Below are 69,921 nucleotides of genomic sequence, written 5' to 3'. Positions count from 1 at the left end.
CGAGGGGGGAGGGGGAAGCAGGGAAGCACCTCAACTGCGGACTGTAGCCCCTACTCCGGTTCAAATCTAAACCGTTTTCATTGTCTCAATTTTTTAATTTTTAATTTTTAAGTTTTAATTTTTATAACAATTTATATGTGTGTTTAAATTGAAATTTTAAAATAATTTTATTTAATAAATTATGAAGTGAAAATAATTATGTTACAAATAACTTGTTATAAAAATATAAATTTTTTAGTTTTTAAAATACTGTGTCAAGCATAAAGCAAAGTGGTTTCAACTAAAAGGCCTTGGACTTTATGTTGGGGGGTGACCCATTAATCTGGAAACCAAAGAGGCCCAATTACTCCAATGAAATTGAATTCTAAACCCAACTTAAATTTATTATGCTCTCCGACGCTGTAATACATTTACCAAATCTACACTTATTTTAATTATAAAAAAATATATATATACATATATATAAATTCATTGTAAAAATTGATATTTGGATAAGTTTATGTTGAATTAAGACTATATTTTAAATAAAGTCCACTACCCTAAAAATACAAGAAGATGTTAAAAAAAATTTAAGTTAGAAGATTCTATAAATATAATTTAGATGATTTCTAAAATATTGTCTCATTCCAATGTACTTGAATATTCAACAGAATTTTCTTGAATATATATCAGTAAATTTCATATTAAATAATTTTTATATACACTTATTATATTTTATTTATAATTTAATTTTAATTAAAATAATTTTGTTAATAATCTATATATATATATATAAGATTATAATAATTTTGCTAAGTAGCTAAAATAAAAAAGATAGATTATAATATATAATCCTATACACACTTCAAAATATACCCATCGGTATCATCACTCTATAATTCTTCACAAAACAATTAATAAATATAAATTGAATTCACAACTTTTTATATATATATATATATATATATATTTTAATCTATAATTTGGTAAAAATGTGTGGAGTAACAGAGTTGGTAATTATTTAAAATAAAATAAAATAAAAAGATTTGTTGGTGTGAAATAAATATTTTATTTCCTTAAAAGAAGAAACAGTTTGGTATATAAATTGATGCAAATTTTGGGCTTTGCTCTTCTGACAAGCACTGGGCCCTAAAACATTGCTGGTTGCACCTTCCCAAAACTGCAAAGCATGTTCAGACCTTCTCAGCCAATCACATTCCTTCAATTAAATACCAACAACTTGAGTCAAATTATCATTATTTTTAAAAATATTATATTTTATTATAATTAATATGTGTATAATACTTAATTATGAATATATAAATGCACTATAAAATTATTTTTTTTACAAAAAAAAATAAATTATATTATTATAAATAAAATATTTAATTGTAAGTACATGAATAAATTATATATAATAAATTTTAACCAACACAAGAATAGAATTTGTAAGGAAATGGGAAGTAAATACAAATATGTTATCGTTACAAACATTTTTTATTTGGCTTATAATTTTATATAAAAATAAGTTTCAAACAAAAATAAATAAATAATTAATTAATAAACTCATGTCGGTTTTAACATTTCTTATGGTTTTATTAGTTAAAAATTAATATGATTAATCCCACAATTCTCAACACGTTGAATAATGGAATTAGATATATGAAATTTAAGTCTTAGTTTTTTAGATAATGTGATATATATAATATATAAACACACATGTGTATTTTCATGCATATTTTTAGAAATCTATGGCTTAGATATTTGTTTGAATCATTTAAATATCATATGTTGCATTGATTTTATTAGAGGAATGAGAATCAAATTAAAATTAAATGGATTTTAACATGTCTAATATTTTGAGTGATATGTGAATATACGTTTAAATATTAATAATATTTATTATGAAGTAAATAAAAAAATAATCATCAGAATTTTTTAGAGTATGTTTTAAATTATACAATATAATTAATAGCTAAGTTTATGAAAATAATACAAAAATTAATTTGTTAATAACATAACACAACTCATAAATTTTATATAAATTGAAGACTTTGATTTCTTCCAAACACGTCTCCTGATCTCATCCGGTTGATTTAATCAAGCAATTGAAACAGAGCTACAATTAAATTTATTTTCTTAAAATTTATTTTTCAAATATGATAATTTCAATTAACTAATTATGTAAAACATTTGATAATTAATTATAAATATTAGTAATTTTCTGTGTAAAAAATTGTGATTAACTTTCCATTTAATGCAAAAAGAATGTAAATTAATTGTGTATACAAGATTTTTGTATTGAACAAGGGTTATAATTTTAAAAATTAATTATATGATGTAATAACTGAGTCCGAAATTTGACACGAAATTAATTTTAAAATTTAAAAATATTAAAAATTATAATTTTAAAATTAATAAATTTTTATTTAATGTGAAATTAGGGAGAGAAAAATAGGTTAAGGATAAAATTGAAAATAATTTTGAAAAAAAAAGGGTGAAAATTTGGATTCATATGATATTTTTTTTAAAAAAAAATTAGAAACTAAGGATTAAAATATAATTAAAAAAAATTTTACCACGTAAGACCGACCAGTCAGCAGCCCCGACGAACCGGAGCGCGTCGCAGAATAAGGCACGCTGACTCGGTGCCACGCAGGAGGCCACACTGGCGATCCGCGCGCCCCGTGATCGGACGGTCCGGAAGCGTTCCCACGTGCGTGGACGGTCCGGATCTGTTCCCTCATCAGGCGTGATCGAACGGTCACGATTAAACGCGATGAACAGTGTAGATTCATTTTTTCTTTAAACGCGATCGAACGGTTGATATCAAACACAATGAACGACTTAAATCAATGCGAGACGGATATAAATATATTGCATCACACCGAACCCAAACCCTAGTCGCTAGCTTCCCGTCGGATAAGAAGAACCAGTTGTCGGAGAAGGGAGTCAACCGCCGCCCCCCGCTGCGCAGGAGCCACCTCCGATCGCCAAAAAAGATAAAAATTCTCCTATCCATTTGGAATTTGATTTTGAGCACCCCCATGGCCAAATTGGAGCAAAAGGAACAATGGGTGAGCCGAAAACCGTGAGCAAAGCCCGGCGGAGCCACCGCAGGCCAAACCCGAAACCTCCCCCGATGAGCCTCTTTCCATTTTCTGTTTTGTGTAATTTTTCTACCATTATGTTCACCGTTCTATTTTTTATAGGTTGACCGAAGAAAAATACCCAGCTGCGAAAGCGAGCCGGCAGAGCCGTTGCACCGAATAATTCTGCCACTGGTAGGTTTTCATTTTTTAACTTTTTTCGATCAATTGATACCCTCTAACGTGTTTTCTCGTAAGGATGAGTATAAAATCAGGTAAAACCGACCAGACCGAGGCAAACTGCTGTCGCAAGTGGTGGAGCCACCGTGCCAAAATTTTAAAATTGACAGAAAAAGATTTTAACACCGATTTTGGATTTTGGGGGGTATTTTTAGATACGTGAAGCGTGTTTTAATCTCCGCAGAAAAATTCAAGAAACCCAATGACCGCTAGTAGGCGCAGTAGAAAGTTTAGTATTTTGAATACCGATTCAGGTAAAAATCTCTTACCTTATTCCCTGTTATGGAATTGAAGCTTAATAATCGGTAATATGAAATTTTGTGTAATTTGAAAAACTTTGAGAATAATTACAAGTTACCAATGGAGCCGAAAATCGGTTAATTATTTATTTGTTGTCCTGTTTAACTGATTATTAAATTTATAGCTTTAAATACATGATGATATAGTGGAATGGTTAGATGATTCAATTGTGTTTTCTTGATATATATATATATATATATATTGCTTGTCTTGCGTGATTTACAGTTGATTTGTGAAATTAGTAATTAATATGCAAACAGAAAATTGTTTGGTCATGTGAATTAATAAACTGTAGCCTTACTGGATATCCTGAGAGATAGTGGACGGACCAGTTATATAGGGAACCTTATCGTGAACGTTGCTTCATACCAGATGGGATATCGATGAATGATATTTTTTACACTCATACCAGACAGGGTATGGAGACGGCCCGAATCACCCTCATACCGGACAAGGTATTGAAAGATGATATTTTTGGCACTCATACCGAAGGGGGTATGGGGACGGTCGGTTTGTTGACAATGTTGAATATGGGTTCACGCGTAATAGGATATTTATATGGGTACCCAAGGATAGCAGTAGACAAATAAAAAAGAAAAGTTATCATTTTTGCTCACTTAAATATGATGTTAAAATGTTGTTTGAATTATTATCTCTAAATATCAATTTTAAAAATCTCGCAATGGTAAATATATGCAATAAATGATTTTTCTTATGATGAATGAATTTACTTAAATCAATAGCTTCATTTGTTATTTTTATGATTTTTACCAATCTTCAGTTTCTGTATCGGTGAGTAGTGTGATATTCTCTCTGGGGTAGTGTAACTCACCATTTCATTAACTATTTCAGATCAAGAGGACCAAGACCCAGATCCCGATTAACAAGAGAGTTGTGAATAGTTCACTATCTGAACTCCCTTCAAAAGCTAGTGAAGGTCGTTCTAGAATGCTCAATACATTGCATTTTGTTTATTCATTTGATTTTCATTTGTTCATTTAGAATGGACATTCTTGTAACCCTATTGGGCATTCTAAATAATTGTGTAAGGGATGTAAACCTTAAACTCTATTGTTTTGTTTCTGTATTTAATTCATGATTTTATTTTTTTTTTAAGTTCTGTGCTTTTACTGTTGATATCAGAGTCACGTTCCTCGGAACCATTCCTTATACAAAGACCTAAGGCAAAAAAAAAAAAATTATCACTCAACCATTCATTGTGAAATATAAGTGAAGATAGATGAGGAAAGGAAGACCCCCATTAAACCGAGTAGTTCGGGAGGGTTCGTTTCGAGAGGATGTTGACCAACTATTTAAAATGTTGGAGAGGCTCATCGCTGCCTAGTAGGCCCGGGAGAAAAGGAATGAGCTACCTGACCCTCCTTCACTGCCACATTTTGAGCAACCTCTGCAGCAGAAAGAATCCTGAGCCATCATGGTATGACCCTGCTCCTCCACAATACCATCCGGCACCACTACAGTATAGTTTGGTGCCCCAACCGTATCACCTGGCATACCACAGTACAGTTCAGTGTCCCAACTGCATCACTCAACACTACCACAGTACAATCTGGTGCCTCCACCGTATCATCCAGTACTATCACAAAGCCATTTGGTCCTTCCCCAGTGCAATCCAGTCCCTCTTCCATATAACTCAATTCCACCAATGATGGACCTAGGTTACATTGAGAGGTACAAAAGACTAAACTCATCTATTTTTGCATAGGCATCCTCCTTTGAAGAGGCTGAGTACTAGTTAGCTGAGATAGAGAAGACCTTCATGACTCTTGAAGTGGTTCCCGAACAGAGAGTTATACTTGTCATCTACATGCTGGTGGGAGAGGCAGGTCACTGGTGGCAACTCAAACAAGCCACCCTGCCCGTTCTAGTCAATTGGGAACAGTTCCTGATGGCCTTCAATGCAGAGTATCTTTCAGAATATCTTCAACATCTGAAGAAAATGGAGTTTGCACACTTGGTCCAAGGTGATATGATTGTGTCAAAGTACGTCAAAAAGTTCCTAAAGTTGGATCAGTATTTCCCTAAAAGCATGATGGATGAGGGTATAAAGGTAATGAAGTTCGAGTGGGGCCTCCGTCTTGAGATTAGACAGCAGCTATATGTGTTCGAGCTTAGTACTTACTCGGCCGTTCTGGCCAAGGTGCAGTTAATGGAGAGTAACCTTTGCATTTTTTTTTCAGCAGTAGGGAACCTCAGGCCCTTGGTTTCACATTGCAGACCAGCACCCACGGCACCTATTTAGTAGAACAAGAGACCTAGGCCAGTGACTCAAGCTCTTCCTCAGATTTAGGCAATAGGACGTGTTAGGATTTGTCAGCATTGTGGCAAGGATCATGGGGACCAACCCTGCTATCACCTTAATAATACTTGCCGTATATGTGGGAGTGCCCAACATTACGCGAGAGAGTGCTCGAAGAATCAGAACTAGACCAGATCTCCCATATAGGGCAGAGTTTACAACCTTACTCAGAAAGATGTAGAAGCCAATCCAGACATGATATAGGGTATGTACATTATCTGTAATCATCTTGCACATGTTTTGATTGATACTGATGCCTCACATTCATTTATCTCACATGCTTTTACACCAAACTTGAATGTATTATCTGAAGAAATTGATTCTGTATTGTTTGTGTCTACTCTTGAAAATAGGACATTACTAGGGGGAGGTTATAGACAGAGCCTGTATCATAGATATAGCATATAGAAAATTGAGTGTTGACCTAATAGAGATTGACGCGGGAAACTTTGATGTAATCCTAGGAATGAACTGGCTAACGGTGTATTATGCCACCGTAGATTGTTTTTACAAGAAACTTGTATTCAACCCTTCTAATGAAGAGTCATTTATAAATTAATAAAATTCTTGAAACATTATTTCCTCATGGTAATTTTTCTATTACCAAGCGGTTTAACTCGATTGTTTTCTCTAACTAAGCAAACTTAAGAAAAAAAATTTTATTCGAGAGACTTCGGTAGTCCGAGACTTTTCAAATATGTTTCCTGATAAACTACCTGGACTGCATGTGGATAGAGAAGTTGAATTCACCATAAATCTTCAGTCAGACATCCAGTCTATCTCAATTGTCCCTTACTGCATGAGTCGTGTCGAGATGGAAGAGTTGAGGAAACAGATTAATAAATTACAGAATAGTGGGTTCATCTAACATAGTGTGTTCCATTGGGGTGCTGGAGTTATATTTGCAAGGAAGGAGGATGAGACGTTAAGGTTATCTATTAACTACAGGGGATTGAACATGGTCACGATCAAGAATAAGTACCCCATAGAATCAATGATATTTTTGATCAGTTGCAAGTTACCCAGGTCTTCTCCAAAATAGACCTACGTTCAGCTTACCATCAGGTAAAGATCAAGGTAGAAGACATTCCCAAAAATAGCTTTCCAAATTAGGTACGGATACTATGAGTTTCTGGTCATGCCATTTGGACTAACCAATACACCAGCCATCTTTATGGATTTGATGAACAGGATTTTCAGATAATTCCTGAATCAGTTTGTCATTGTATTTATCAATGATATCCTGATCTATTCAAAAAGGACGATGGACAATCAAAAAGAACGATCCGCACACTGGAGGATATACTCCGAGCTTGTGTTCTTGACTTCGGGGGCCATTGAGATAATCATTTACCATTGATAGAGTTCGCCTACAATAACAACTACTAAATAAGTATTGGTATGGCTTCATACGATGTGTTATATGGCCGCCCATGTAGATCGTCGATCTGTTAGGAAGAGGTAGGTGATAGGAAGTTGTTCGGCTCAAATCTTGTGAATGAGACTACAACAAAAATAGTTAAGAACAAGAAGAATATCCAGACGGCTCAAAGCAGACAGAAAAGCTATGCGGACACCTAGAGGAGAGATTTAGAATTTGAGAAAAGTGATCGAGTATTTTTTAAGGTCACTTATTTCAAGAGAATAAATAGATTTGGCAAGAAGGAGAAACTAAATTCTTGATTTTTTGGGCCATTTGAAATCTTAGACATAATTGGTACCGCCACCTACAGACTGGTACTACCTCCAAAACTATCCAGAGTGCATAATGTGTTTCATGTGTTCATGCTATGCAAGTATAACTCGGACCTTTCTCACATCTTGACCCATGAACCCATTTCACTCCGGGAGAATCTGTCATATGAGGAGGTACTGGTGGGCATTGTGGACCGGAAGAGTAGAGTACTCCACAACTAAAAAATTTCATTCGTTAAGGTCTTATGGCAGAATCACACACACAGAGAGGTCATGTGGGAGCTAGAATCAAATTTCAGACCCCAGTATCCCCAACTATTTGATTGAGTGAGAGGGAGACAAATTTGAGGGACCAAATTTCTTTCAAGGGGGGAGAGTTGTAAAATTCGGGTCTAAAATTTCGCCTGGAATTAATTTTAAAAATTAAAAATGTATTAAATTCTAATTTTGAAAATAATAAATTTTTATTTAATGTGAAATTAGAAAAAAAATAGGTTGATGATGAAATTGAAAATAATTTTGGGAGAAATGAATGAAATTTTGGGTTCGGATGGTGTTTTTGAAAGAAAAATCAAAAACTGATGGGGGGTCAAAACACAATTAAAGAAAATTTTACCACATAGGACCACCCAGTCAGCAACCCCGATGAACCGAAGCGCGCCGCGTGACAAGGCACGCTGACTCAGAGCCACACGGGAGACCACACTCGTAATCCACGTGCCTCACGATCGGACGACCCGAAAGTGTTCCCACGCGCGTGAACAGTCTGAATCCGTTCCCTCCTTAGGTGCGATTAAACAGTCATGATTAAATGCGATGAATGCTCCAAATTTGTTCATTCTTTAAACGTGATCGTATGGTTGAGTGCAAATTACAATGAACGGTCCAGATTTATTTGCTCTTTAAACGCGATCCGACGAGCGAGATAAAAAATAATGAACAATCAAGATTAATACGAGACGGATATAAATATCTCGGATCATACCGAAGTCAAATCCTAGCCGCCAGCCTCCCACTGAATAAGAAGAATAAGTTGCTGCAGAAGGGAGTCGACTGCCGCTCGTCGCGGCGGCGGTGCCACCTCCGACTGTCAAAAAAGGTAAAAATTCTCCTATCTACTCAGAATTTAATTTCGAGCACCCCAATGACCAAATTGGAGTAAAAAGAATGGTGGGTGAGCCGAAAACCACAGGCAAAGCTCAGTGGCGCCGCTGCATGCCAAGCCTGAACCCTCATCCGATGAGCCCTTTCCCATTTTCTGTTTTGTGCGATTTTTCCACCATTGTGTTCACCATTCTATTTTCTGTTTTTTTACTTTTTTCAGTCAACCGAGGTCTCCTAATGTATTTTCTCGCAAGGATGAGTATAAAATCGGTCGAAATCGACTAAAACTGACCGAAAACGAACAAGCCAAGGCAAACCACCACTGTGGGTGGCGGTGTTATCGTGGGAGCATGGCGGTGCCGCTGTGCCAGAATTTCAAAATTGACTGGGAAAGGTTTTAACACCGATTTTGAGTTTTTGGGGGTATTTTTAGGTACGTGAAGCGTGTTTTAATCTCCACAAGAAAATTCAGAAAATCTAGGGGCTGTTAGTAGGCGCAATAGAAAGTTCAATATTTCGGACATCAATTCATGTAAGAATTTCTCACTTTATTCCCTATTATGAAATTAAAGCTTAATAATCGGTAATACGATATTTTGTGTAATTTGAAAAACTTTAAAAATAATTACAAGTTACCAATGGAATCAGAAATCGGTTAGTTATTTATTTATTATCCTGTTTAACTGATTTTTAAATTTACAGTTTTAAATACATGATGATATATTGGAATAGTTAAATGATTCAATTGTACTTCCTTGATATATATATTGCTTGTCTTGCGTGATTTACAGTTGATTTATGAAATTGGTAATTAATATGCAAACAAAAAATTATTTGGTTAATGAACGATAACATTACTGGATATCCTGAGAGATGGTAGACGGACCAAATATATTGGGAACCCTACCGTAAATATTGCCTTATACCAGACTGGGTATGGGGCGACCCGATTCACCCTCATACCGGACGGGGTATTGAGGGATGGTATTTTTGACGCTTATACCGAACGGGGTATGAGGACAGCCAGTTTGTCGAAAGTGTTGGATATGAGTTCACGCGTAGTGAGACATTCCTATGGGTTCCTAGGGATAACAATAGGCAAATAAAAATGAAAAATTATTGTTCTTGTTCACTTGAATATGAGGTTGAAATGTTATTTGAGTTATTGTCTTTATAGATCGATTTTAAAAATTTCACAACGGTAAATATATGCAATAAACGATTTTTCTTATGATAAATGGATTTACTTAAATCAAGAGCTCCATTGGTTGTTTTTATGATTTTTACCAACTTTCAGTTTCTGTATCGGTGAGTAGTGTGATATTCTTACTGGGATAGTGTACATCGCCCTTTTATTAACTATTTCAGATCAAGAGAACTAAAACCAAGATTCCGATCAACAAGAGAGTTGTGAATAGTTCACCACCCAGACTCCCTTCAAAAGTTAGAGAATGTCGTTCTAGAATGCTCAGTATATTTCATTTTGTTTATTTATTTGATTTTCGTTTATCCATTTAAAATGGACATTCTCGTAGTTCTATTAGGCGTTCTAAATAATTGTGTAAGAAATATAAACCCTAAACTTTATTGTTTTGCTTCCACATTTAATTCATAACTTTATTTCATTTTAAGTTCAAGACTTTACATATGATGTATAAATTAGAGGTAAATAAAATTAAATTATATTTTTAGATGCAAAAATTTTAAAATAAATAACTATTATATATATTATTAAAATTATTTTATACTTAAAAAATTTTGGAGTACATGATTTTTTATCAATTAAAAACTAGGTTTTAGTTTTATATTTTGAAAATTCAAATGAATAATTATTATATTAATTTTAGAAGTTTATTTTTATTATAATATATTAAATTTTTGATATTACTTATATATATATTTTTTATTTTAAAAAATAAAAAACCGTCATGTCAACTTTTTCAGTATTATATATATATAGGTTTTATATTAAATATTTAAACTATCATAAACATTTTAATTAAGTTATTTTTAAATTTTTTTTTTTAAAAAATATTTTTTATTTCTAATAAGATAATCGGTGGCTAAATCTTTTATCTGAATCATTTTATAGGCGGACGAAAGAAACAAATTAATGATTTTGCTTGATTAATTACAAAATTTAATTATAAGATTAAAACAGTAATTAACTAACTTTGAATTACGTAAAAACTATTTCATCACGTGAATCTAGAACCAGCTTGATTTTACTTAACTATTCAATTAGTAATCAAATTCTCTGATTATTAAAAACTAATTATGAAGGTTAAGCATCCAAACTTTTGATAAGACATTAGGAGTTCAAATTTAACCCCTGAAAAATACTAAATCTCTTATTACATTTCTCAAATTATAATCCATTCAATCTCCTTTTATCTTTCAGAATCATTATTTACAAATACAATTTCATAACTTTAAAACAAATATTATACCATACCAAGATTTTTTTGTAATTTACTTAACAATTAATTACATTCTTAATCATATAAGTTAGCTTAAAAAAGAGTTATCACTTTTTTATTATTAATAAACAACTCTTGAATCCATGTCTGGCCACCTTAAACAAACAAAGGAGGGAAGCGCACGCAATTAAATGCGACAGACAGAGAAAGAGCCCTCTCTCTCTCTCTCTCTCTCTCTCTCTGGCAGTTGGCTCTGTTTATCTCTACCATCAGCGTCCTTCTGCATGACACAGAGTGGTCGCCATAGAAAGAAACTTTTTTACTGTTCAAATGAAGTACATCAGGACCAACAGCTTGAAACGCCTCTTCTCACTGAAACGGCGCAGTATCGATCTAGATGCTACCAGTCCACATGGCACCACCTCCTCCACTGACGAAGAAGAAGGAGAAGAGGAATACAACAATGGCGGCTTCCGAGTTGTTCGAGAAACAGAGCATCGTCAGAAGCCCACATGGCGATGCTTCTCTTTTGAAGAAATCTCTGAGGCCACCGACGGTTTTAGCTCAGGTTTTCTAAAGATATATCTGGGTATGCATATACCTATGTGAGTTTTTATGGGTCTGTGACGGTTTTGTTTGTGGGTGACAGATAATTTGGCCGGGAGAGGAGGGTATGCAGAGGTGTACAGAGGAGTTTTACTGGACGGAGAGACGATTGCTGTGAAGAGGTTAACGAAAGGGTCGAATGACGAGAGGAAAGTGAAGGACTTTTTGACAGAGATTGGGACTATCGGCCATGTGAGCCACCCAAATGTGTTGTCACTTTTAGGTTGTTGTATTGATAATGGGCTTTATCTCATCTTCCATTTCTTTTCCAGAGGCTCTGTTGCTTCCCTTCTACACGGTATCCTGCAGACTAAACAACCCTCCAAGAATGAATCTTTTCTTGTTTTTTACCGATATTTTCTTGATTAAATTTCTGGGTTTTGGCTGTTTGTTGGAATTCCTCAATGCCTTGTGTTTTCTTGATTGAAAATTTTGTTGTTGCAGATATGAATTTGCCGCCAATGGACTGGAAAATAAGGCACAAAATTGCAGTTGGAACTGCAAGAGGACTCCATTACTTGCACAAAGGCTGTCAGAGAAGGATAATTCACCGTGACATTAAGTCTTCAAATATTCTCTTGACTGCAGATTTTGAGCCCCAGGTAATTACAGTATAATAACCTTCTGGGTCAGTGTCTGTTTTGGTTTCCTCTGATCAAAATGATGAAAGTGGTGATTTCAATTTGGCAGATTTCTGATTTTGGGTTGGCAAAATGGCTTCCATCTCAATGGTCTCATCATTCAATTGCCCCAATCGAAGGGACATTTGGGTACCCTATAATTCATATGTTTCTTCAATCTACCACTATTTTATTCACGGGCATCTCAAGAAATTTGACTGAAAAGAGGTTTCTTTTTGACAAATGGTATAGGCATTTAGCTCCTGAGTATTATTTGCATGGAGTTGTGGATGAGAAAACAGATGTTTTCGCCTTCGGAGTCTTCTTGCTTGAAATCATTTCAGGCAGGAAACCAGTAGATGGGTCTCACCAAAGCTTACATAGCTGGGTAATGACAATCTCAATAATATTATATATATATAATACATATATATTATATTTCTATGTATGTACTACATGTTGGTCTTTAGTGAGATTTAAATTAATTGCAGGCTAAACCAATATTAAAACAAGGAGAAATTGAGAAACTGGTAGATCCAAGGCTGCAGGGGGCCTATGATGTAACTCAGCTTAGTAGACTTGGCTTTGCAGCCTCTCTTTGCATCCGGGCATCTTCAACATGGCGCCCTACCATGAGCGAGGTAGCTTACTGCTTTGCTGTCTAGTTTTTGTCTTTTGCAAGAATACCATTTACATAGTACTCCTATATATCCGATAACTCTATAGGTTTTCTAAGGTCAAAAAAACAATTAATTACAAATTAGAGGGATAGCAACAATATAAATAGCTTCAAGATATTGCTGGATACATACACACTATTATTTTTTGAATATGTATATGTTACATATATATATATATATATATTATAGAAGTGGTCCATGGCTTCTTGCCCCTACAAAGCAGAGGCTTAAAGAGAACGCCATTTATTCTTTTGTGAAACTACAGTGAGGACCATGTCTGTTCCCTTAGAAAACTTCTTGATACATCATCTTAGTGTATCGTGTTCATGTGTAGAATATTAAGTTGCATTCTAGCTGACCAGATTAATGACTATTTTATTAATAGAGTCTAATCTAATCCACCAATACTTTTTATTTATATATAAATCACCCAGTGGCTCAATAAATAACTTCCATATTATATATATATATATATATCAGGTGTCAGCTTCTCAGATTTTCTCTGTAATATTAACCTTCTGTAAATCTTTATTAGGGTGAGGAATGAAGCACTGAAATAACCTAGATTCAGTCTTTTTAAAGGAGTTGTTGAAGTGTTTATGCTTTTTCTTTATTTAATTTCATTAGCCATAAGATGTTCCATCCTACCTAACCTAATTATCTTTTGCTTAACAGAAAATTAAACTATGCATCTATCATGTGATGAGAAAATTATAGCATGATAATTAGCAAAATCATGGTGAGAGTGGGTCCAATTTTGACTTCTTATTACATTGAATTAATTTGGTAATAAATTAGCTAATACCAATAGAATTTTTTTTAATTAGCATTCTGGTAATAAAATACTAAATGTTCAAGTATGGGGAATATTCAGAAGCAACTTAGTCTCGATGCTCGAAAACTAATAATATTCATTCGGGTTTGGCTCCAACTCTACATAGATCTTATACCGAGAACTTAAAAATCTGACCTTTTTGTTTTTGAATTGAATCAGCCTACATGTGTGCTGATATATATGTTTACCTAAGAAGCATTGAGAAAAAACTAGTTACTGAATCGGACTAGTTTTCTCGTTATGAATCACACAAAAGCAAAATGCTGCATCAACAGTTCTACTGCTTTTGACATTTCAAAGTGGTGGAGGTCAACTGTTTATATAATTAATACATATAACCCTTTTTTCTACATTGTTTCTATATATACTTATTCAGGCTGTTAGGTTCATTATCTGAATGATGCAATGAATCACACACCAAAATTTTTTTCTTGAGTATACTTTTCATGTTTACTTTCTTGATTACAGATTTTAGAGGTACTGCAAGAGGAGGAAATAGATGAAGAGAAGTGGAAGATGCCGGAGGAAGAAGACGAGCAAGAAGAATTCTGGGGTTTTGAGGATCTCGAATATGAATGTGATACATCCTTTTCTGTTTCACCCCACGATTCAATCTCCATAGAAAGTTCTTAAACCCTCACCAAGAAAAAAAAAGAAACCAGTGATCTGTGACTCAGTGAGTTAGGTGGTCGAAGAAAATCCTAACCCACCCACCACTTTTGGCAACTCTGTAAATATGACAATTATATATATATATATATAGAGTATATTTATCCATACGGATTTCAGAATTATGATTGAATAGCAGCAACCCCACTTGTTTCTTATCAATCTCTGTTTATATTTATGTGAGAGAAGTGTTGAATAGATTGGAGTGATGTTGAACAACTCATAATTGGGCCTTTGCACTTTTTTCAGAAAATTTTGATCCATCAGAGGGAAATTCCATTAGGAAAAAGGGTGAAGCACCTTGAAGATGTTGGATAAATGTCAAACGAATGGACATAAATTGAAGAAAAAGAAGAAATAATTGCTTTTTTTTTTTTTTTTTTTTTCTGTGCAATCATTCTCCAACTAACCAATAATACCATATGCATCAATGTAGAATTCTGTTCTTTCTTAAAAAAAAGGGTTATATGGTAATTACCGGAGTAAATGTAAGTATAAAATAACTTGTTTTTAAAATTAAATTTTTAAATAATTATGATGCACCCAGTTAATTGCTTTACATAATATCAAAAGTTAGAGGTCAAGAAACCACTAAGATTAGTTCTACTCTCTCTAATTTCAACATTTATATTTTATTTATGTGATATATATTAGTTAATCATAACTATACATTTAATATGCAATTAAATTATTTAATTACATTTTCAATTTTTCACAATTGTCAATTTATATTGAGGGATTAAATTTGAACTTGATATGAAATTGACTTGAAATTAGAAAGTTATTTTTATTCAAAATTTATCATATGTTGTATTTTAATTTATATTACATATAATTTAAGTACCAACAAAAAAAAATTCAACATGAAAGTTGAATGAATTATATATGATATGAAAAAAAAAAACTATTCGAAAATACATTTAATTTTGACGTACGAAAGTTAATTTAATAACACATTTATTTATTAAAATTAAAAAAAAAAGAACGAAGTTACATAATTGAATTTTAAGTATACGAAAGGAGTTTATTGTATCGTTTCAAAATCCACAAGTGCTTTTAAGATGATTAAAGCACGAGTTACCATAGATTTTAAGAAAATTACTAACCCTAATTAATAATGATATGGGAATTAATCTCACACATGAGCATGTGTCATATATATGACCCTTATCATTTCATGTTGGTAGACTAATTATAATGAGAAATTGCTTTTGATGGACAAAAGTTAAACCTCTCCAACTAACAAATTTTATTTTTTTTATGACAATTCATTAATGTGATGATTGCAATTTATTATTTTTCAAATTTCTGAAAAAAAAAATTTGTACATTAAAATTAAAATTTTAAATTTAATAAAAAAAAAGTCACCTTTAAAATTTTATTTTTAAGCATCAATCCAATCTTGAACTAATCCATTAATTTGAATATTCCTAGATTTTGAACCCACAATATAAATAATAATAATAATAATATGGTATGTAACAATAATAATTATAGTGGACATGGTTGATAAAAAATAGTGACACAACAAAACAATTTGCCAAATGCATCATGCTGTCGTGCCAGGTGTGTTTTTCAGTATTGTATATATATGTATTTATGTACAGAAAATGTATGTCTAATTCAGTGGAACCCATGCCAGAGATGTGAAACCAAGGCTTAATATATATATATATGTGTATGTATGTACGCATGAATAACATTTATTCCCAAATTATTTTCATGCACGATCATATAAGTTAACCATTCAAATTTTATATAATGAAATCCTATACTATAATTAAACTTATTAATAACATTAAAAATGACACTTGAAAAAATTTCCACCAAGTGTTTATTTATGTGTGCTAATTATAAACCCCATGTTCTAGTCTTATGCTTGTGTCTATTAGCTGTTTCTTTTCCTCGAGCAACAACTATCAGCTTTCAGCTTTCATGAGAACTGAAAATGCTATTCCAACAAACTACTATAAATCCAAAAAAAAAAAAGCTTCAATTATAATATATATATATATATAATATAATCGACATTTCAAATTAAGAAAATATATATTACCCATTATTTAGTATTTATAAAATGCTTTACCCATCATACTTATAAATATATATATATATATATATATATGTATATGTATTTGCAAGAATTACTGTCTGTTTTAGCTCTGTTTCTTGAAATGGGTGGTTCTTAGTCAATCTTGTTTTTGAATGAACAAAGAGTTTATCATAAAAGAAATTTATATATTTGGTAAAACCAAACAAGGTCTCCCTATTTTTTTTTTAAAAAAAAATTGCTATATTGATTTAGAATGTTTATTTATTTAACATATTCAGCCATTTATTCACTCACATATATTTTATTTTTTAAAAAAATGATGATAAATATATTCTTCTTTAGAATAAATCAATCATTTTAAAGTTTTAATCTATTTTCATTCCAATTCCATGTATACTGTCCAGATTGTTCAATGACTTATTGAAAAAGTCATATATATATATATATACATGTGTATGTATATGGGCATAGTTAGTGGTATCTATCTTCTAGTGGGATTCCATGCTAAACTTGAAAGTAAAGGTATATGCATGAGTACAAAAGATGTGGTATAATTATATTATGATTAGAAGCAAATTATAAAATTTGTGAAGAGAATAATAAGATAGCAGTTGATGAACAGGTGGATATGTGAATTGCCATAAAGTGATGAGGTGGGTGTAAGTATATACTAAAATTATCACTTTATAAACGATTAGTTCACATTGAATTATGGGTTAGTTGAACCCTGCATATATATATATATATATATTTTGTTCTTTAGGAGTTTGGAGCATCTTCAAACTCATTTTAGTCATTATTTTTGGTTCGTTTAATTCAAAATCTTATATAGTTGGAGGTTGAAGTTGCTTGTTTAACTTTTAAAATAACCCTTTTTTCTAGAAAAAAATATTGTAAGTGGAAAGATGGTTTAGTGCAGTTATAGAAACTTATTTTAAGTCTTACAAGAGACTCCTGTAGCAGGTATTCCCATATATATATATATATAAATATAGATGTACATATATATATATAGATTAGTAAAAATATAAATTGGGGTATTGTTAATATACTAAACTATTTTCTTTATTTTTTATCATGTTATAATGTATTTGGTTTGGTAGTTAGTGTATTCTGAAATTATATTTTATGCATCAGTAGTAATTTTTTTAAAATATTTTGATCAAATATAAATTTTTTATGTTGAAATTATAAAAATTATGAAAAAAAATCAAAACAATAATCTTAAAAAAAATTGAATATGAACTTTATTTTTTTTCTTTTATAAATTAACGTTGAACTAATTTGTTGATTTTTTCAAAGAGTCCCAAATAAAAAATGTATAAGAACATCAATAGGAATCATGCACTGTGCGAGAATTATGACAATGTTCACCTACTTCAAATATATCTTGCATTAAAATTTTAATATGTTCTTCCTTCATGTAGTTTACTTTGTATATTGTTTATTTTAAAATTTTAAAATTACATATATTGATGTGACTTCTACACCAAAATATTATCTCAGTTTGCACTTAGTCAAATTTTCTAAATGAATCTTGAAATTAATAAAATTTTAATGAAATAATTATTATTTTTAGTTTGATTTAATTTAATTAAAAAAAAAAAGCTTCCTCATCTATGAAGTTAATGCTAGTAATTTTTTTAAGTGACATAAAAGAAAAATAAATAATACATTGCATATCACCTCATCAAATTAAGTAAAATTAATATAAAAAATAAATTATTCTATATTTATTTAAAATTAATAATTTACTTCAACTCACCTAAATCATTTTTCAAACTATATGACATGTTACATGTTTTTCTATGTAATACGTTATGTTTAATAGTAGGATTAACAATAGTAATATAATAGTCAAGTAGATAGTTAAATATAATTGAAAATGTAAGTTATTAAATTGAACAAAATAAATATTTTGTTCTCATTTGCTTAGTGGAAGAACGGGAGAGCTCATGCCATGTGATTTTCACAAGATAAATTCAAGAACCAAATCAATTCATATAGTGAAACTGAAACTGCTCAAGGGATGAGATCCCTAAGTCTCACGAATATTACATCCTATCCGAGTAATAGAAAAATTTTTCCAAAAAATTTAAGGTGTCCCCTTGAGAAGTACAAATTTATACATGGGTTAAAACTGTAAAGAAACCAGACGATCAATCGACTATATAATCCAACAATTCAAATCTGCTTATATTCAGCTCTTCAGGTGGATTCTGAGGGAGGAAAGTCGAAACAGATTGCAGTTTAAAGTGAATTACAACAGGAAACCTATGCTTACAGTTTGGCTATTTTGTGGCCTGTGTAATTATATTACTAATGGAACTGGCTTGCTCTTTTGCAGTCTCCACCAAGGAATCCTACACAAGGTAATGTTATTTGGTTGGTAACATTTAAAAGATAACAAGTGATCAAACAAGGAACAGGAAGAAAATTTACCTGTGCAGCTATTAGCCGTGCAACAGTTTTCTTACTTGACTCTTGAAGCTCACCGGCAATCAAGATCTCATCCAATATATAATAGGCCTTAGTTTAACAGCGACAATCAATTAGAAATGGCAAAATCTTGTCACATGCACGAAATTTATGATTCATAAGAAAATGGCGTTCATATCATAAGCAGCAATCATCAATCAAAATTAGCATAAATGAAATTTATCCTTCAGATGGCTTTCAAGATAGTATACATACCTTGTGAAAGTTAAAAATCAAGTCTAATTCACAGACCTGGAACACAAAACAAAATGATCGACGATGGTTACTACAAAACAGCTTACATAATCATGAATCAACATACCTACTGACAATCATTCATAATTCAAGTTTACTCACACTGCCGAAATAGCGATCAAGAATCTCAACAAAATGATGAATTATCTCAAGGATCTCCAGTTCGTTGTCGTCCTGATCTATGCACATGCAGAAGTACAGACTAGCATATCTGTATGATCCATATGATGAACCAATTCAGTTTATCACCATTAAAATGGACAAAAATATTCCAGGACAGTTGTACCACAACATTGAACATAGTTATCCCAATATTACCTTTTATAAACAACTTTGTATCCTCTCCATTCCACAAAATTACAAAGTTTTGGCCCTCGAGTAAGAATAACCCCACTTAGTTCTCGAATAATCTTCACAATACATGCAAGCCATGTAAAGAATCAACATTTTATAATCACACCGACGACTTAAACAATCTCATAAGAGCATGATCTGTTGGATGCAGTTTTAGCAAGATATTGCAATTTAAAATGCCTAGTTCCAAGTGATATGGATTGGTGGATCATACCTTTGATCGCTCTTTTTGAGAATAGGGTGAATACCATTTTGTTAGTCTCACTTTTCCCTGGCGACTTATAAGAAGCACAAAGTGAATCTGAAACATGGGAAGCACAAAATAAGGGGAAGAAAATGAGGGAAAACAACATAAAAGGCCTGAGTCATTTTTACTATGAGGTTCGTTGCATTACTGTGCTACAATGATGCAAGATAAAAACTCATCACATGATGAAGGCATCCGAAGGTAACTCTTGTCTATTGATAGTAAGAGCAACGGAATCTGTCATAAGACTCATGACATAATCTAAGTCCAACGAAACTAGCAATTAGTGCAGAAGTAAAGTAGATCCCATCATCTAGAACTGAGATATCTAATTTTTCATTAAAGGTTATGTAATAGTTTTGCAGTAGCATAAGTACATGAGAAGGTTTTATTGTAATTATTTAAGAACAAAAAAAAGATTTGACTATGATTTAATACCTAAAACCAAGGAAACCTAAAAGTCTATGGATGCCTTGGCTATTCAAACTAATAATTCTCTGTTGAAACTTTACAAAGACATGCTTTCAGCCTCTTCACATAGCTGTATGGCTTCATCAAGCATTCATTGGCATTGCCAGGCAAATAAGGTTAGTTAACCACTAATCAGGTTTTTTAAACTAATACCCAATAGTAACACCATAAATCACAGGAGATCTTTCCAAACCTTAATTTTGGAAGTGTATAACATGTACAGGGTAAAGAAGGGAGTTTCTATACACACACCACATCAACTTAATCTATCACCCAACAAAGATGTCTCTTTAATCGTGAAGAGATTTTTTTTTTTTTTTCCTTGAGAGGCTAAGTAAACCATGAAAAATTCGTTAGAGAAAATCCATGATTCATTTGAACCTGAGAAACTGATAACTAGTGAAGGAAAACAGTATTCTTGCAATCTTTCAAAAAAGATTTTGACAAGTAAATTCATAGAGAAGCTGCTAACTAGAGGACAAGAAGAAAGAAAAGGAACAAAAGTCTACTGCAAGTTATTAAAAGCAATCCAGAAACCCAGTGACTAATAACTGGAGCAGTATAACTTATATACTAATTTATCTTCTGCAAAGCACAAGGAGACTTTTTTTTTTTTTAAGGGCAAAAGAAAGTATTATGGGTCATCCATTTTTTTTTTCTGGTGTAGTAGTGACTCTAGCATGCAGCAACCAGTACTTCAACCAGGAGTTGACCAAGGTCATGGCCTTTCCCAGCAACTTTCACTAAGCAATCTATACTTATTCATTTGTTTTTTAAATCTTACCACATAAGCATTTCCTAGCAAGCCCTAATCAGATGTCATCATATTGGATTAAAAAACAGGTTTCTGAAATAATTTAAACATAAAAAAAGAGAAAAAAATTAAACAAAAACTGAATTAGTTTACCATCTTTTATTCGAACACTAATCCTTTTCACCAATTGGAGCCGATGCTCTTCCACAATCTTCACTGCAATAAATTAGAAGAAATAAACTATATAAAAAAGAAGCAAGCTAAAGTAAAATTTTCAGAGTTATAGCTCACGTTCGGAGAGATTACTCATCATAAAAGGGTCCCATAAATCATCATCTTGTCCTAGCACAATCTTTGTAAATTTACTGTGATTGCAACGTGAATCTCTATCAGTGCAATTTGCAAGTTTTGGCCATGGTTGTAAGATCCAATTTTCTAATACTAGTTGCTTGTTAAGAAAGCAAAAATTGCCCAAATGTAACTTTATCAGCATGACCATACTCGAAATTTTCATTACCAATCAGAGTGTTCCAGCTCTTTGGCAATTTCTTATAACTATTAATCATGCTGCATACAGAGATGATCATAAGTACATATTTACATAATCGAAATATTACCTACTAACTTACCTAATCAAAATACAAATAAACACAGATAATTGAAACACATAAGACCATTCGCCAAAAAACGGTACACAAACAACACCAATTAACACAGGTCCCTTCAAATTTCAAGGGAGCTTCCAGAAAGCAGTTCCCCTCAAAGCAAAAGCGAACTAGAGGGAGCTGCTCAGCAGTAGCTGCGCTTAAAAATTAGGGGAGGCAACTACTCCTCCATTTAAGTTTGAATGGATGCCGATCCGCGCATAGATCGACCTCCGTTCATCTTGATTTCGATTTTGTTTATGAAAAAAAACGAATAAAAGACAGAGAAAGGGAGAGATCTGCTTACCTGATTTGAGAGAGCCCAGGGAGGAGATGAGGAGAAGGGAGACGGTAAAGAGTGACGCGCGTAAAAATGGTGCTTAAACAGGCGTTTGTGAAATTTAACTTTAATCAGGGGCATTCTAGCAAAAACGAGTGGGTTAGAGTTTTACAGGAAATTTTGAGCCTAATTTCAATTTGGCCCCTGATTTCTCACTCATTTTTTTTTTATTTTCCTCCCTAACATTTAATATTTAACTTTTTAAAAAAAATTTATTTTGGTATTAGTTTCATAGTTATATTGAAATTCATGGGAGTAACTTGCTCAAAGAAACAACCAATCGAATTTCATTTTCTCTTGCCCGAGTAATTTATTTTGTTATATTGTTAAAAACTTACATAAAAAATTATAATTTTATTTTAATAAATAAAAATATAAGAAATTAATGAATTTTAAATAAATTGTTCCCGTTATTTATATGTTAAAAAAATAATTTAAATAGTATGCAAAGAGGAGAACATCATCCACTACAATATTTTTTAAGAACAACAAAATTTATTAAATAAGTAGATAACAAAATGTGAATATAAATTAAATTATCGTACTTATATATAATTACACATTTACTTATACAATGAGTTCGAAAATTATTGTTAAAATAATTCATTTTACATAATATATTAAATGTAAAGTTATTATGATATTAAAATTTGAATGTAGTGAGATATTAATAGATGAGTATGTTGAATTTAGTCCGCTGTTAGTGCAACAATCAACTATGAATTATGGTTCACACTAATAGAATGTAGACTTATAAATTTTATACATGTAGTGATTTTAATTGAGCTTATATTTGTTGCAATACTCAGATAACAAAAAATATTGAGATTAGTTATATTTTTATTTTACTAATATTTTCTATATTCAAATGCTTATAGTTCAATGTGTTGTTCAAAATGAAACAAAAAAAAAATCTAAGTAGACTACCAAGTAAATGAAATTTTAGTAAAAATTGAAATTTCAATAATTTTATATATTAATTACTTATATATTTCTATTTGCATCTATTCTAAATAAATTATATTATCATTTCTGCAAAATATAATAATAACATAATTTATATATTTGATATATAATTAAATTAATATTCATCTATTTTTAAATCTATAAATATGAATTTCTATATTCTTATGTCAATGAATTAATTAATAAAATAAGTAATTTATATAATTAAAAATTGAAGTAATATGTTGTTTTTTTATAAAATTATATTTATGTTCATATTCTACTTATTTGAAATGCAAATAAAATTTAATATTTAATTAAATGCAATACAATTAGCCATGCTTTAGTATCCATTGATAATATTCGGACAAATTATTACTGTGAAATATAAAATAGTTTACTACTTTTATACATAATTTTTAAAGAAAAAAAGTAAAAAAGAAAGAAAGAAAAACAAAGCAGGGTTTAGTTAGGGCTTTTGATGGAGCAGACAATCAGCAACTTAGTAGCCTGAAGAACATAAAACGGTCTCCAACCATCTCCTCCCCTCTGCTCTCTCTTGCTCCCTCCGTTAGAGGAAACCAGTGAAAAAGAAAAGGAGGAGATGATAAGGGGAGGGAAGAGCTACGTATCTTCACCTCCAGCTTTCTCAAACGATGCGAAGAAGCTTCTCGTTTGCGCTGCCAACACGGTTGCCATCTTTAGCACCGATACTGGCTTGCAGGTTCCATTATTTACATATTCATCTTTATCTTATTCGCAATTTTTTTTAGTATCTGAAGTGTTATACAAATTCATCTCAATTTCTCATATATTCATATGCTTGTTTTTGTTTCGGGGTTTGGGGTAATAGATAGCATCACTGGAAGGTCACACGGCGCTTGTGACAGCGGTGATTGTGGTGCCAGCATGGAATCCGGCGAGTAAGATACTGTGTTACTGTTGGACGGCCTCGCTCGATGGAACTATTAGATATTGGGACTTCTCGGCGCCGGCGCTTTTGAAGACGGTCAATGTTCATCTTCAGGTTTTTTCCATGGTAGGTCTACATGCTGAATCTTATAAGCACGTTTGCTTTCGTTCTCTTTGGTTATTATGGAAGTATTGGAAAATATAGAAAATTGTAGTTTTCTTATTAGATGTTTTGTTCTTGTTTCTTTTTTCTTAATAGTTATTTCCCGCTGTCTTAGTTTAAACGTTTATTAGAAATCGAGTCTGTATTTTGCGGTGTTTGGGGAATGCCTGCATTTGTTTCACTTACAGTAGTACTTCATTGAAGAAATTTGGAGAAATGTTTGACTTCTATAAATTCTACACAATTATATGTTAAATTGGACCAATTTGTTTATTTTATCCTTAGTCTCAATAGGTTTAGAAACTGTTGATTCATTATTTCACATGTTAGGTTATTCCATCTTTTTTCAATAAACGACAAGAAGTTCAAGACAGTGCTCATGACCTGCTTGCTTATGTATCCGTCGAAGATTCAAGTGTGCCAGCAGAAGGGCCCAATAAATTATGTGGACAAATACGGAGATGTAACCTGACCAAGTTCCGGATGCCTCGTGGTGAGACTTTGAAAGAGGTATGAATTAATAATCTTTTGTATGCTTTCCCTATTTGGGGATTAGAATTTTCTAATGTATAGAAAACAAAGCATAAAGTAGATTAGCATTTTCTAGATTTAGAAGAAAGGAAACATCTTAACTAAGAGCTCGAGGTTTTCATTGTGATTTGTTCTCTGAAAAGTTTGACTATTGGTTGTTTGAAAGCTTTCATGTGATTATTAATTAGTCTTTGTTCTAATAGCATAATATTTAGATAGTCCATGCTTATCAATTGAGTTATAGGTTTGTGAATGTGGTAATCAGTAAGTTGGATAGGGTTCGACTTGGTTTTTCTTTCTTTACCTGTGTAGAAAAGTACCCACCAAATTTTAGTGGTTTATTAAGAGAGAACCCAACAATCTCTTGAGTAGAAAAGTACTCTATATAAGTTTTAATAATTCATTAAGAGAGAAAAAAACAATATCTTGAGGAAAAAAGTACTCAACAGTTTTGGTACTTAGTCTCATAACATTCTATTCCATTGGACGTTGATCTGTTTTAACAAAAGGATGGGAGCAGTTTTTTGTTTGCTACTCAGGAGCTGCCTGTTTTTTTCTTCTTCCTAGACTTATCCAAATCGTAAGTGCAAATAGAATAAAGACATTAGGGGTATGCATTTATCTTTCTGGACCAAAAAATGGGACCGGGCTGAACCAGTTATGTGCTAGTTTTCAGTCAAAACATCCTGGGAATGAGAAAATCAGTCTATTTCAGTCCAGAGCTGGAAGATCTAGAAATTTAAAAATAAAATATAATTTGTAGTTTTAATTGTATTTTTTATTAATTCTTTAATTAGTAAATAAAAAATTACGATCAATTTCGGCTCTGACTGCAAAATAGTGGTCCAGTCTGGCCCTGATAGTGACACTGACATAATGTTAGGATTACTCTCTGACAGTATTAGATTCTTTCTTCCTTCTTTTTTTCTTTGAAATAAAGATACTTTCTTCCTTCTTCTGTACACTTTGGCTAAGGGTGTAACTTTAGGATACTTAGGACCCATAAAAATAATTTTTGGCAGATTTGCACATTAAATGCTTCACATAGAATTCCTTTTTTTTTCCTGGGAGGCTGCTCGTGGATGTACGATATACAAGTTTATGAAGAGGGGAAGGACTATGGTGAACTGGTGTTGTCTATGCAAGAATGCAGAAGAGACTTGTGATCACATTCTTCTTCAGTGCCTTATTGCATATAACTTATGGTTTATGGCTTTTGGGATATCAGGGCACAGTTGGGTGTTGGCGGGTATGGTTAAGGATGAGATTTGGGCTTGGAAGGGTATTGTGGGTTGAAAGAAGGTTTTGGGTCTCTCATACCATTAGCCATTTTTTGGGTTACTTAGAAAAGAGGAACAAAAGAGTTTTTGAGGGAGTGGGAGAAGGCATTGACAGAATTAGAGAGAGATGGTTCGATCCCTTGATGTATTGATTATGAAGCAAAATTTGCGTTCCTTTGAGACTTTGGTGACTTAATTGATATGTTAACTGATTTGTAAATTTTTTTGTATATGGGTTTTGCACCCTTTTGGTGCTTGTTAATAATACTTTTTCACTTATTATTTTTTTTAAAAAAATCAGAATAGTTTTTTTTTGAGATAAAAGTAAAAAAATGCATTAAAAATTGGTTCTAAGGAGGTACCGCCAATTTACAAAAGATTTACATATCAATGAGCATCTCGACAACAACTCCCATGTCATCAAAAATAAGAGACTGTGTCCCAAAAGTATGGATCCAAAACAGTGTATCCATCTATCCTTGATATTTACAAAAGTATCTTCAATGCCTCAAAAGCCCCATTGTTTCTTTCTTTTCAAATAACCCAAAAGATAGTTGTTGGCAGAAAATGTTTTAGGAATGTTTCTCTTGGGGGATTGTGTTGGTTATGCAAAGTAAAATATCTGAGATGTTATCATAAATTTCCTATCGCAGAGTGTTCAGAGTTGCTTACAAAATTTGAAAATGACACTGTTTTTCATGATTATTAACAGAAGTTTCTGCACCAGGTTTGTGCATCAACAGAATTATTTACTAGGGGATGGTTATGTAAACAGTGTATCTTTGACTCAACTCATGTTTTCACATCCTATAAATTTTTTTTTTTGTTAGGAAGAATCTCCATGAAAAATTGGAAAAAATAGGGCCTGTACCTGTTTCATCTCTCCAGCAGACAAAAAATCCCACTGAATGAGTTATATATTTTCCTGTAATTAATTTTGCTCTGGATGTATGATATTGTGTTTACCACTTTTGCAGACTGAAGAACCAGAATCTATTACTGCTAGTCCCTCAGGAGAATTTTTTGGTATCCGTAGCAAGTGTAAACTCCATATTTGGAAGGTCCCTTCAGCAAAATCTAAGCATAATATGGCTAAGATGATGACCCTGCATCATACCAAGATCATGACTGTTCTTGCATTCCATCCAACACAGAAAATTGTAGCTGCCGGTGATGTGACTGGAAGGATTTTAATCTGGAGGGGTTTCGGTTGCAGGACATTTGCTATAGGTAATGAATTGGGAAGTGGAAGATCAATGGATGATAAGGAAGAAAAGCCTGGGGTGAGGGGTAATGATGATGCTGATTCTTGCACTACATGGCACTGGCATCCTGCTGAAGTTAATATCCTCATGTTTTCTTCCGATGGAGCCTACTTATATTCAGGTGAAAAGAGGAAATATTACCATGCACTGATATTATGATAAACAAGTGTGAAATCAATACATGATTACCAGAATGATAAGCAAGTGAGGCTGGTTATATGTTTTCGCCAAAAGAAAACCATTGGGCTGTTTAAGCTATTCTCTTCATTAATTCCACAAAATTGGATAATTTTGCAACTGATCCTTGTACGCAAGGGCTGATTTGTGGTGGGTGTGATCAAATATACCATATATATAACTAGTGTATGGGGACCGAGAGTTAATTGCATTCCCTGCTTTGTTGCATGCCTATGTACTTTGAACTTTGTTAATGTTAGATATTCATCAAGGATGTATGTGGTGAATAATTTACAAGTCAGTGCCAGTTAACTACTTCAGAATTGTTCCAAATTCCTTAAGTCTGTAAATTGGATCACTTTAATCTAAATGCTTGGTATTTTTGGGCCTGGAAGGGTATTAGTGGTCAGAAGAAACATGTCAGTCTTGTTCCCCTTTCTATATTTTAGGTGGTGTAGAAAGAAAGAAACTTAAGAGCGTTTGAGGAGGTGAAAGATTGTTTTGATAAGGTTAGAGATAGATGGTTCCAGACCCGGAGTTTTTTGGTTAGAGGTCATCCTTTGTATTCAATGGAAGATTTTAGGGATCTCATAACATCCTAATACATGCCATACTTTTTATTTTTTTTAAAAAGTTCCATGGTATTTGTTATCCCTTATTCTTGAGCTGTTTTCCTTTTGCAGAATAAAGGAATAATTTTCTTGTTCATGTTGGTTCATTTAATACCCAGGTGGAAAGGAAGGCGTTCTTGTAGTTTGGCAGCTAGACACAGGAAAGAAGAAATTTTTGCCACGAATTGGGTCTCCACTTCTGTATTTTACGTGTTCTCCAGATCCTTCACTTTCCTCAGTTAGTATCAGCTTAAAATTTTATCTTATTATTGCATACTGACTGCTGTAAAAGAAGCGCTTTTTTTCACCTATTTTACTGAAGTAAGGGTCCTCAGATATCTTGTGCAGATAATCGAATTCATCTTCTTAAAATGCCTTCCATGGGAATTTGGAAGTCCATTTCTGGGATTAAGGTTTGTTCCTATAAGTATTTTATGCAGTTTCGCAAATCCCACTGTCTTTCTTTTTATGTTGTTAGACTTAGCATTTGGGAATAGTGGTTTGTATGATGACCAAGATGATCAGTTTGAAGAATATGGGCTTGGACAGCATGTTTTGTAGGTGATGGTTACTGATATTTCTGCAGGCTGACCTAGGTTTTAACAAGCAACCATATGCGACCGTTAACTATGCTTTGGCTTGGGATTTTGGCACAGCATAGAATGAAATAAGGCAGAACTGGTGTAAAATGAATTAGCTATACCTGAATTTATTGGAAATCATTCTTCTATTAAATATAAAATTAATATACTATTTAAGAGGTACTTGTATATTCTCTTTAAGTTCATTATTCAGTTATTCAATGAAATATTGAGAGTTCTTTAATTTTCTAGTTGTTTCATGTAATAAAACCTCTAGATGCGATGTTTATGATTTTAGATGTGATTTCTATGTTCTATCCCTAAATCTCTAAGTAGACAAATTGACCCTAATTTGTCCTACATCAGGGACAAAAACCGATAATATGCTAAAACAAAAACTTAGTTGAAGCTGGACATGAGACTAACATGGTTGTTTTAGTTAATAAAAACTAAGAAGCCTAACATTTGGTGACAAGGGATTTCAATCACCTAGCGAGTATCCTGGGGTGTACAAACATGAGCCTCCTGCTTAAATACTTGGGACTGCCCAAGGGAGGAAAATTGACACTCAATAAAAAGCTACGTGGCTAATATCATTTTTTTCATGTCCTTGTCAACCATTGCAAAAGAGGTTGGAGGTGACCAAGAACAGGTTTCTTTTGGATGATTCAAATGAGAAGAGGAGATATCACCTAATGGCCAGGTTGTGGTGAAACAACTTGTTCATAGAGGAATGAGTGTGAGATTTTTGGTAGAGTTCAATAAAACTCTTCAAGGGAGGTCGCTTTGGAGGTTCATGGGGGAGCCTATTATTCTTTTTAGGAAGGTGATTGTCACAAAATTTGGTTTGGATAATTATGGTTGATATGTGAAGAATCCTAGGGGTTTGTGTGGAGTAGGTTTTGTCGAACAAAATTAGTATAGCAAGGATTACTTTCAACAGTGTACCAAATGGAGGGTGGGGTCGTGGACATGGTGGGTTTGTGGACGGGTGAATGGTTGGGAGGAGGGGCTCTTTCTCTTCAGTTCCCCACAATTTTTGCAGTTGCTCGTAATGAGGATATCTCTGTATAAGATTCTTCCGTCGGATCCTCCACAATGGTGCTTGGACAGTCAAATTGATCAAGAACTTAAATGATTGAGAAATTAGTGAGTCTATGAGGTTTCTCAAGTCTTTTTTGCAAGTTGTGGTTTCTAGAGGGACGAAGGATGAACCAAGTCCCTGACCATTGGTAAAGTCTTATTACTTGATTGGCTAAGTGAGTTGCGCTTGTGAGAAGTTCTAGTTGAGACTTATTTAGAAAGTTAAGGCAATACTTAGGGTGACTTTTTATTTTTCACTTGGGTAGTAGGGTGCAATATGTCAGATGAGTTGATTAAGAAGGGGGAAAATTCTTGTGAGTGGATGTTATTTGTGCAAAACGGCATAGAAACATTCAATCATATCCTTTTGTGCCTGTATCCACACCATCTTTAGTCTTTTGCTTGTTTGGGGTTGAGTTGGGTTATTGCTGGTATAGTGAAGGAGCTTTGACCTTGAAAGTTATGCAAATTGATAAGCGATATTCAAGGCTTATCCCTTTCCCTACTTTGTGGGAAATTTGGAAATATAGAAAGAGGAAGGTGCTAACTTTGATTAGATCTACAGGTTTGTGGTTCCAAATTCTCAGTTGTTTGATTAAAGAGTAGTTGTTTTATTCTAGCAAGGATCTAGTGAACCCGATAAACATTTTGTTAGAAATGTGAATACTTTTTGTCTGTGGGGTGGGGATGCTCTTTGAATATATTCATTTTTTTCTTCTGAAAAGAAAAAAAAGCTAAGAAGCAAAAGTAAATGGCTAAGTTAAACAAGTCCTTTTGATGCTCCTGCGTGTGGACACATGCTTCTTCATTTTTTTTTCTTCTAAAAAAGTAAACAAACTCATTCTTAGTTTTGTTGTTGACACATTTATGTTTCCTTACACTGTGGAAGCCTGCAAATGTCAGCACATGAGGTTGACGCCTGATTGTCTAGCTCACATAAAATGTATGAGGAAAGCAACTTCCTTTACATCTAAATTATGAGCTTGTGAGGCATATGCACGATGAAATGCCTACATAATATGTTACTTGGATCTAGTAATTGCTTGGCCTTGCAGGTAGCCTACACCTGCTAGTATGAGTTTGTTTGTGTGTGTATATCTATATTAGATCTTGAATCCTTTTTTGAGCTCTTTGCATGCATATATAGACAATGGCTATCATTGGAGTTAATGCTTTTTCGATAGTATGCATCCACATATCCTCTAGTTGAATCTCCATTAGATAGGTCAAGTTTTGGTTTGGATAATGGTTAGGTTAGAGTTCATATCGATAATAGTTCATTTTGATAATGGTTAGGTTAGAGTTCATATTGGTAATGGTTAGGTTAGAGTTCATATTGATAAAAGTTTGCTATAGATTTAACATCACTAAGGGTAAAGTAATCTTGTCACCTGTATGACGTCATCTTAAGTCAAAGGACTGGTTTATATTTTAAAAATAAGGAGTTCTAACTTCTCCAAGAGGGACAAACCGCAAAAGATGTATATACAAAATGTTTGCTTATGTTTTCTCCCATCATAATCTTAGAAAGGTTGCAATTCTTACTTCAGCATGCATGATTTCTTCAATTATGATAGAACTCATAACAATTGCAAAATAGTAGAAATGCAGAGATTTTTTTGTCTATTGCTGCATGGGACACTTATGACAACAAACCAAATCTAAATGAGGTGACCTATGTCAGACTGTTTAAGTGCCTCTTCCTCTAGTTGATTCAGATCTGTATATTAGATACTGAGTACTGATTGACTTTCTGTGGTTTCCAACATATGACTAGATTTTGATTTTTCACTGTGCAATATGAAAAATGAAGTCCTATTCTTTCATTGGATTTTCCAGCTTCCATGTTTATTGCCAGAGATATGTGAAGGCTTGAGTAGCAGGGTTGCTTTTGATCAAATGGCCGGGTTAGTTGCCTTATGTACAGAGGACTACCGTGTCCAACTTTACAGTCTATTTGACGACCGTGAAATTTCTGAGGTGATGGTCAGATAATTTTAGCATCTGTTTCAATTAACAAAGAATTGCTTCAACAATGAATATCTATTGCCTCAATCCATTAAATCTGCGGTGGAACAAATTAGATGTGGCTTTCTTCTGGGAGTGGTTAATCTTCTGTGCTCAGAGTTTTTTCCTTGTTTTTGGTATGGCGTATGTCTCAAGTTTTCTAAAAAAGATTATTTTCAGGTTCAAGTCTGTGAGAGAAACCATCATCCAGGTGATAGTGTCACGGTAAATGAAACTGCTCATTTATAGGTTCCTTTTTTTTATATATTACTTGTTTGGATGACCTTTAGGACAGATTACTGATTATCACTGGCTGTAGATAAACATCTTTGAATATTTTGCTGCAGGTTGTAGTAACTACAGTGGCACTTTCTCTGGATGGCTCTATAATGACCACTGCCGAAGTGAAGCTTGCAGAAGAAGGCATTGGAGGCCTCGTTTGCCTTAAGTTTTGGATGCTGGATTCACAGGATAAATTGTTTAGTTTGTCAACCATTGTTTATGAACCTCACAGGTATAACCTCAGTATCACCCTGGAAAATGTCAAGTCTCTGATTTGTTGTAGTGTGAATGACAGATTTAATGGTATAACAGATTTTAACTTTGTTACAATACTTAAAAAGTAGAGCTTGTCCAAGCCTAAGTAGAATTCATTGACTTTGGTCAAATGAACTGCTTTTTTCACTTTCTGGAATTGGAATATGTTGTTTTGAATTGTTGACTTTGCATGCATAATATGGTAACATGTATCGTGTTATTGTTTAGGGATGCTGGTATTTCTGATATTGCTTTCCATCCTGCCCGTTGTATGGCTGTCAGTTCATCATATGGTGGGGACTTCAAGGTATTGCTGGATAATTGGCTTTTTATATCTTTTAATCTTTATTATGATACTTAGACATTTTTCTGTACTTGTTCTATTGCTTCAGATTTGGGTTTGTAACAGTGAGATTCAGCAGAAAAGTCAGACACTTCAGGCTTCTAGCTGGACTTGCCATGCTGTTGGCTCTTATAAGTATGATTCCTCTATTACTGAATCTGTAGTTATTCTCCCTCATAAGTGTTACTGTTCCCTTGTAATTCAGGAAGAACTGTATATTCTTCTCTTTTCGACCCCTGTATGCTTTTTACTGTTCATAGACTTGCTTAATTGTTCAAGAATAATAAAAGAAAGCAAGATTATGCTGCAAATTGTAAGAGTTACAACCATCTTGATTATTTGCACACATGGAAAAGATGGAAAAAATAAGGCATGTCCTGGTCATAGAAGATTTGTTATGACTCTGTCTAATTATCTATTTCCTTACAGAAAAAGGCAAATGACTGCTGCTGCATTTTCTGGTGATGGTTCTGTTCTTGCTGTTGCAGCGGAAACTGTCATTACATTGTGGAACCCAGACAAGAATGTTCTCCTTGCTGTAGTTGGAGAGACCCACACGGTGATTTATCTTTTTGCTTATATTTTTATGTTATAATTGATGGGCAATTGAAAAATTTGTAATCTTAAATGCAAGAATGAAACAGATACTTTGGGAAATCGCTAACTGAAGGAATAACAAGAAGAGATACTTTCCTGTAAAGGAAAAAAATAGAGACACGTGAAACCTTCAGCTGACAAATAAGTGCTAGGCACAATATTTATTGCATGGATGTCTCGCTCTGTCTCGCTACCTCTTGCCTCTCTCTCTCTCTCTCTCATGTGTGCCCCTGCTTGCTTTATTCTTCTGTCTGATGTTAAATTTTTATGCTCTTGTTTCTGCAGCCAATTGTTTCCCTTTCATTTGTTGGGAAGTCGGAGTATGTTGTAGCTACTTCTCAGGGTTCAAAGCCACAACTATCTGTGTGGAATATGTCAAAGCTATCTTCATCTTGGTCGTATAAGTTATTTATAGAAGGTATAATTTTGAGCTGACAAGGTTATTTTTTAACTATCCGTCGTTCGTCATTAATTATTTAAAAGAGTTTCTGCAAGTTTAATCATCTTGACAATTTGGTTTGTTCCTTTATACTGTCTAAACAGAGGGAATGAGATTCTAGTTTACTTGCTATGCTTGTCTACCTAGTAATTGTGGTTGGTGCTTTAGCTTAAGGAAGCTTTCTGGTATCTCTAATTCCTTTTGGAGTGTACTGATTATACAGAAATCTGGCAGATTTTTATTGAAGATTGACAAATTTTGAAATATCATTGTTGTTGTTGGTTTACTTTGGAAGTGAAGAAAAATCAATAATCCTTCAGAGGTTTTTGTTTATGGAATATTTGATGCTTGTTAGTAGTAATTATGTATGGATGTCGTGGTTACGACTATTTTTCTTTTTGTCATATTTAGGTAAATTCCTTCATTTAATTGGAGATACAGATTGTTCACAAATCGTGATTGTCTTGGATAAATCGAAAATAGTATAATGCATGTTGAAGTAGAGGGCTTCATGTAGCTCACTTTGTCTTTGATTTGAGAGTATCCTATGCGGTTGAAGCGTTTGACTCCAGACATGAAGAATGTTCTTGGAAATTGTTGAGGTTTTTCTTTTTGTGAAATTATTGAGATCTTGTTGTGATTACCATATCTGTATATGTATGTATATTAATTTCATGTTCTTTTTGGTTGTTGACTGAATAAGATTTATTTATTATGCAGGTGTAGCCTGCACATGGGATTTGTCATCCTTTGCTGTTTTGGCTCTTCTCCCTGAATCTTCTAACTGTATAGAATCAAAAGATCCAGTATTCCATGGAAGAGATGGGGTAATCTTATTATTTAACGCAACAGATCCTATTCCTGTGACCATTTGGTTTGTAACGAAGGTATGATCTCTTTCCTACCCCTCCATTCATGTTGGGATCTAATTGATTGCTAGTCCCTCCTTTATGCAACTATATTTACAGATTAGAGGCTTCTTAACTACCACAGTCAGACAAAATTAGTATTACTGATTTTACAATTTTTCTGTGTTTAATTTCCAGGAAAATGCATATCTTTTGGACAACAAGGAAATTGCATTAATTTTTGTGTTTATCATTGTCATTAATTTTTTAATAAGCTTTTAAAAGCATGATATGCATTGCAGTTCAATGCTGAAGACCTCTCCCTGAGTGTGCTACTAAAAATATTAAGGGTCCTCCTGATTTATTTTTACTTTAGAGTGGTACTAGTATGAATAAGTTTTAGGAGACATGAAAAAGAAAGAAAAACAAAAAAGAAGGGAGAGTCTCAATAATATTCTTCCGAAGACTAATGAGTGAGTTCGATGTATATATTTTAGCGATGAATTAATCTAATGCTTTGGTTAATATAGTCCTGTTGGAAGTTATGATTAAGCACAAACCTTATCTTGGTTGTTGCAAAGATTTTTATGACAGTTTTTTGGAACTTTCTTTTGTTGTCTTGATTAGGTTCCTCACCTTCCAACTTAGCTGAATAAATCTGCTTAAATCCTTTTTTTTTTTTTTAAATGAAAGTTAGAAATAGTATGTATAGGCGCAAAAGTGGTACAATCCATCTACAGGAACTTTACAAATCTGTCACAACATTAATCAGGTCCTTAGAGTCCTTGTAGGTATAAAGATGACCTTTTCTAAAACCTTAGGGTCTGGAACTTTGCATCATTGATTTGTTTTGCTTAATTCATTTGTAAACTCAAAAAAGTTTTTTATCATCACTACAAAGTTAACTTCTTGTCTAGCAGTTTCTCTACAGTTACATAAACTGGAAGTAACTCTGAAGTAAGCTACTGGATACGACTGAACAAAAGAAAACTAACAATAGCATAAGAGTAGGACAAAATAGAAATAAAGTATAATTATTCCAGAGAAGTCTACTGATTGATTGACCCTTTGGCTTAGTCATTCGTTTTTTTCCCCGTGTGTAAAATGCTTGTAAACCTTTCACTAGAAAGGGAGCCACTTGGACTGTTTCTTCTTCAGCAAGATTTGACTTATTAGGACTCATACCATCAACCCATATGAATGTGCTTGTGGGTTGATAATTAGCAGCTAAAGTGGCCATAGAATTCAGAGAAGCTTCAGTAGGTGAGGACCCATCCAATGTAACAAAATCTCCTGCTGGCCTAAGAGACTGATTGCTTTGAGTAGCCTTGTCATAAGATTGCTTGCTACAAGGGATATGGCTTTCTAGTTAAAGGGCTCCAGAAGTTTATGTATTTTTAGTAGTGGCTTGTGGACAAAAGCGAGTATTGTGAAATGTGGTCTATGATCTAGGGGCTAGAGGATGTGTTAGAGTAGGCAAAGTTACTGCACTAGTTTATGGAAAGTAGATTGGTAGGGACTGGAATCTTTTATTGAATTTATGCTTTGTAGGCTTGGCAACAGCCAGGAGTATGTTTTTGAACTGATTGTTTGCGTGGTGGGAGACATCTTAAACAAAGATTCCCAAACATGTTTGCTACTGCATGTGATCATGTTCCGTCATTGGAAATGGTTTGTTCTTGTAAGTTCCTTTTATCATAACCTTCCAAGGTACGGTCACCTTTAAATTCCCATGGAAGCGAATTATGGAGGAAAAAATTGTTGCCCTAATTGCTTTCTTTGCCCTCAGCATCTACTTTTGGTTTAGAATCTTTTCTTTGGGCAACTTCAGGAATTGCATTGGGGGTATCCTATGTGTTTGCAGGGGAGTAATCTCCAAAGGATCTTTTTCTTTTGTTTGTTGACGGGATTCGATTGTGAACGCAGACAAGAAAAAGAAGTTTTTTTTTCATCTTTATTTTCTGTTATTTTCAGCAAGTACAAAAATTCTGAATTTATAGAGATTTACATCCATATTTAGTTTTTCTAATTTTAGGAGTAAATAATTATATAATCAATAGCAATAACCCTTAAAAATTACAGTAATAAATCACAAAAATATGCAATAATAACTCCTAAAAATCTGCAATAATAAATCTTAAAAATATGCAGTAATAATTTTAAAAATGTGTAGTCAATTCTTTCTATATTTCTACATCTCCCCTCAAGTTGGTGCGTAGATATTGATCATGCCTAACTTGTCAATGAATGATTCAAACTTTGGTCTGACATGTCTCTTTGTGAAAACATCAGCTGTTTGTTGCTCAGAAGTCACAAACGGCATACAAATAACTCTATTTTCCAGCCTCTTTAATGAAAGGCCTATTAATCTCAATATGTTTCGTACGATCATGTTGAACTAGATTGTGTGCAATGCTTCTAGCTGATTTGTTATCACAAAATAGTTTCATAGGTGCTTCTGCATCTAATCTCAGTTCTTCAAGTATTCTTTTAATCCATAGCACCTCACAAACTTCATTTGCCATAGCTCTATACTTAGCTTCTGTATTACTTCTAGCAACCACACTTTGCTTCTTACTTCGCCAAGTAACCAAATTTTCCCATACAAACGTACACTAGCCAGAGGTGGATCGTTTAAGTTGAAATTGAACCTTCCCATTCTGCATCTGTGAAGACTTCTATACTCCTATTAATATTTTTTTTGAATAACAATCTTCCTCTAGGTGTAGTCTTTAGATACTTGAGAATCTTATATACAGCTTCTAAATGTTCTTCATAAGGTGAATGCATATATTGACTCACGACACTAACCACAAATGCGATATCAGGTCTTGTATGGGACAAATAAATGAGTTTTCCTACAAGACGTTGAAATCTACTTTTATCAATTGGAATTTCATTAAGAGCATCTCCCAACTTCTGATTAGGATCCATGGGTGTAGCACTTGGTTTGCAACCACTCATGCTCGTCTCCTCTAAAAGTGAAAAACATACTTTCTTTGTGATACAAAAATTTCCATCTTTGACCTTGCAATTTCCAGACTCAGGAAGTAGTGTAAAGGTCCTAAATCCTTAATTTTAAATTCTGAAGCAAGATGTTTCTTCAATCTACATATCTCATCATCATCATTCCCGGTAAGTATTATATCATCCACGTATACAATCAAGATAACCATCATTCCATCACCAGTGTGTTTCATAAACATTGTATGATCAGATTGTCCTTGATCATACCCTTCTTTTTTAACAAATCTGGTAAATCTCTCAAATGAAGTTCGGGGAGACTGTTTTAGTCCATATAATAATTTTTTCAGCTTATAGACTTTTCCTTTAAACTTCTCTTCAAAGTCAGGTGGCGGATCTATATAGACTTCCTCTTCTAGATCTCCATTGAAGAATGCATTTTTAGCATCCAATTGAAATAGTGGTCACTCTAAATTCACAGTTACAGAGAATAACATTCGAATAGTATTTAACTTGGTGACAGGGACAAAAGTCTCCTGATAGTCAACTCCATATGTTTGCGTAAATCCTTTTGCTACTAACCTTACTTTATAATGTTCTAATGATCCCTCTGAGTTGAACTTTGCGGTGAAAACCCACTTGCACCCAACAATCATTTTTCCTTTAGGCAAATCAGTCATCTCTCACGTACCATTCTTCTTTAGAGTCTCCATTTATTCAAGAACAGTCTTCTTCCATTCAGGAACCGTTAGTTCTTCCTGTATAGATTTAGGTATATTCACACTTAATAACTGTGAGACAAAAGTATGGTCAGAAGATGACAGGTTTTTATAAGATACAAAATTTGATAAAGGGTGTTGAGTGCATGATCGAGTTCCTTTTCTAAGAGCAATAGAGAGGTCTAGAGGATCAGAATGTACTTGTTTAATGGGAAAAAACTTAGATTCTAGAGATTTAAAGATTGTACCTGATTCTTCAGATCCTGATATCGGATAAGATTCTTGGTTTTGAGGAGACATAACTGCATCTTTCTTATTTTGAATCGGATTTCTTTTAATGTAAGTTTTTTCGAACAACCTCTCATCATCAAAGCGTGTATAATCCTTTTCGTTATTGTCTTTTTTGTATTCAGGCACTAAGGTTGGTCCCATGTTTTCCTTATCCAAAATACTAAAATTAAATATTGCAATTTCATTATTTTTGAAACTATCAGAAATATTTTCTTTTTCAAACACCGAGTCTTTATTTTCTTTTTCCTCTTGAAGATGAGGATTAAAAAAGCTTTGTGATTCAAGGAATGAAACATCCATCGTGACAAAATATTTTTTTCTGGTAGGATCAAAACATTTATATCCTTTTTGTGTGAGAGAATATTCTAGAAAAATACATTTTATTGTTCGTGGATCTAATTTATCTCTATTACGGTTATATATATGAACAAATGCAACATATCTAAAAACCCTTAACGGTAAATTTGAAGTCAATCGAGACATTAAAAATGATTTTTTGAAAACTGTTAGAGTTGTTTGAAAGTTAAAAACTCTTGATGGCATTCTGTTGATTAGATATGTAGCAATAAGAATTGCTTCTCCCTATAAGTATTTAGGTACATCATTGGTAAACATTAAAGACCTAGGTACTTCTAGAATGTGTTTATTTTTTTTTCTTGCTACCCTATTTTGTCAAGGAGTGTTATTGCAAGAGCTGTGATGAACAATTTCTTTTTCTAAGAAAAATGACTACAAGATTTGATTGAAATATTCTTTTCTATTATCATTCCGAAATACTTGAATTGTTGTTTGAAATTGGGTTTCAACTATGGTATAAAATTTTTTGAAAATATATTATGTTTCAGATTTTTGTTTAAGTAGATAAACCCAACTTAGACGTGTATGATTATCAATAAATGTTATAAACAATTTTTTTTTTCAGAATTAGTTAATGTTCTAGAGGGTCCCTGCACATCACTATGAATAAGAGAAAAATGTATAGATGGTTTATATGGTTGAGTAGGGAATGATGCATGATGGTGTTTAGCTAAGTGACAAATTTCACATTGCAATAATGCTAAATCTTTATTATGAAATAAATTTGGAAATGAATAATTTAAATATTGAAAGTTAGGATGACCTAACCTATAGCGCAATATCATTATTTCATCACTAGTAGAATTAAAGCATGCTCCAATATTTGAGGATTTCAGTTGCTGACACAAAAAATTTCTATCATCAAAGTAATAGAGACCTCCATGTTCCTTAGCATTGTCAATCATCATTCCCGTATCCTGATCCTGAAATTCACAATAGTTTGGAAAAAATTTAGCACAACAGCTTAAGTCCCGAGTTATTTTACTGACAGATAAGAGATTATAAGAAAGATTTGGAACGTGAAGAACATTGTGAAGAACAAGAGTGTTAGAGATAATAATTGACCATTTCCCAGCAATTGCTAAGAGTGAGCCATCGACGATTTTAATTTTTTAATTGCTTGCATGAGGACTATAAGAAGAAAATAATTTAAAACAACCTGTCATATGATTCGTCACACTTGAATCTATTATCTATGGGCAAAGAGGAATAGTTGACACATTAAAGACGATAGATTGAAGGTAGTTACCTTTCTGGGCTAAGGAACAAGAGGAAGGTACAGGATTAGAGAATTGTGTGGAATGAAAAAATTTATACAGTTGTTCTAACTGTTCTTTACTGAATGAAGGTGTTGCGTCTGCAGTTTTTGTGTTCCCATTATGCTCAATGGTGGAGTGGAAGACCTTTTTGGAACTTGTGTTGCCTATCCTCATTGTTTTAGGCATGATAGATTGTGTCATTACAAAAAAAAAAAAAACTGAACATAAAAGAGAAGGGAAAAAATGTATTTAGGCCATATTAGCTAAACCATGGCTCTGATACCATGAACGCAGACAAGAAAAAAAAGTTTTTTTTTTTCTTTATTTTCAGTAGATACAAAAATACTGAATTTATAGAGTTTTACATTCATATTTAATCTTCCTAATTTTAGGAGTAAATAATTATATAATCAATAATAATAACTCTTAAAAATTACAGTAATAAATCATAAAAATATGCAATAATAACTCTTAAAAATCTGCAATAATAAATCTTAAAAATATGCAATAATAATTTTAAAGATGTGCAGTCAATTCTTTTCATATTTCTATAAGCTGTGTTTCCTTATTTGTCTTGGGTGGCTTGTAGTTTGAGTGCGGATGAACTATGGGCGTGAGACGGTATTAAGGTATGTGAAGCCAAGAAAAAACTCATCCCCTCATTCTATTGGCTGTCATATGGGTGATCAGGGAAAAAAGGAACAATAGGCTTTTCATGGCATTATGTCGTATTTTGCTAGCATTAGAGATCATTGGCTCTAGACCTTGAGTATTTTGTATAATGCTTATCCTCTTAAGTCATAAGAGGACCTAGTCTTTTGCAAAGCTCATTTGTATACAAAGACATCCCCTCGGTACCATATTTGAAATGTCTCTCTTTTTATCTCAAAGAAGTAAAGACGATTCAGGCAAAAACATTGTGATGCAGGACAAAGAGAGCTTGAAGATAAAACTTACATAAATTTTATTAAGAACCAAATTTGGAGATCTTGATCTCAATAATTAAAACAATATATTGATATTTAAATGATAATCTCGAAGAGTATACCTAATAACTAAGTTAGAGTACCTTATTCTGTAGGCTATAAATATGATTAAGAATAAGGAATCGAGAAAATTTAATAAACAAGAAAATAAATTAAATTGAAAGAACAATTAAAAGACTTTAGGAAAGGAAATTAAATCTTCTTATTTTCTGTTATTAAAGAACTTTTCAAAATTTTTATTTCTTCTAGAAAAGGAAATTAAATTTTTGTATTTCTTCTAGTTTAAAACTTTCCATATGTTTATTTTCCTTCATTGGCTCTGTATCACATTGACACTGGGATGGAATTTTAATCTTCTAAACAGCTGTTACAGTCCCATTTTTGAGGGTGAGTTGGGGACTTTTTGGCAAGTAATCATGAAGCAAGCTGTTTGTTTGCTTTCACTGATTTTTGACCTTGCCTACTTATGTTGAGAGTTGTTAAATAAAAACATGGATCTTGGAGCTTAGCTTTGGGTTTTTGACTAAATAGTTTGTTATCTTTCATTGATAATATTTATAAGAAAGCTATTTAGAATTAGATCCCTGTTAAAATTGTAGACCTTGTAAATCCTAATACAACTCTTGGAAATAAAAGTAAAAACAAAAATAAAATCCTAAACAAACACCTGAGTAAGTTCTTCATAGCAACCATAATTTTACCTAATTTGCAGATTCAGTGGAGTTGGAATTATAGCAGGAAATGGAACCCTTCTTCCTTTCTTTGCTGTGGGTCCGTCGCTAAAGGTTTCCACGACAAACTTTTATCCACTAAGTCTAGGTTTTTGTTAGGCGTAATATTTCTCTCCTACAAAAAGGTGCTTGTCCACAAGCGTCAAGGATGGACTGGGCATCATTATCTCATTTGCAGCTTCTAGGATGCACTTGCTGGAGAGAGGCCTTTCCAGTGGATCATAGCTCCTAGTAACATGCCTAATCCTTTGGTTCAAAATAACTTGGGGTACAAATGTTATTTCCCCTCGGGTAACTAGAGGAGATATGCATAGGCTCGATTCCATGAATTTTTTGAGGCAAGAAATGTAGAGAACAGGGTGTATACGGGAGTCTTCCAGTACATCCAGCTGATATGCTACAATACTGACCCTTTCTAGGATTGTAAATGGTCCATAAAATCGGGAGATCACTGTTGGTATGGTTAGTGTGCCAAGGGCAGTTGACTATAAGTTGGAGGTATAGCAGTACTTTTTCTCGGATTTGGTAATGGATCTCGTGGTGGTGATTTCACAGTCAGTCTTCGTTACAACTTGTGCTTGTAGGAGCTGTCCCAAAGTGGCTTCAAAATTTTATCTTTGGAGTGTTTCATTCAACATCTTGTACCTTTACAAATCCTGGATAGTAGGAGAGAAGACTGGGTGGTGGACACCCATGGATGTCTTAAAATGGAGCAGCCTTTAGAAAAGAATGATATGCTGTATTTTAGCAACATGCGATCCATGTAACTTGTGCCTCCATCTTTGTGTTTTATCACTGGAGAAACTTCTCAGGTACATTCCAATGACCACCTCTATTTGCCCATCTCAATGGGGTGTGGTATTTTGGATTTGAAAGCCAAGCGAGTTCCTGGGGGTGGAAGAGCTTTTCTAAAAAGCATTTGTGAAAATGACATCTCTGGCACTGGTAGATTTGAACAATCCATGTAATTTGAATGTGGAGACAAAAACAATTGAGCTACTATGACTGTTGCTATGGATGTGTTAGGGGCAGGATGTGCACATACATGGAAAACCAATCCATGCCATAAGAAGGGGGAAGAACTTCCACAAAATATATGGAGACATCATGTTCAAGGACAAGTAGCGGTTGGGGGATACCTGGGGGTTACAACTGGTCGACCTTATATTACATTGATAAGTAGAACAAGTCTTTACAAAATGTTGCTCTTATTTTTGACTCTTTTAATAGAGATAATCAGAGTGTGACTTTAAGGGATTTAGTACCTTCATGTCCTTGGATATGGAGGATAGAAATTGTTTTCAAAATCTATTGCATTGTTGGGATAAGAACACCTTTTTTCCTGTAGAAAATATGCCACATTAAAGTGACTGGAGCTCACCTACCTCACTTGCTTGGACTTGGTCTAATAGCTTTGCCTTGAGATGCATTGATCTCCACAAGGATGGGGTAAAATATGCCTAGTTGGGGCTGTCACTAAACCAAAGTCTGCCAGAGGGAGTTGACTACCACATTCTATTTGCTAGCATGGTATTCTACCACAAAATGGAATTCCATTAATTTGCCAATGGGTATGGCTGCTTGTGTCGAATAGCTTGATGAGTCCAATGAGCTCCTTTTCATAAGACACAAGCTTATGGGAGTGTGTGGCAAATGTGTTGCTAATCCTTTTGCAGAAGCACCAGCCAATGCCAAAACACGATGGTCATGGGCTTAGTTTATTGTAACATAGCAGAGGTTTTGGAAGTATTTGCAACCATGCATCACGAGAGATCGTGTGCCCTAAGAACGAGACTTGAGTTTGGCTAAAGAGGCCCATGGATGGCGACTAGTCGGTTTCAGGCAGGCTTTTCCAAATCAGAACTTGATCAGCTATTTGAAAATTAAATTCTAACCTGCTTCAAAACTCAGGATGGTTTAATAAGTCAAACCCTTTTGGACTGTTTGGGTTTCTTAAACACCTGAGTGGGCCTAAACTGGGTTGCCATCTCTCATTTCATTTTTTCATTTTATTCTCATTTTATTACTCTTGGCCTCTCTCATTTTATTCTTCTAATAAATATATATTATAATAGAGATAGGTCAGGCCACACGAGTATTTTTGGGATTGTCAAGTTTGATCAGAGGCAATGCTTGTGCAGTAGACCCGACCCATCCCTGTTCCTAATTTTTGTAAAGAAGACTGGAACATGGCAGGACAGAGTGGTTGATTTATCGAGTTGCGGGTTTGTTTGTTATTCCCAAGAGGCTTTTAGGTTTCTTTAGGAACAAGATATTGCGTTCGGTAGGGAAAGGGCGAACCTTAGAGGCCCCAGGTGTTCATCGCATGTTTTAGTGTAATTTATGATATTATCAAATAACACTAAATTGCTTATATATGGCTGGAAAACCTAATCATTATGACATGTGATGTGATAAAGAATGAAGAGCATTCAATATATTAATTGTGATTTCAGTAGAGAGGGTTTAATTTAGATAATTAAGTTTTGAATTGCTAAATATAGTGGGTTTATGATCGAGGTGTTTTCGATATGTGGAGTAATTGTTCTCCACCCTACGTCAGCATGGAAGGTGGAGAGTACGTTTGTTAGGCCAAAAAGCATGGCCAGAAGCTTCTAGTGCCCATGATTTGTTTTAGAGCAGATTTTTCAGCATCTTTAGGCTGATCTTAATCTGGTCTTACCTGAGTGAAAGTCATTGGTACAGTAATGATGATTTTTCTATGCTTTGTTTTGTGATGATAGTCTACACAGAAGTACCAAGACGTGCCAGCCTTCTTACCAGTAAGATTGGGGTAGAGAATGGGGAGTGGCTGTCTTAGATGATCCCCTGTTGTAACATATCTTCAACTTTCTCTTGTATTTCATCCTTTTGCAGGTCGGGATACCGACAAGGGATTACTAGACTGAGTATCGAAGATGATTTTGTGATCAAGAAAGCATTCGCTGCAAGATGGATTTGAAATCCTTGGGCAACCTTTGAAGATCGAGGTGCTGTTCTGGTTGTGGAAACTGCAACGAGCCGACTCTCTTTTTTGGGTCTATTCTTGGCAATTCGTTGGAGGTGGATGAGGATTCCAACATGGTGGAAGGACATGCTCATGTTGGTAAAGTCCATAAGATAGACCCCAAAGTACAAAGGCAATTAACCCTCAACACGCTCCAAATTCACTGAGAGTTAAGACAAACAAATCTAATGGAAGGAGTGATAAAATAAATTTGAATATAGTGGGACACTTCTGGCCTTTGTGCTTGTTCACCTTTGGCAACCATCTCCTCATGGGAAGAGGAAGTTGTTTAACTACTGCTTCGTTGATTAAACTTTTGGTATTCACGAATAGACTAGAATCAACGATGGCAGTCTAGAAACCACGATATAAGTCTCTCCATTGTTTCGGATGCGCTAGTTATGGCATGGATGGATATTTCGAATTCACCCTCCCCTCGTCCTTTGCTTCCAAAGATTCCTCCTGTTTGATGTGCTCTGGAAATTCCAACCAAAGTGACTTTTTACAATTGTATCCAGGCATAAAGGGCTCACTGCAGTTGAAAGAAAGTTCCTTTTTCCTTCAGTCCTGAATCGATTTTCGATGAGCCTTTTTTATGAAGGCTGCTTTAGGGGCCTTGATGTAGATATGCTTGCAGCAGCTCTCCCGCTTTTTTTTTTGTCTCCCTTTTGATCCGAGCGTAGCACATAGCAGTTGTCAGATCCAGTGGGTGCTATTCAACCTTGATTGCGATGTGGTCTTGCAACCCACTGATGAAGATCTTGACTCCTGGGCTGCTGTGAGACCAGAGGCACATCTACTTCAAAATGCCACTAGTAATCTGTTAGTTCCGTCTTGTCTTAGCTTCACTAATTCCAGTGATAAAGGTCAATGGCCTGAGTAGTAAGTTGCACTGGGTCTTGAAATTTTACAGTGCCAGTTCTGGCCAGTCCCTTTCCAGCTCAAGAAACCTAATTAGGAATTGTCCGTGAAGTGAAAGGAAGCCAGGCTCACCTTGTCTTCTTCAATCACCTGTTGATGCTGGGAAAAACTTCCACATCTTTTTTGCTAACCCAATGGATCTACCATACTATCATAGTGCGGGAATTTGACCTTAGCGAACTAGGGTGCTTTCCTACTCTATCCAGTCTATAATTTGATTCCTTGAGGCTGCTTGTCCAATCTTGTGCTGCTTGAGTCTGCTGCATGTTCGGCTTCAGTCTTGGCTGCACTCAGCTCCTGGGACAAACTCTCGATTTGAATTGTGTCTTTTCTAGTACTCTTCTGATGTCAGATCTTTCTAGTACTTATTAGGTAACAATTTGAAAGTCTTCAATATTCACTGGCCTTGATATTAGTTTATTACGATCTTGGATCTCCAATCGAGGTAGGGAACCTGTTACTGAGAAGTCCTTATTGGTGAGGCTCATTACTATTCATGGCATTGCCAGCTTATGTTGAGGCTCGTTAAAGAGGAATTCTGATCTTAGACATTAACTTTGGGTTTTCGACTAAATAGCTATGATCTTTTATTGATGATGGCAATGATATTTACAGGAAAGCTGTTTTGTAATTAGATTCCTATTAAACAATAAGGATTCATAGGTCCTGTAAATCCTAATAAAATTTCTTAGATTAAAGATAAAATCCTAAACCGACGACTAAGTAGGTTCTTCCTTGGAACATAACTTTTTCTAGCTGGCTGACTTAGTAGAGTCAGAACTGGAGCAGGAAAACCAATCCCTTCTTGCTCTGCAGTTGGTCCCTGGCGCCAATAAACCTATCCCGCCGTCGAGGTCCTGAATAGCTGTAACAAAAACATTAATGAGAATTTCATTTTGAAGACTTAGAATATGAGTTAGGTAGGCAAGAGCTGATACCTTTTTTATTTTTTATTTTTAAATTTGGAAAACATGATAAAGAGGGGAAAGAACTACTATCTTCTTTTAGGAACGAGGATCCAATATTGTTAGATTACTTTTTACCACCAGTTTTCTTTCCTTTTAACCATTGGATAATGCCTATTTTTTTTTTTTGTGTGAAATATTATCAGTTAGAACTTTGGTGGTCGCTCTTGCTGAATGTTGTATATTTTTTATTCAATTCATTGCAGGCTGAGGGCGGGGCCCTTTCATTTGTAAAACCAAATCAATCTTTCTTACAAGAGAATGCTGCATATGGGAAACCACCTCAAACATTGCTTGCGTATGTAAATGGTGATCATGAGTATGTAGTTTTTGATCCTTATAGTGACGAAACATCTGAAGTTACGGGGATGCATCAGGGTGCACCTGTTGACCATGGAGAGACAGGTGGGTTTTGTAACGTAGTTTTTTTTATCAGATTATGTTATGTGGTTAATCTGCTGCATTATTTCAGAAAATTAATGAACTCTTTTGGCAAATGGAAGAGGCCTGTGGAAGTTAACCATATCCTCAGCTAGTTGTGTAATATTGGATTCTATTAACTGAAGCATGAAATGACACGATTTCATTTGACAGAAGCCTAAATGTATATTCCAGTGGCAAAAAGAGTATACCATATATCCAGGGCTCCAATCTTAGTATTGGTTTAAGCAAAAACAATGTGTGCTGCAACTTGATTGTCTCCTATGGTTTTGAAGTAAAACGAAGCAGGGAGGGGCCCTTTAATTCATTTTAACCTGTGCTAAATCCGGATAAATATGCTGCAACAGTTTAAACTTGTTCCTGTATTGTAGTACTTCACTTTTAAATTTCTACCTCTTTTTTTCTGGCAGGGAAATTCGGGTATGCATCAATGTATGGGGAACTACCGAAGTTTGAGCTGAAGAGCAATAACACTTCCAGGATCCAATTTGTATCATCAGGAAAACCATGGGATACTATATTCAGTGGCTCGTCACACAACCTTCCACCCCTCACCAAACTGTGTAAAGAATTTCTGGAATCATTATTGGAGAGAAGGACTCCTGTTGAGTGATCTCGGAACTGAGGGATCTTTCTAGTGGAAATTTTGGAGAACATTTTAACAAATACACCAGCACCGACTTTCATATAAACTAGAGCTAGTCCAAGTTTTCTTCACATCAAGACAAGTGCAGTGCATAGTTGATATGCTAGATGCAATACCATGTTCGAGAAGAGGAAGACTGCACATTTAAGGTCGGTGAATTCTGTCTGCAAGAAAGTTACGAGATCCCTGGTAGCTTGGCTTTATGTTCTTGATGATCATGTTCTGAATTTGTAGCATTAAGAGGAATGATCATTTCGGACTAAAGATTGTATTTGAATCCTGGATATTTCAGTCTTTATCTTGTGAAAGCCGGGTTTGTGGCCACGGTCAAATTTTGTAATCATAGCAGAGGAAAATATCATTTAGAAATATATTCTTCTCCTAATATTTCCAGAGGTGTTATCTTTATGAAACTTCTTTAACTATGGATTTGTTTAGTAGTTCTATTTGCTAAAATGTCTGTATTTGCAAGGTGCATTATAATGACAAAGAAAAACAGGTTTATTTACATTATATTTGGATTATTAGAAATCAGTGATGGAAAAGTCAGCTACGGAAAAAATGGAGGGGATCTTTTTTCTTTTTCAAAAGAAAACAAAGAGGTGCTTAATTGAAGGAGGAAAAGTGGATAAACTAGAAAGAAAACTTTAGGTTGAGTGTGTTATTATTCTTCAGAGAGTCTCTATGGGGAATAAAGTAGTAGTGAAAATATTTCACTAATCTTTTCTTCTTATAGCTTAATAATTTTTTTCACTTCTTTTGAAGAAAAAAGGATGAAATAAAAATAAAAATAAATACTATTTTGTCGGTTAGTCTTTTTTATTGAGTTTCGCCGGCCTCTTTTCTTTATGTATCTTTTTTTTTTTTTCTATAGATCTTGTTTTTTTTTTTGGATTATTTTTTTTTTATTCTTAATCATTTCTGCAACTAATGATTGGGTTGAATTTTTATTATCTATTATTTTTACTTAATAATTAAAATATTCTTGTTGTGTAAAATTATATTATAACTCCTTTTTTTTAAAAAAAAAAATGACCCTTTTTATTTGAATGAGATGGGTTCTCATTTCTATTTACTAAAAAAATTGAATCAAACATATAAAAATTGTTGGTACATATGTGCGCCAATTAAACAAAAAAAAAAAAAATTGTTTGGAAACCATTTTTTGTACCAAGTAAAACTTAAGACGAAAGTAAAAATCATGATACATTTAGTATATATCCCTTATACAAAATAATTCCTTTCCTAAAAAACTTGACGAAAAAAAAAAAATGAAAGAACTACATTTATTATAATCTATAAAACGTAACTGTAGGCTCCAAATCATAGATAACAGTATTTTGGCATGTTAATTTATCACTTAACTAACAGGGAAAAAAAATGGGCTGCATTGGATGAAATCTTCTCGCAAGCATCTGATCGAACATGTTGCATGCATCTTCCAAATTCCCCTCTGCAAGCAACCCTTCTGGGCATATATTGAATGAAATTTTTTAAGGAGATGTTCGGAGGAAAGCCCATTTTGTAGGGTCCTTCAAATATTCCTTTTCTTCTCTCAAGCATTTCATCGAACATCTTGCATGCATCTTCAAATATTCCTTTCCTTCTCCTCATTTACTGCATGAATCTTTTCAAGGAGATGTTTGGACGAAAGCCCATTTTGTATGATCCTTCAAAATTTCATTTTGCATCGAAAAATCAGCAATTAACAACAATAACATTTATCAGTGTCTTTCAAAGAAATTAATATACGGATCGAATCAGAAGAAGTTATTTTATGTAAAACCTCAATAACCTTGCCCACCAACTTGGCTTTTCCATGATGCTCAATCAATACAGTGAAAAACATCTCCTTGCATCGGATATTACGGGTTTAAAATCACTAAGGTCATTATTTTATTTATCTATCACGAAATATTATTCTGACTTGACTTTAATTAATCTATACATATATATGTATAAATAAATGTCCTGGAAACATTAATATCTATTCTGACTTGGTGACACAGAGCTCATGAAATTTCATTGCAATTTCATATGTAGCGTAATATAATTGATAATCGGGTCTTCCACACGTATACACACCTAAAATAAATAAAGGATACAAGTTAATATTATTGACTTGGTCACGCATATGTGTACATATATATATATATATATATTGATTCATTGGTGAGCTGTATGAGTTGAAGTCAAAGTATCAAAGTCAAACTTGAAGCAACCCAGTTTGTCCCCATAGATTTTTCAAGCTCAGCCTACATAGGTAATGAGACATTCTCTCTTGATAATTGATCTTCTGATAATTTCTGTTCAAGAATAACAATAAGGAAGATGAGCTTCAGCTACCACCCTTATCAGACTAGCTATCAAGATTCTCAAGACGAGTTCAATAAGGCCACCGATGACTTCGATTCTGCAGTAAAATGGGCTGTTGCAGGTTCTATCAGTAAGTATTGAAATCAGATTTTCTGTTCTTTTTTTTGAAGAGGATTCTCTGTTCTTTTTAAAGAAAATGGATATTAATAGAAAATATACCCCCGTGCTGGAAGTTAGTAACTATTAAAATTAAGATTTTCGTTTGATTTTTGTCTGATCATCTCCATACATATATATGTATATATTTTTCAGTTTCTGGCCTGGTGATAACCATAGCAATTGTAGCTGTGATCTATGCTCTTATTGACTGCTTGAAAAAGGCAGGCACTTCGATCCCTTCGTATGCACAACTTGCCACAAGTGATCGTATTGGTAAAGCTTCATACTCAGAAAAAGAACAACGATCATCAGAACATGTTTCAATTGCAATACCTCATGTTCTTCAAGTCCCAAATCATTCACAGGTAGAATGGAAATTTTAGAAAATCCATAGAAACAAAGTTGGGTTGATTTAATTCTAATTAGAAATAAACATGTATAAATTAAAATTTTCAGTTTTTAATATTTATAATATTTTTATAATAGAGTTGATAATTCAAGTTCAAGTATTATCTCCTAATCATTTAAAGAACAACCCACATACGATCACAGGTACAGATGGAGTTTCCAACAATGGAGAGATTCTTAAGCAATATGGAAAAAGAGAAGCCAATCAGATTCTCATCTGACCAGATTGCAAGTTTTACAGAAGAGTATTCAACAATTCTAGGATCTGGTGGCTTTGGTGTAGTTTTCAAAGGATTAGTACCAAATGGAACACAGGTAGCTGTAAAAGTACTAACTGATGCCCTAGATCATAAGAGCATTGAAGGTCAATTCATGGCAGAAGTCAGCACTATGGGCAGAACTAATCATATCAATCTGGTAAAACTCTTCGGGTTCTGCTTCGACAGAAGTACTCGAGCACTTGTTTATGAGTACATGGAGAAAGGTTCTCTTGATGGAATCTTGTTTAATGAGAACAGAGAGGTAGAATGGCAGAAGCTTAATGAAATTGCAATAGGCACTGCAAAAGGAATCGCATATTTGCACGAGGAATGTCAAGAGAGGATCATTCATTACGATATAAAACCAGCTAACATACTTCTTGATGCCAATTTGACCCCAAAAGTAGCTGATTTCGGATTAGCAAAGCTTTGTAAAAGAGATGAAAGCAGTCAAGTCCAATTGACAGGCTACAAGGGAACACCAGGGTATGCAGCACCCGAGCTATGGATGCCTTTTCCTGTGACTCACAAGTGTGATGTCTATAGTTTTGGTATCCTTCTGTTCGAGATCTTAGGAAGAAGAAGACACCATGATATTAATGCCACTGAGTCATGTCAATGGTTGCCGAGATGGACATGGGAAATGTTTAACAACAACGAATTAGTAGTCATGTTATCGCTCTGTGGGATAGAAGAGAAGGATAGAGGGAAAGCAGAGAAGATGGCTATGGTGGCTCTATGGTGTGTTCAGTATTCGCCAGAGGAGAGGCCTCTTATGAGCTCTGTGGTGAAGATGTTAGAGGGAGATACGGAAATACCTCAGCCACCAAATCCTTTCAAACATCTGGAGCCATACATACCTGTCGATAGCGGATCAAATGACTGGAGCACTTCCGTAACAGACAGAGAAAGCTCTGGACAGTCTCACTTAAAATCAAATAGGAGATGCGACATTGAATTAGCCAACTAGCTCATTCTTTTAAAATTAAGATTAGTACTAATAGAGGAGATATATGATAATGAAATCTCTGATTCTACATTGGAATAAAAACTGAAGGGCAGATTTTGAAGCATCGGTTATTTGAACCACGCTTTAAATCCATGGTGTGATAATGAAATCATTGCATCCAGCACACGGCATCAATTCACTTGTGAACTTGAATTCGCTTTTAAACCAAAATACAACAATGGATTTCCAACAACTTGGAAGTAATTTAGACTAGAAGACATCTCAATGAATCACAACAACAAAATTCTAGGAAGAAGTTTTTAAGGGCATTAAGATTACATGGGTCATTTAACCTGGCACACAAACAAGCTCGGCCAGCTGCTGCAGCAGGTAGCTTCACATATGAAGTTACCAGATACTAAGATGTTTTGTACTCGGATAAGCATTCCTTCCATCATCCAGTACAATTTTCCTAACCATATATTAGGTATGTATAGTATACAAAGGAGACCCATCAATCACTCTCTCTCTCTCTATATATATATATATCTGCAGTCCCAAGAGTTGCGAGCCATTAAACATCAACTAGTTGTGCAGGCTAAAGAGATGAAAATCGAATCCTTTTTTCGTAACACGAAAATGGATTTAAATTTCTCTATACCAGAACCAAGAAGTATACTACACGCTCTGTACTTTGCCAGACATCTCTTTTGCTTTTACACCTTCCTTTTCCTGCAGTTGGGTTTAAAAATTTTGAAAAAAATAGAAGAATCATAAGCATCAAAGCCTGTTAGTTGCATAAAACAATATCAGGGGAATCAGGTCAATTGTTCAAATTAACAAGAAAAATTACAGCATAAAACGCTGCAAGTACAGATTGCCAAGTGAAATTCTTGTCTTTCTCAACCTGAACAGACACGTAGAATACATGCAAATGAAGCGTTTAAACAGATTACGAAATCTGAGTAGCATTTTCAAGTAATGAGTCCTTCAAATATTAAATAAATGCCGATGTAATATGATAACAAACAGCATTCTGTCAAAATTTTGGAAGAGATTTTCATCCCTCCTAGTAAAAATAAGTGTTGATTTCTAAATTAATTTCACGGGTAAACTGGAGCTTTTCCAAACATAGTCTAGATAAAACTTATTTGCAGCCACCAAGGCCTTTACATACTGCCATTCATCTAGCCAGTTCAGCAGGAAAGTTTCATACCTCCTTAGCTGGTATCATCTGAGGTTTACATAGGATTTTTCGCGGCAGAATGCTGGTATTTTTCCTTTACTCTTTTTTCTTTAGATTTTTATCTCTAGCAGCTGCATAGATTATACTAAGGTGAATGGTTCGGCTTTGCCATCAACCGAAGCCAGGAAAGATTTGAATGAGTTGCGAAAAACACAGCGACCTTATAAGTCTGGCCAACTAAGATGAGTTACAGACTAGCAATTCATTTTTTCTTCCCCAGAAGGACAATATTTCTTCCTGAGAACAGCTATTCTAGTATGCAATCGAAACCAATTAGTTAATGTAGAAGGTTTGACATTTCAAACATAACCTTCTAGAAGAGAGAGAATGGGGGAGAAGAAACGACGTAAACAAGATTACTAGCTCGTTGATGAGAACAAATAGTTACCAAAAAAGATTCTTTACAAAGCACTCAAGTCTAAAAAAACTGTGAACTGTACAGTTCAATCAAGCAGCAAAAATAGCACTCAAGAGAAACATGATTTTAATGGGAAATTATGAACATTTTTAAGTGGGAGGAGAAAAAGTAGGGACACATGAACTGAATAAAGTTCATGGTAAAATGCAGGACTAAAAGTATTACAACTGAAAGGTAACTTGCTTATAAGTTACTTCGTATGTAACTTCAACAGTAACAGTACTACCAAACCCAACAACAACATTCAAATAAAGCAAATTGGAGAGTCAACAACATAATATTCATTGGCTACTTTCGCGGAGGAAATCAAGATTTTTGCGAAATTCTTATTTAAAGAAAAAGAATTTTTGTGAAATTCATTTGAAATGTATCTCAATTTCATAAGAGAAAGTAAAAATTCCATCTAAACTGATAAAAGTAGAGCTCATAAGAAATTCCAAGTGGAATTGGAACAATGTATCCCAAATTACATCAATTTCAATAGAATTTGGGATGTACTACTTCAATTCTACTTCAAATTCCCTAGGGAGATAATTTTTTATTCTTTTGATAGAACTTTCACCATCTCCCAGCTAAACTAAGTGTGATTTCCCGAATGAATTTCATATGAATTCTTGATATGCTCCGAACATAACCTTAAAAAATCTCCCTGACTCTCTTGAGCCTACCCCCCAAGCTACTTGGCCTTAGACAGAAATAGCTCCATTTAAAAGTGAAAAACAAAACCTTGAAATGGCAGGTGACAAATCTTACCAGTCCCTTGCTCTCATAATAATCATCCAATGCCCACTGATACTTTGACTGATTTAATCCAAACCAGCGAGCCAAATGCTCATCTAAGCTCGAATGTGCTGCGAAAAGCACTTGTTTAATTAGTAAATAACTTGAAAAAGACAATACTTGAAACTCCAAATACTATTAATAGTACTGAAGGAAATAGAAACTTCAAAACCGTTCCTTGTATAGACTTATTAGGGGTAATTCAGTTAGGTCAATTTTCCCATTTTCATAACACTCATCTTAGGAAACAAAACATCTATCAACTTCAGACATTAGATTCTAGAGCAGAAGCCTGACTAAAACCAACCTCCCAAAAATTACAGTGCTAAGGATTAATAAAATTTTTGAGCTTTAAGAAATCTCAAATGCCAAACATTACTTCGTGACTAATGTGAAACAGTAGACGTCAAAATAGGAAACTTGACAAAGCAATGCAAAAAGTAAGGTCCAAAAATCACAAACTCTTCATCTTATCTGTAATTTATGTGCTGCCTTTTATAATACACAAAACAAGATAAGATCCATTATCATTGCTTCGTTTTTGTTTTTTGTATATAATTTTCCTGCATTTTCCCAGAAACCAAACAATGATCTTAATGCTGTATAACATAGTTCCTAACTATAATCAGACAAAATTCTTCAACTCAATTTTTTAGATATCTGATTATCTTCATCGAAAACCAGAACACATAAAAAGCGTTCAAAAGAAAAGGGAGAAAAAGAAATAAAAAACATAACATTTTAATTTCTTGCTATTCCCTTTACTTTCCTCTTTCATCCATAATTCTCAGTAACCAAAGAACAAAATCCCCTAGCTAATAAAAATAATGTAGAACCAGTAAAAAAACATACCACTTTGGACTTTGGTGACGGCATTCTTGAAGAAACCGGCGACGGAGCCGTCCGATACAGAATGGGAAACAACAGGCTTATGGAACTGCTGAGGCGGAGGCTGAACGGGAGGCGGCATGACCGGTTTGGGGGAGCTGGAAATGGGCTCGGCAACCGGTTTAGGAGTGGAAGGTGGAGTCATGAAGACGGTGTAAGGACCGATTTTGCCGATCATCGGCGGCGGGGTAGATGGGTCCCTAGTGATTGGCATTAGGGAAAATGATAGAGAAACTGAATGGGAAGTGTGGGAAAATCTTTGTAGAGAGAGAGAGAGAGAGGGAGAGAGAAACAGGGACTGGCGAGATTTGGGCTTCGACTGTTGTTCTGCTACAAAGCACGCTAACCAAGGGGTTAGATCTTTGTCTTCGATAAACTCACTCCAATCTGAAAAGCTAGTTTTTCTGTGTTACCGTTTTTTCTCTCTTCTTTTTTATTTTTTTAATTAGAAAAATTATTTACATTTATTTATTTAAATTTGATGGGAAGAGAAAATTTAGGTTCAATTAAATTTAATATATTAACTTCAAAAGAAAGGTATGAAGTGATTATTTTCTTGTTCTTCAGATTTCACATCCGACAAAATATTAATAATTAAATTTTTAAAAAAGAATCTAATTTAATTAATTAGACTTTAATTTCTTTATTCTAATTAAAAAAGGTTGTAATTAAATGTTTAATTTTTTTTTTTATCATTTTATAAATCAATTACTTTGTAAGGGGGAGTACAGGGACTGGGAATATATGATGTGGGCACAAAGAGATTAGATTCTGTTCAGGTCAGATAATTATGGGACATGGTTTTCCGGTAAATAACAGAATTGCCATTCTACTATGACGTCCACTTATTACTAAATCTTCTTCTTAATATAAATCTTATTTTTCAAAATTTCTACAAGAAATCATAATTTTCTCTTATAATTAAACTTTATTGCAATCATAATTATTATCTGACTTCACAAAAATCTACGATTTAAAGTTTAAAAAAAAAAATTCCAAAAAATTCAAACAAGGACAAATATCATTCCAAAAAGTAATAAATTATAAATACTACAAAAAAAAATATAATAAAACTAGAAAATATTTATAACCCTTAAAAAAAAAAAAAAAAAAAAAAACCCAGAACTCAAACTATGATTAAAATTGGAAAAAAAAAAAAAATCGTAAGAGGGAAGTACAGAGTCGCATTCAGTGATTCAATACAGCATAAAAATTTGGGCAGCCTACCAGGGCAAAGTAATCAAAAATGCTTAAACGTAAAAAAAAGGACTCAAACAAACAAGGCATTATTGCGTAAAAATATTAAGTAGCAAAAAATGTAAACAAGCAACCTTTTGTTTTTCTTCCCCCAAATATTTTTTTTTTCAGTTCGAAGTACAGAAGCTGAATTTAACAGATCATGAGCCATAATAACAATGATAAGATGAAGATAAAACTAAACCTACATATACTAATATACCTACAATCTATCACATATAACAACTACTACTAGCCTAACAGGGAGGAATAATTCATTTTTTTTTTTAGCAGTATTCATACAAACCTTAAACAAAAAAGAACAAACAGGGTTTCAAGTCACTCATTCCCAAATTCTATCCCCCAAGTCAGAAAACATCCTCAGTACAAGAAAACGCGCAGGGCGCAAAAACCCATGATACGGAAGTTTTGACTAGGAGGCAATACTTGTCAAAAGAGTGTTTTTTTTTTTCAGTGACCGAGTAAACATTCTCCGTAGACATCAATCCTCAACCCTTGGAGTAATCCTGTTAGATTCCTTTCTTTATTGTGCTCTCCAAAGACTTGAATCCTCAAGGGTAATATACCACATACTGTCATTAGAAACTCTTTTTTAAACCTCTTTACAACAGCTTGAAATACCATATCCTCTTGATTAGATCACAGAACTTGCTAAAGATAGCTCGTGGAGCTCACTTAACATCCACTCCTCTCCAGTTTGACCACCTAGCACTATAGTCCTTGTTCCTCCAACTACACAAGTGCTATGTCCCCAGGCAAATCTGGGCGGTCTACCAGGAACATTTAATATCCTCCATGTAGGTTTTTCGTCAGTAGGGTCTAGGAGATATAACTGGGAAGCAGAGTGAAGACCAGCCACAGATCCTCCAAATATAAGGATTCTCCCACCAGGGAGGCTCACTGCCACGTGATCAAGCCTCGGTGGAGGAGCTACTCCCCCAGGATTTCCTGCACCAGGCATTCCGCTACCAGTTACACATCTCCAACAAGGTTCATCTTCACTGAGGTCCATTGTGAATACATCACTAGAACGAAACCTTAGTGGCCCACTCTTGGCCAGACCACCAAACATTAATATTTTCCTACCTCCATAAACTGACAACGTATGACCCAACCGAGAAGGTGGAGTCCATGCTACTGGAATCTCTCTCCAAACAGGTTTCTCCATTGAGAGATCAAGCAAAAAAGTATCACTGAGAAGAACTCCAGAATCTGCACAGCCACCAGACACAATCAACTTGGTGCCATCAAGAGTACAGGAGCTGTGCCATGATCTTGGAAGTGGAGGAGCCAATCCTGAGATTTCACGCCAAGTTGGAGGTTTTGCATCCAAGTCCAATACAAAGACATCATTCAGTAGACCTTGCCTGCCACAGCCTCCAAATACAACCAAATGAGAACCATTTACACATGAAAGTGTATGACCCCAGCGGCCAGGAGGAGGAGAACTCACTTGCACATGTTGCCATTCTGGATTACTGGAATTTAAATCCAATACAAAGGTATCATTCATTGGCTGCATGTTTACGCCTTCTCCACCAAAAAGCACAACCCGATTTCCAACAGCACATGCACTAAAATTGCACCTTGAGGGTTCAACAGCACCTCCAACAGTTAGCTTCCTCCATGCTGCTGCTTCAAGAGTGGTCAGTTCCCTAGCAAGTCGACCCCACCCTAATCTCTTTGCGCCAGGGACAGTTTCTAGGACACGAGTTGTTTCACTACCCCATGCATTCTGGCAGACCATTCTCCACAGGTCCTCATTTTTTGTCAGCTCATAGAGTCGCCTACAAACAGAACCAATAGATGCAATATCTCTTGGTGTCAGCCGCGAAAGTATCTTCAGCGATAACACCTCATCACTCAATTGTAAAATCCCACAAACTCCACGAAAAACATTTCGCTCCCCAACAGACACAGGACGAAAAGTAGAAACACCTGATCGAAACCGATCAGATGACTTTGTCACTTCTTTAATAGAAGACCCAGGAACTGGCCCCAGATCAATATTTGCTTCTGTGAAGAACTGAATTCCTATAACATGAGTAATAGTCTCATCGTCTCCGTATATAGGAGTCAGCCGCAGTCGGTTCATCATTGGAGAACCATCTTTCCTAAAATTCAATAACTCACCTTGGAATTCAATGCCCTCATCAAGACATCTTCTTACCTCTGAAACTACTGTTGAGTCCACCAATGGATGTCTTCTTTTAGCAAATGGTCCTCTGCATTGCAAGAAACGGCTGCAACAAAATAAAACAGCATCAGAAGAAGCAACTCTCAATGCTTAACCTACTAATGGATAAAAAATTATCAAGATTAAGAGAGTTGCAAAGATCTATTTCACTATTTCTAAGCCACGATAATTATGCTTAAATTTTTCGTAATGTTTCCACGATATTTAAAAATATATTCTATAGGCACTGACATTGGATTAATATAATTTTTAGAGTACAACAGACATCAGGAAGAGTGATGCAACAGTGAGTTTGGGAGGGGCTGAAGCATGAGATACTACGAAGTTTTCAGATATTCGTATCTTGACCAGAACTTTTCTATTATAAAAAGAACTTATCTAAAGAAAATATAGCAATTGTTTGATAAATATGAACCCTTAATCCGCCAGCCGTTTTCAACCTTCTTTCCAAATCAGCTTCACAGCTCACACCACGTCAATAACTATATTATAAGATATGAGCACTAGCACGACCTCCTTACCAAAGGAATTGGAAGCAAGTAGTTTCATGATGATCACAATATCAGTTTGTACTAATTATTGGTAGATGAATTAGTTACAAGAATAAGAGAGCCTAACACCAAAACAAAACATTTTCCATGGGAAACAAGTTGTAGATTGTCAGCATATAGCTTCAACACATTTTCAAATAACAATGAACATCATTACCTTAATTAATCTGATTCAAATGCTATAAGTGTAACATAAGTTCACGATCTTCTTTTGATTCCCACTCCCCTACTCCTAAAATAACAAAAAAGGAACAAAGAAAAAAAAGCATACACAAAATTCCAGTCTTCTAGAAAGACAAGCGTGCAAAATAGTAGCTCCGCTTATACCCCAGGGACGTGGAGGAGTACGGAAATAAATCTAAAATTTAAGTCAAATTTGTACATAGCACACATCAGACAATGAATAAACACATTTCTTTTCAGACGAATAAGCTTTAGCATCTATACAAAGACATGTGACATTCATTCTGTTTCTATTTTCTACTACAGATCAGACATGGAGAAGAAACTGAGTGATTTTAAAAAATAAATAAACAAAGTCATTTTGAAACGTACTAGATAATCCTTCAAAAAAGGATTATGTGAATACTAAAGATGATTGAAAAGTTATGCTGTCTCTTTCTCTTCATAAAGGGCCACAAGCAGAATCTGAAGATTTTATGAAACAGGTAAGTAAAGTGAGAGAACAAAGCAATAAAAACAAACGCACAACTGACATTTGAAACTTGGAAGCTTGTCTTGTGAAACTCAGTTAATATTTCTTGATGGTAAAACTTACACAGAAGAAAGCAAAAAATGAGTTCCCCATGTAAAACAACATATTTATGATGTCCTCCAATTTTAATAAAGAGAGAGTAACTATATTTACTTGGCTACCATCTCAACATTTCTTTCATTTGTAATAATGAACCTATGCACTAAACTCAAATAAACCTCAACGAAATCAACCAGCAAGGGGACTTGTACCCTATGTATTCATCTGCTCCCATCTTCCAATTTTACAAGTTACAATGCATCCAATTCCATTTTGTCATCTTGTTACATATGCCAGACCAATCCAGGTACTAAGTCAACAATCCGTGCACTAGGTAATTTATTAGATCAATTGGTTGTTCCAGGCTCCCCAAGATAATTAAAATCTATGCAGCATGACAAACTTTATGATCAATAATAAAATGATCATGCATGAGTCTATCATGTCCACATATATGTCCCAGACAATTTAATCATGTTCACAAGCTCAAGATTTACGAAAGCAACCTCATAAATCATGTCATAACAGAGGCACAAAAAACTAGATATTCCATTTCTATCCAAAAAAAAGTCCACAAATGCAGCAACTCTCTGATGTCTCCAATTGCAGGGTCTTAATTATAGCAGGTAACAGTACAAGCAGCAAAGAAGAAAGCAAGAACGAACTGTAATTTTCATTTTTTTCTAAAATGAAAAGGAAGTACTATAAAAAGCACATCAAGGATGTGCCACCTAGGTAAAAAAGCATTAACACAGCACAGGGAGACAAAATATTAATCAGGTTCCTTGATCTTCTCCACCAAGAAGAGGCTGACATTTAAACAAAATAGATAAGGTTCAGAATCAGTGATATCTAACACCATCAAAAGAAGAGTAAATACCCTCAAAAATCCTTTTTAAGTGTGTATCCATGGGAGCCTTATTTGCATTGCCATCAAGAAATATCCTTGTCCGATGTCAGGTTCTAATATATCTCTAGCTGAACAAAACTTCTTTTTCACCAACATATAACAAGCTGACTACAAGATGCTCTCTACTTCCCCAATCCTCAGCTATCCTAATGATCATAGTTGATAAACAACAACTTAACTACTTCAAATGATTGCTGAATGTGCCCATCCCAGTAAAATCTTCAAGTACCCTGCCTAGAAGTTGGTCAAACAAAAGCCCCTCATATGGTTGAAAGTTAATCCCAACAATTAACACTACAAGCTCCTGCCAAGAGCCTTAAACTCCTCGGCAGAGCTCAAGGACTTGAGTCGTGTTCTACCCTCAACTCCGTCAAAAAAACAAATTAGTCTGGCCTATTTGTATTAGGTTTTGAGCATAACATAGACTCTCCAAATACATTCCTTCTTATAACTGAAAATTAATACTTTGGTGAGAGAAACAATTGCTTTGTCATGCATTCCGTCTTATAAATGAAAATTAATACTTCGGTGAGGGAAATAATCATATCATCCAAGATTAACCAGAACAAACCAAGGTTTAACCCTACTGATCAGTTTCCTTTAGCCATACAAGGATCAAGCAGCAAACGGCTAGAAAGAAATGTCTAAACTTGGGTAGCTTAGATAGTAGCAATAATCCAAAGACTGAACTTTTCAAACAAAGAAGGACAAAACTAAATATGAAAAATTATTTCTCAGAAATCAAAATGGAATTATTTCATTCTTGACGAAACAGTAAGCATACCAAATGAAAACCCATGTTTCAACATCTACCAATAGCACCTAACCCGCTGATTTTACGAACACAAAGCACCCCAAGTACAGCATAAAGTGACAACCAGACCAAAAACCCAGTAAAACAAAAATAAGGGAAGCGTCAATTGAAGACACGAACTGACCAATTTCTGCCAAGAACTTCCTCGGCGCGATACCCAGTGACAGTCTCAAAGACGGCGTTGACGTAAATGATTGGATGGTCGGGCTCCAGCGCGTCGGTAACGATAAACCCGCACGGCGCCGTTTGGAGCAAGCTCTCGACAGGAAAAGGAATTGGGCCGCCATCGTTGAGCAGAAAGCCCTCGTCTTCATCGCCACTCAGATCGGAACTACTGTCCCACTCCATTTACATACGACGGTAGTCGAGAAACACCCGAGGGAGGGAAATTCGCTTCAACCCATGAAGCCAAAACCCGAAAAGCTCGCCGGGAAGGAAAGTGAATTGGGTTTCAGGAGTAGAAGAATTAAATTGCGTTAGGGAAACGAATTCGAAGAGACGGTGAAAGAGAGAGAGAGGAAGAGAGAAGGGGGAAGCGAACGAGTGGTGAGCAATGTTTGGGAAATTAGCCAAGAGAAAACACATATGCATGTGCACTCACCGTCTAGGTTGGTGGAAAAATCTGGGAGCTTTGATGGATGTATGGGTTTGGTTCGAAGGGCGCGTTTGGATTTCGGTTTTTTACCGGGTCGGTCTTTTTTTGTTCGGGTTAACCCCTGAGATTTTTGAGCTTGGTTCGCACGCGAACTTCTTAAAGAAACTGTTTGGCAGCGTTAGGTTTGTACTTACTTTTCCTTTTTTGAAAAGTTTTAGTTGGACAAATTTATGTACAGAATATTGTCTGCTATTTTTTCTGAAAATTAGAAACTAATCGTTCTCATTTTGCTTCTCTTCCTTTTTTATTGTACACTTGGAAACGTTCTCATTGAATCAATTTATTGAACGAAATATCTTCTGGTATTTTCTCAAGATTAGAAATTAATCGTTTTCATTTTGCTTGTTCCTGTTTCTTAAGTATCTGTAGATCTTTTTTCTTTTCTATCTGCATTTGTCCACACAAACCCAATACGCATCTTGTGATAGCTATACTTACAAAATTTACATTTTTTTTTTCTGATTAGGGTTTTAAAGGATGAGTTGAGATGATATTAGTAATTAGAACAGGTTGGAAAGTTGCAAAGGAGTACTACCATGGTGGCAATTCTATAATTATTGGGAAATACCATGCCTAGCAAACTTTTATACTAATTATTCTTTTTCTGAGTAATTTGATTTATATAATGTTATTTACTTATTGCATAATGTTATTAGATTAAGAAACACAAAACTAGAAAAGAAAAAATATATTGTATTCACTTTTATATTTTTTTAACTGTTAAACAGTTAATAAAAATATTTTATGTAATACCGACTTGCACTATCTTTTTGAGAGTAATATTGTACCATAATTTAGTAAAAACTATTAAATAATTCTATAATTATTTAGTATACGATATTTTATGATGCTCAACAGTTTAATTCACAGCTAAAATACATGTTAAATCAACCAAAAAAAAAATTGATGGTAACGTTTTTCAAAGAATATATTTTATATACCAACCAGATACAAGCCTAAACCCATAGGAAGCTCCTGCCACCATTGACACAGTAACAAGCTGCAGCAGCTAAAAGCACAGACCAATCTCCAGAGTCCCTTGTCCACAGCCTCAAGTTCTGACTGGAACTTTGCTCATTTCCCCACTGAATTCTGCTGGAAATCCTCTCTAAACCCAACACAATATAATATAACATTTAAATAGAGGTCCCTGATATTACAACTGGGCATTATTGTAAATTTCACAAGTCTCATGAGAGCTCTGAATGGAAAATGGAAATCAGACCTTTATGAGGTTCATCAAGGCTGAAAGCTTCTCCTTCAGTTTCTTTCCCAATATCAGTTGGAGCAAGTCATAATCAATGTATCTGCTATCTGAGGCTGATATGGCAGCTAGAGATTATCGCTCTTGTGAGCAAAACTGATCTTACTATACTTGATTGAGATCACAAAACCAAAAAAACAAGCTAGTGAAGCTATAATTTCGCCACAACCACCTCTGGTGCTCGGCCAAGAACCAAATGGAATCAAAGAGGCATACTTCATGAAGTTACGCCTCCAAATTTTCACAGATGCGAGAAGCTAGTCTTTGGACTGAGTGATCGTCAAAAGAAACATCGAATTGTTTGATTCTGGATAGGAAGTCCATGGCTTCTCTGTACTTTCTTGCTTTACAGTAACCATCTACCACAATCTTGTAAGATAGTTCATTAGGCTTGCAACCATGCTGAATCATGTAGTCAATCACATCATTTATCTCCGGGAACATTCCCTTTGCTGCATAGCCTGTCAAAAAAGTATTGTATGTAAATATACAAGGTCGAATCCCTTTAGCTGTCATGTCAGTGAGAGTTCTCATAGCTTCCTGCATGAGCCCCTTCCTGCAAAATCCTTTAATGACAGTATTATAGGAAACGAGGTCGGCTTTTCTCCCAGACTTTTCTAGTCCCATGAGGATTTCCTCAGCTTTCCAACACTCTCCCCTTCTAACATACATGTCCATCAAACTATTGTAGGTAATCAGATCAGGCTGCAGCCCGCTTTCCCGAATCAATTGCAGCATTTCATTGGCCTGATCATACATGTTATTCTTTGCATAAATTGAAAGCATAGAATTGTACAGAACCAGATCAGGTTTATATCCTTTCTTCTGCAATTCCTTGAATGCCCTCTCTGTGCCAACCAGTGATCGACACTTAAAATTTGCAAGTATAAGGGATCTTAAGAGCATCCAGCTAGGGAATATACGACCATCATATATTTCTTTCTCAATTGCTTCTATCCCTTTCACATTTCCTCCTTTTGCGTAAGAATGGAGCATCAACGAATACGAAGTTTCACTGGGCTTGAAGCCCTTGTTCTTCATGTCCAGAATGACAGATTCTGCAGCTCTCCAATCCCCTCGTCTTGCCAGAGCATTGAGAAGTGCATTATAAGTAGTAACACAAGGGGTAAACCCCACTTTGATCATCTCCTCATACATTTTTTCTGCATCAATGTGTGAACCACATCGGCCATATGCATTGATTAAAGTGTTAAACGTGTCTCTATCTGGCTCGAAACCACAACTTTTCATTTCCCGAAAGATTCGATTCACATATTTGTACATACCCTTCTTCCCACACATTGAAAGCATCGTATTCCATGTGATTCGATTAGGGGAACATCCACTTGATTTCATGTCATGCAGAATCTTTATCATCTCACTAGATCGCGACTTCTTCCCTAACATCCCAAGTATAGTATTATATGTACATACATTAGGAACACAACCGGACTCCTTCATCTTCTTAAACAGCCTTAAAGCCTTGTCCTCCTTTCCTGCTCTGCCATAGGCATTAATAACCGTGGTATATGTAACTGCATTTGGCATCACTCCTTTACTTGTCATCGTCTCAATAACACCAGCTCCTTCCTTGCAAAATCCTGCCCGGACATATGCTGCAACAAGCTCATTGTAAGTCACGGAGTCAGCCGGGCAATCATTATCCTCCATTTCTTTCAAGATATTCAATGCCTCAGAATAAATTCCAGCCTTTCCAAACACTTGTAGTAAAGAGTTATAAGTTACAGTCCCAGGTGTATAGCCTTGTGACTTCAATTCCGTGAAAAACCTTTTTGCCTCATGTAACAAACCCTCTCTCTGACAAGCAGATATCACAGTGCTGCAAGTAAATTCATCAAAGGCAAGTCCTTGGGTTCTCATCTCATCCAAAAGACCTAAAATTTTACTCCATGACCGACCCTTCTTCCCGTAGACATCAAGCATAACATTGTAGGTGACCAAAGTGGGAGAAAGACCGGTTTCCTTCATATTCTCAAATAAAGCAATGGATCGCTCGTACTTCCCACTTCGAGAAAATGCATGAAGTATAGTTGTGTATGCTCGAACATCAAGCGAGTATTCCTCAATGGGAATTTCATCGAACAGCTTGGATGCAATTGAATGCTGCGACTCTCTTCCAAGAATTCTAATAATCAGCTCGATAACCTGATTGTCTCGCCTCATATTCGCAGAAGACGCGTTAGATACTAGCCATTCAAACAACAAAACGGCTCTTTCCCAATTACCCGAAAGATCTAAAGCTTTCAACAAACTGAATAAATCGACCTTGAGCAACTCAAATTTAGCAGAATCAAAGAAATTATTCAGACCATTTAAGGGCTGTTCCACAATGGCATTGAACAAGAGCATAGCCCTATTTGACAAGATCCTGAGAAACTCATCTCCCTGTCGACCTTCTTCCTTCTCGCCAGCGAACTCTAGCGCAGGCAAAGACGTGGATTTCTTAAAACTGACCTGTCTGTGCTGCTTTTGCGTTGATTTCTCGGAGATTTGGAGAGAAGGAAAATGGGTTGCGTTACTTCGAGGTGGGTTTGAGGATTTGGGTCTCTGCGCAGTATTGGGCGGGGAAGAGAGATGGAGAAGGTGTTGTAGGATGGAGTCCAGAGGTAGTGAAGGCGGAGGTGAAGGCTGAGGAGGGAGTGGCAGTGTTGCAGAGCTGAATTTGAGAGGTGGATTCGGCTGCATTGGGCGGGTTGATTGGACAGGATAAGCTGGCTTCTGTGCGAAGAGGGAACCTTCCATTGAAGAGAAGATTGAGCTCGGGGTATGGAGGCGTGGATGTTATCCGTTTTGGAGAGAAATGAGAGTAGCAGCAGAGGCTGGATTTAGATAGCAGACGAGTGAAGAAGATGACATAGGCTTGTGGCTTCTCTCCCGCAGAGACAGAGAGAGAGAGAAGGGAAGGAGGGTAGGATGGTTGGTCGTTATTGAAGAATGTACTCAACTTAGAAGATTGGCTTGGCCGTTATACTTTGTTAATTTTTAATATTTAAAATTAAATTCAAGACTAAAATGAATTTAAAAAAATCAAAATCAAAATGGGAAATAAATAATAGAACGTGCCTCGTCTACTTTTCTGCAAGTCTCTAAAATGACACAAAGCCACAATCCACTTACTTGGAGCGAATTGCATGAAGAACAGAAGTCAAGCCAAGGTGAATGCCTTCTCTCGTATTATCTTGTAAAGCTCCTTCGCTGCTAATCTTAGTTAATGAGCTCTGAGTTACCATTAATTGGTTAGGTTAATCTTTAATAGTTGCATATAAGGGAGAAATTGTTGGGACATACAAGCATAAATGAGAATTTCTCTTTACCTATCGAGTTCCCTAGATTTTCTTTCTTTGATTTTCCTTCTTCTCCTTTCTTCTCTGCTTTTTCTCTCTCTTCAGCTACTTCTTCTTTTACTTCCTCCCGGATTGCAATCGTGCATTGATTCTCGTGATGTCGTAATGACATTGTTCACTTAGGATTAGTTGAAGGGAGCCATCAAAAGCTTGTTGATGTAAGCATGGACATGGAGTAGAAAGAGAAGGCTCAATCCAATGAAAGATGAGGAAATAGGCTTAAAAAAAGATCTTATGGTCGGCCCTAAATTTTCATATATTTCTCCATTAATTTAATCACAATCTCTTTTAATTAAAGGAAAACACTAAATTTATCTTAATTAAAAAATTAGCTTTTAATTTTTAATTTATTTCTATGTGTCTTCCCTCTTAATTTGGTCATAATCTCTTTTAATTAAAAGGAAAGACTAAATTTATCTTACTTCAAAAATTAGTCTTTAATTTTTAAATTTTAATTTATTTCCTATGTAATTGTAAATTAAATTAAGAGATTTTATTTTTATTTTTCTTTTTATTTACTTGGCTTAGCCTATGAATAGGCAACTAAGTTTTCATTGTAAGATATTCAAAAATTATTTAAATAATATTAAGAGTATTTCTTTTCAAGAGAAATTCTTCTACTATCTTGTTGAGTAAAGAGTTAATCTACTTATCAAGGTACAAACTTGTAGCGTTTTTCCATTCTATTTCTTTCACTTCCAGTGATATTAGTTCCTATCATTATTGATAGTAGGTTAAGTAGGAACAATTTCTATAGAATCAATTTCCCTGATGCCTTTAAATAAAATTGTGTGAGTTCTTGATCACGTTGGTTGATCTTGGGTTCCGCATCACTTGTACTAATAAGGAAATGAGTGTTTAAGTTAGTCTTGAAATTTTCATTCATTTGATAACAAAAATGCAAGTTTGGAGTTTATAGCTAGTATCTTTGATGATTTTGTTTTTCGTCAATTATTTTTTAGTGCGTGTAAGAGGGAATTGAAGAACAAACAGAGGGAATAAGAGAAAAGACATGAAGAGGAGGAGAAGGTGAAACAGGTTTTTTTGTTGTAAATGATGATTTTTTGACTGCTTCCTTAAAAAAATTTCATCGTGTTACCATTAAATCTTTATTCGTACTTAAGTGAAATGCCTCTTGATATTGCTATCAAGTTTCCGCAAGTTAGTTAATGCAATTTATAACTATATATAGCAGTAGAACTGATTAAGTTAGTGTTAAAGCGATCCTCTAGAAATGGTTTTCTTATTAGTTGGCTTTAGTATTTTTTATGATGAATAGTTTCAACTAGATGGTGCTTTCTATGCTTTCATGTTATTTGGAAAGTGAAACATCCGTGTATGATATTTTAAAAGCATCATAGAACTTAAATGCACCCATATGGGATTTTTCCATATGCTTAAGTGAAATATGTACCGGACTGAAAAATTCCATGCTCATTTTATATCAACCAGACCACATTTATCATTGAATCTGTTCAAGTATTAACTAGAAGCTGTAAATTTCTACTATGTCTTCCTCAGTTAACATCATAACTAATGTTAATTGAACTTTTTTTCCCTGTCTTTTGTCATGTAATTTTTTGCTTGCTTTATTTTCCTCTCTTGAGTTGATATTATACCTATAAATGTATGTGAATATATATTATTGTAGATCTTTTTGTTTATGTTAATGGATTTTCATTGTTTATTAATCTTACCATCACCAGGCATAATTGGCATAAGGTATCCCCTTCTTTTTCACTGTAAAAGCCCAGACCTCAAAAGAAATGAATTTATTATCTTTAATGCGGAAGCGAATAATAATATGAGGGTTTACATTCCTTACACAGTAAATTAGAATGCCCAATAGGGCTACGGGAATGTCTCTTTTACATGTGTTCATAAAAAAAGATAAACGGTAATTAAAAATAAATAAATAAATATCTTAGGAGTTAACTTTCACTAGCACTTAAAGAGAGTCCAGGAGGTGAACTACTCACAACCCTCTTGCTGATTGGGATCTGGATTTTGAGCTTCTTGATCTGAAATAGTTGATGAAATGGTGAGCTACACTAGCACAGTAAGAATATCACACTAATCATTGATACAGAAAATCAAAGGTAGGTAAAAATCATAAAATAACTAATGGAGCCATTGATTTAAGTAAATACATTTAACTCTAAAATATTGTATTCTATACTTACTGTTATGGATTTTTCCGAAAACAACCTATGAAGATAAATAACCAAGTGATATTTTAATTTCATGCATAAGATCAGTAATTCTTCCTTTTAACCTACTTACTAGGATTCATGGGGGTCTATAGGGATATCTCTCTATTCGTGGATTCAATATCAAGATTTGACAATTAACCCAATCGTCCCCATACCTCGTCCAGTAATGAGTGCCAAAAATACCATCACCTCGATACTCTGTCCGGTATGAGGGTAAACCATATCTCCTAAAACCCTTTCGGTATAGGACTTCTCAGTCTCATTTGACTGAGGTAATGTCCACAGTATGGTTTCCTATGTACCTAGTCCGTCCACTCTTTCCTAGGATGCCTAGTAAGCTTTCATTTATTTAGATTCTCATAATCCAAATAAATACCAAAGCATATCAACATCTCATTTTATATTCACTGATTAATTTAAACAACATTTAAGCAAATAATATAGTTTAACATAACCGAATAACCAAGTAACTAGATAACCAAATAAACAGTATAGGAGAAACCAAATAAACAAAGTAATCGAGAACACATTTTAAACTAGAAATTTAATGCACATAATAAAATAGTAAACATTTTAAACAACACATGAGGAAATAAACAGTAAACCAGAACAATCGTACACTGACCAGTTCTGCCTCCATTAGTGACCTATAATTATTGTTAGAATTTTTTTAATTTTCACAAAAGATGGAATTATTGATTATTAAACCTCAATTTACCGTAACAGAGAATAAGGTAAGGGATCCTTACTTGGATCGG

General features: G+C 34.5%; 9 protein-coding genes and 1 long non-coding RNA gene across 15 annotated transcripts in view; 4 read left to right on the top strand and 6 right to left on the bottom strand.

The window, feature by feature from the left end:
• Positions 1-88, bottom strand: part of LOC110821033 (U4/U6.U5 small nuclear ribonucleoprotein) — a 3,686-nt gene extending 3,598 nt beyond the window's left edge. For all 3 annotated transcript variants that reach the window (XR_015813679.1, XR_015813680.1, XM_088208471.1), the window contains exon 1: positions 1-88. This exon is cut by the window's left edge and continues 753 nt beyond it. The gene's annotated coding sequence lies outside the window, so the exon portion shown is untranslated.
• A 5,300-nt stretch (positions 89-5,388) lies between these two features.
• Positions 5,389-5,871, top strand: LOC148253102 (uncharacterized). Its single transcript, XM_088208536.1, has one exon. It carries the CDS (start codon positions 5,389-5,391, stop codon positions 5,869-5,871), a length of 483 nt encoding a protein of 160 aa, XP_088064662.1.
• A 5,453-nt stretch (positions 5,872-11,324) lies between these two features.
• Positions 11,325-14,665, top strand: LOC110821035 (Protein kinase superfamily protein). The gene is made up of 7 exons (XM_022050735.2): positions 11,325-11,715; positions 11,797-12,051; positions 12,198-12,355; positions 12,444-12,523; positions 12,626-12,761; positions 12,865-13,014; positions 14,357-14,665. The coding sequence occupies exons 1-7, from the start codon at positions 11,478-11,480 to the stop codon at positions 14,519-14,521; spliced, it is 1,182 nt and encodes a 393-aa protein (XP_021906427.1). The 5' UTR covers positions 11,325-11,477; the 3' UTR covers positions 14,522-14,665.
• Positions 14,666-18,591: 3,926 nt separating this feature from the next.
• Positions 18,592-22,259, bottom strand: LOC110821054 (AP-1 complex subunit sigma-2). Of its 2 annotated transcripts, none has more exons than XM_022050755.2 (8): positions 22,121-22,259; positions 21,323-21,385; positions 19,912-19,998; positions 19,662-19,753; positions 19,446-19,554; positions 19,305-19,340; positions 19,053-19,139; positions 18,592-18,973 (listed from the first exon to the last, which is right to left on the bottom strand). In XM_022050755.2, exons 2-8 carry the CDS (start codon positions 21,323-21,325, stop codon positions 18,902-18,904), a joined length of 486 nt encoding a protein of 161 aa, XP_021906447.1. In that variant the 5' UTR covers positions 21,326-21,385; positions 22,121-22,259; the 3' UTR covers positions 18,592-18,901. The 2 variants fall into 2 exon arrangements, with proteins under 2 accessions (XP_021906447.1, XP_088064162.1); XM_088208036.1 differs by lacking the exon at positions 22,121-22,259 and adding an exon at positions 21,476-21,540.
• Positions 22,260-23,563: 1,304 nt separating this feature from the next.
• LOC110821044 (Transducin/WD40 repeat-like superfamily protein) lies at positions 23,564-48,154 on the top strand. Its single transcript, XM_088206785.1, has 16 exons — positions 23,564-23,822; positions 23,952-24,137; positions 24,504-24,683; positions 26,962-27,370; positions 28,157-28,275; positions 28,373-28,450; positions 31,541-31,681; positions 31,889-31,933; positions 32,056-32,222; positions 32,474-32,552; positions 32,638-32,723; positions 33,018-33,147; positions 33,471-33,603; positions 34,345-34,511; positions 46,879-47,077; positions 47,524-48,154. Exons 1-16 carry the CDS (start codon positions 23,703-23,705, stop codon positions 47,724-47,726), a joined length of 2,442 nt encoding a protein of 813 aa, XP_088062911.1. The 5' UTR covers positions 23,564-23,702; the 3' UTR covers positions 47,727-48,154.
• Positions 48,155-49,027: 873 nt separating this feature from the next.
• On the bottom strand, positions 49,028-49,848 carry LOC110811078 (uncharacterized). Its single transcript, XR_002539076.2, has 2 exons — positions 49,546-49,848; positions 49,028-49,429 (listed from the first exon to the last, which is right to left on the bottom strand). It is a non-coding gene; the product is annotated as an uncharacterized LOC110811078 (long non-coding RNA).
• An 89-nt stretch (positions 49,849-49,937) lies between these two features.
• On the top strand, positions 49,938-51,975 carry LOC110811076 (rust resistance kinase Lr10-like). Its single transcript, XM_022037448.2, has 3 exons — positions 49,938-50,205; positions 50,388-50,599; positions 50,787-51,975. Exons 1-3 carry the CDS (start codon positions 50,091-50,093, stop codon positions 51,870-51,872), a joined length of 1,413 nt encoding a protein of 470 aa, XP_021893140.1. The 5' UTR covers positions 49,938-50,090; the 3' UTR covers positions 51,873-51,975.
• A 71-nt stretch (positions 51,976-52,046) lies between these two features.
• On the bottom strand, positions 52,047-55,615 carry LOC110811077 (hydroxyproline-rich glycoprotein family protein). 2 transcript variants are annotated; one of them, XM_022037449.2, is made up of 3 exons: positions 55,148-55,605; positions 54,269-54,366; positions 52,047-52,583 (listed from the first exon to the last, which is right to left on the bottom strand). In XM_022037449.2, the coding sequence occupies exons 1-3, from the start codon at positions 55,395-55,397 to the stop codon at positions 52,530-52,532; spliced, it is 402 nt and encodes a 133-aa protein (XP_021893141.1). In that variant the 5' UTR covers positions 55,398-55,605; the 3' UTR covers positions 52,047-52,529. The 2 variants fall into 2 exon arrangements, with proteins under 2 accessions (XP_021893141.1, XP_021893142.1); XM_022037450.2 differs by lacking the exon at positions 54,269-54,366 and having other exon boundaries at positions 55,148-55,615.
• An 887-nt stretch (positions 55,616-56,502) lies between these two features.
• Positions 56,503-62,359, bottom strand: LOC148253101 (adagio protein 1). Its single transcript, XM_088207785.1, has 2 exons — positions 61,791-62,359; positions 56,503-58,683 (listed from the first exon to the last, which is right to left on the bottom strand). The coding sequence occupies exons 1-2, from the start codon at positions 62,012-62,014 to the stop codon at positions 57,075-57,077; spliced, it is 1,833 nt and encodes a 610-aa protein (XP_088063911.1). The 5' UTR covers positions 62,015-62,359; the 3' UTR covers positions 56,503-57,074.
• Positions 62,360-63,236: 877 nt separating this feature from the next.
• On the bottom strand, positions 63,237-67,053 carry LOC110811096 (Tetratricopeptide repeat (TPR)-like superfamily protein). 2 transcript variants are annotated; one of them, XR_015813401.1, is made up of 3 exons: positions 66,921-67,053; positions 63,547-66,824; positions 63,237-63,429 (listed from the first exon to the last, which is right to left on the bottom strand). XR_015813401.1 is itself a non-coding variant. In XM_088207784.1 (2 exons), exon 2 carries the CDS (start codon positions 66,346-66,348, stop codon positions 63,811-63,813), a length of 2,538 nt encoding a protein of 845 aa, XP_088063910.1. In that variant the 5' UTR covers positions 66,349-66,824; positions 66,921-67,053; the 3' UTR covers positions 63,237-63,810. The 2 variants fall into 2 exon arrangements, 1 of the variants encoding a protein (XP_088063910.1); XM_088207784.1 differs by having other exon boundaries at positions 63,237-66,824.
• Between the last annotated feature and the right edge of the window lie 2,868 nt (positions 67,054-69,921).

This window comes from Carica papaya, chromosome 7 (assembly GCF_054855325.1).
Source record: "Carica papaya isolate Zhongbai chromosome 7, ASM5485532v1, whole genome shotgun sequence".
Classification (NCBI taxonomy): Eukaryota; Viridiplantae; Streptophyta; class Magnoliopsida; order Brassicales; family Caricaceae; genus Carica; species Carica papaya.
Note: the sequence above shows the minus strand (reverse complement) of the source record. Positions and strands in the feature narration are given on the sequence as shown.

Coding starts and splice junctions, on each gene's coding strand:
- LOC148253102 (XM_088208536.1), top strand. CDS start 5,389: ATGACTCTTGAAGTGGTTCCCGAACAGAGAGTTATACTTGTCATCTAC.
- LOC110821035 (XM_022050735.2), top strand. CDS start 11,478: ATGAAGTACATCAGGACCAACAGCTTGAAACGCCTCTTCTCACTGAAA. Junction 11,716..11,796: donor CACCGACGGTTTTAGCTCAG/GTTTTCTAAAGA, acceptor TGTGGGTGACAG/ATAATTTGGCCGGGAGAGGA. Junction 12,356..12,443: donor CTGCAGATTTTGAGCCCCAG/GTAATTACAGTA, acceptor TCAATTTGGCAG/ATTTCTGATTTTGGGTTGGC.
- LOC110821054 (XM_022050755.2), bottom strand. Junction 19,341..19,445: donor TTGATCGCTATTTCGGCAGT/GTGAGTAAACTT, acceptor TTTGTGTTCCAG/GTCTGTGAATTAGACTTGAT. Junction 19,140..19,304: donor TGATTTTTAACTTTCACAAG/GTATGTATACTA, acceptor TGTTAAACTAAG/GCCTATTATATATTGGATGA.
- LOC110821044 (XM_088206785.1), top strand. CDS start 23,703: ATGATAAGGGGAGGGAAGAGCTACGTATCTTCACCTCCAGCTTTCTCA. Junction 33,604..34,344: donor GTATAAGTTATTTATAGAAG/GTATAATTTTGA, acceptor TTTATTATGCAG/GTGTAGCCTGCACATGGGAT. Junction 47,078..47,523: donor TGTTGACCATGGAGAGACAG/GTGGGTTTTGTA, acceptor TTTTTCTGGCAG/GGAAATTCGGGTATGCATCA.
- LOC110811076 (XM_022037448.2), top strand. CDS start 50,091: ATGAGCTTCAGCTACCACCCTTATCAGACTAGCTATCAAGATTCTCAA. Junction 50,206..50,387: donor GGCTGTTGCAGGTTCTATCA/GTAAGTATTGAA, acceptor TATATTTTTCAG/TTTCTGGCCTGGTGATAACC. Junction 50,600..50,786: donor AAGTCCCAAATCATTCACAG/GTAGAATGGAAA, acceptor ATACGATCACAG/GTACAGATGGAGTTTCCAAC.
- LOC110811077 (XM_022037449.2), bottom strand. CDS start 55,397: ATGCCAATCACTAGGGACCCATCTACCCCGCCGCCGATGATCGGCAAA. Junction 54,367..55,147: donor CGTCACCAAAGTCCAAAGTG/GTATGTTTTTTT, acceptor TGCTTTTCGCAG/CACATTCGAGCTTAGATGAG. Junction 52,584..54,268: donor ATTATGAGAGCAAGGGACTG/GTAAGATTTGTC, acceptor ACCCAACTGCAG/GAAAAGGAAGGTGTAAAAGC.
- LOC148253101 (XM_088207785.1), bottom strand. CDS start 62,014: ATGGAGTGGGACAGTAGTTCCGATCTGAGTGGCGATGAAGACGAGGGC. Junction 58,684..61,790: donor GAAGTTCTTGGCAGAAATTG/GTCAGTTCGTGT, acceptor ATTTTGTTGCAG/CCGTTTCTTGCAATGCAGAG.
- LOC110811096 (XM_088207784.1), bottom strand. CDS start 66,348: ATGGAAGGTTCCCTCTTCGCACAGAAGCCAGCTTATCCTGTCCAATCA.